Source organism: Rhamphochromis sp. 'chilingali' (assembly GCF_963969265.1).
Source record: "Rhamphochromis sp. 'chilingali' genome assembly, chromosome: 9".
Classification (NCBI taxonomy): domain Eukaryota; kingdom Metazoa; phylum Chordata; class Actinopteri; order Cichliformes; family Cichlidae; genus Rhamphochromis; species Rhamphochromis sp. 'chilingali'.
The window spans coordinates 31,757,092-31,829,180 of NC_137936.1; the positions used below are offsets into that span (position 1 = coordinate 31,757,092).

Genomic DNA, 72,089 nt, shown 5'->3' on the forward strand with positions numbered 1-72,089 from the left:
TTACGCGCTTCCTCACTTCTGAGGTGGAAAAGGTCGGTCAGTGCTGAAATTCTGCAGAAGCGAATCGAGCAATTTCTTACTAAAGCACGGGTGTGGACGCGGTTTTAAAAAGCTGTCCCTGTTCCGCTGCCAGAGAAAGGAGGCGGCGCAGAGAAGTGCACGGATTCTCTCAGACCCTCATCTGATGCTCAAGTCTCTATTTTCCTTCCTTTCAAATCGCACATGCTGTCATTGTCACGTGACCATTCCCCGTTCGCTAATACGCTCCCTTCTACTCCTCCGTCCATGCACACTGGATAATGGTTCGGCGTACTATGCAGTCTTTAACAGCTGGGGAGAACACACATTTGCCCTATATGCACTATTATGTATTCTTTGCATGTGATTAGCGTCTGTGAATGCAGCGCAAGCAAAACCGCAAAAGAACAGAAGTAAAAGTAATTAAATGGTTAAGTAATTAATCACACCATTCATTAGATACTCACCTAAAGAGTAATACTGTTCAAATTGTCTCCTGAGAAGCAGTGTCTTTACTTAAAAACTGAGAGAAAACTAAATCACAGACAGCTCATTTCCTTCAAAATGCTTGATGGAACCATTTTCCTTCTCCACTAAAACCACTTTTGAGCCTCATCCTTCGTTCTTGTCATCTGTGTCCATCAGTGATCTGTGTTATGTTTTATTTTGTGCCTGAGGCACTGCTGATGTGAGGGAATTGATGTTTAAAGCTGCTTGGAGCCACATGAATTCAGCTTGTGAAATTATGGATCCCACGTGGCTATGAATCAAAATTGCTGTGGCTGACCCACCAAAGCTTCCATCTATTTTCTTAACCACTTATCCGACCAGGGTCAGTGGCGCTGGAGCCCATCCAAGCCAATGTTGGGGAAAGGGCAGAGTATCCCTCAACATGTTCCTAGCCTATTTGAGAGCTGACACAGAGACACAGACAATCACACATATGTATTTATTTCAGAATTTGGAGAGGCAAAGCATTAAATCCACACAGTGCACAGTGGGATATAGTGAAAAGAGACAAAACAAAATGAACAGTTTCATAAAGCTGCTACAATGTATGTAAGTTCTAACTTTTACTTCCTACCAGAAGCAAAACTGGTGCCATTATAAAAAAAAAGTTTAATTTCTTCCCCCGATAATTTTAGCAACACTTTTGCTCCTTTTAGTCTCATATTTCTTTTTTTTCCAAAGTAGTATCTCAGTGACAAACAACATTTTATCTGCACTGTAACTATCATAAATCTGTGGGCAAGATTCCAAATCTGGGCATGGATTGCAAATCCGTCGGATTATGAATCCGAGAGCACGGTTTATAAACTAACAGAACAGATTTCCACGTGCCTTTTTTCATCAGTCAAATCTAGGAGTCAGAGGTGCTTTAAGACTTCCATGCCCACATTTACAGATGGGACCACTGGCTAGCCTTTTGTGCACCATTTGTGAACTTTCTGTATTAGTGCAGGAAAATTCATCTGTGTTTAGCTTCATTTACTTCAAATAACTGAAGGCTTTAATGTCTGTTCCAAAAAGGTGCACACACTTACAGTTTGATATAGGCAGCACTTTAGATATGCATGATAATGAAAGTCTTGCATAAAGACAAATTACACACACATGGCCCCCTTAAGCACAAATTAGCTCTCCTCATAGTAATGTGACCCTGCAGTTATTAGATTTGCTGTAAGTTCACATTTTGATAAGATTGTGTTGCAGGAGGAAAACAAAGAGTCCAAAATGAAAATGAGTTTATCCTCTGGGGACAAACTTTCATGTTAAGGATGCAGGCATCCAAAACATCAAATGGGTGATGCTGCTGGTGCTCACCAAGAGTCACACAAAAACATGAGAATGTGCATTAAATAGAGAATTGCATGCAGTTACATCATTCACAGTAATGTGGCAAGTTTTTGTTGTAATACTGTGCTCCTAAAGGCCCTGTCTAGAAAAATGCAAAAAGTGAGTGAGTCCTTTGTTGGTTGGAATAGAACATCTAAGCAGGAGACTGCAAGTATTGTATTGGTTATTGCTCTTGTGCAACGTAAAACTCTTGGCTTGTACAGAAAACCCCAAAAACACAATACTGCAGACAGCAGTACAACTACACCTGCAAAATGATTCAAATCACTTGCATCTTTTTTAATGAATAAAAAGGGAGTAAGATTTGAGAAGGGAACTCTCTGTTGACTATGTCCTCTATAATACATGCAATACAGCCTGCAGTAGGTGAGCATCTCTTGTGTAACAGCATTATTTTTGATGCATTTTAATGAAGAGCGTATTACCTCAGCCCTCAAACCTCAGTTTGTGGTACGACTTCTGTTGATAGTCAAAGCCTGAAGGTCTTCTCTGTAAAGTCCCAAATTGAGTTTTTGTGAGGTAACTGGCTTGCTCTTCAGTGTTTAGATTGCATCCTTTTGGCATCGTGCAGATGGTGCCTTTCAAAAGGCTGTGTGGAAATTAGATTCTAACTGAAAAATAAGGAGCTGCAGTAACAGCTGGAGTGCTTTTTGTGCAGATGTGGAGCCATACTGTGTCTGGAGAACTGCTGCGCTAACGCTCACCTCTGCATGTCTTCTGTGGCTTTAACATTCTTGTCTACTTGTTGGTCATAACAATTTTTTTCCCATGTGTTTTGTTTTCTCTTATTTTCCCTTGCAACAGATAATCTCAACTTAAACTTTTTCCTTTTTGAAGCACCTTTAAAAACTTATTATTCACTTTCACCGGAATAAAAACTGATCTTCTTAACCGTAATCTTCTTAACAATTATGCAAACCTATCTAAAAGCAGGGACTGAGGGAACTTTCATACACATCCTTCTACTTCCTGCCACAGTTTGACCTTATAATCCTGACCTCTTATGGTTTTAAAATTCTGCTGGGGCTTACTCTTTGCTCTAACGCTCATACAGTTTATAGCAAACATGACAGAAATTTCTTGGTTCCAACTTTCAAAAGCTGTTTTCACGGCACAGAACTTTAGATGTAGCCAGTGCAAATCATTTGAAAATTATGTTACTGACATAAATTCATACCAGATAGTGATAAATACTGACTGAATGTAGAAAACGTGATTGTCCATTGATTAATGGAAGCCTAGTGGAGCTTTTCTACCTCAACACTTCTATAAATTTTATTATTTCGACTTTAATTTTTTGCAGTTTTTCTGTGCTTTTAAACAAGTCATATTTCATGTATTGTATTTTACGAGCATATTGCGAGCACTTTAAATGTCTTCAGTTTTATTGTGGTCATATTTTTCAATATTGCAGCTTTTATTAAGACAGCCACAGAGGAGAAAAATTCGGATTCTTGTTTCTTGTAGGAAAATGGTCGATCTTAAAATCATGTTCATACTGTATGAAGTCCAGCTGGTCTGAGATCAGATATTCGGCAAATTGATATTGACTTTTTGGAACACCTGAAGCTTATTGAAAACAATTCACTCATCTCTTCTGACTCAACTGACATTATCTGGGAGGTTATTAGATTTTTGTGGCCTTGGAAAATTGAATCTAGGAAATCACAGTGCAACATTGGGAGCGCAGGCTGCGGTTATGGATGAATGTCACTTGAAAGTTGTGAAAGTAGAAAGGCACTCTGTCTTAATATTGCCCCAGTATGTATGGAACATACACTTTAACATGGTGACAGATTACTTTGTGAAAATTGTATTATACTACTATACTACTGACATACTGCAATCTTGTATAATTCAAGGAATTGCAAATCAGTTTGTCATCCTAAACCGTAATACTGAGAAACTGCTCATTTGCAAAAGGCAATTTCCATTATAGTTTTTTTTTAAATTATTGGTTACTTCCTACTTCCTTTTGTTACTTTTGTTCCTTTTATATAAAACCGAACTCATTCGCCATTCAAAGCAGTGCACTGTTGTGATTTTCTGTGACGATGTAAACATTGTGCAGATTGAAAGTTATATCCAGGCTGAACAGGCTTGTTCCTGCCTTGGGCCGAGTGAGGTCACATTCTGCCTGTCAGGGAAAAGAGCGTCAAGGCCTCCTAATAGATCTGTATTTATTATTCAGACCTTGACTTCATGTTGAACAGACACATTGCAGGGAGATGTCAACATCATGTGCCTGTAACAAGCTGGACTGTCATTCTGTTTTGGAGATCGGGTTAATGAGTGGGAAGGTTTTAGTTTTGCTGTCAAGTAGAACAACCTGAGTGGTGATTTCCACTCAGGTCTACAATCTGATCTAGAACATATCATTTTTTATAATGCAAGATTAGAGATAATTACTTCTCTCTCCAGCACATTTTAATACACATGTCATCGGTCAAATGCTAGGAGTAATTCAGCTAAAAAAGATTAGATTACTCACACATCTTTCTGTTAAAGCAGCACTGCCTAACTATTGTTGAACAATCCCCGGTGTGAAAACCAGCAGTAAGGCCTCATTTCCACAGACAAAGAGAAGGGTTGGCATCCTCCCGGCAACCGCCAGTTGCTACAGAAAAATGCATATTCACTAACCAGTTAGTGGGTAGCTGCTGGAGGTTGCTAACAGCTGCTAAGCTGCACTGAAAACCTCCTTGCAATTGCTTTGGTCACTGGCAGACTGTCAGTGTTAGTGAACTCTTTACTGGGAAGTAGTGAAACTGTGAAAAGTGTAATGCAAAATGGAAACAGACCATTTGCCTTCAGAAAACCTGCACCTCTCGAAAGCATTAGTTGCAGGAATGGGGCAAGTGGTTTACTTTAAAAACAAACATTCTCCTCTTCCAGGTTCCAGGTGGATTTCACTACTGCTCAGCTAGTTAGCAGGTGTTTGCAGACATGCGATTCTGTGCCATGCAAGCTACACTATCAGCAATCAAGGCAACTTGGTAGCAACCAAAGCAATCACAAGGAGGTTTTTGGTGCAAAGAATGATTATTACAGTTCAAACCCAGTATCTCCTTTTTACCAGTTAGGGTACCAGTGTTTTTTTCAAAATTGATGCTGATATTTCTAACAAAATATGTGCATGTTGTCAAGTCAAAGTCAAAGTAAACTTTATTGTCATCTCTGCTATATACAGTACAGTATATAGAGAGACAAGATGACCAGTCTCCAGTTCCATTCAGTGCAAAAGAACAACAATAAATATAGAAAGAGTAAGAAATAAATATACCCTTTAAGACTAAGGTAAGGGGAGTAAATATACACTTTGAGGTAAAAATGGTTAATAACAGTCTAAAATTTACAATTTAGAATTGTAAATTTAGCTATGAAGCAAAGCTGAGACAGTTAGCTCAAAAACGAGAAACAGTGGGGGAAAATCCTTTATCCTTACTTTTTTTAGGGACATTATCATCCAGTGGGATTAAAAAACCCATCATTAAGATTGCTGGAAAACTGATGGAAACATGAAAATAATAAAAGTTGCTGTCTTTATTCAACCATCCAGCACAGGATCTCCATCCTTGTTCTTTTCCAAAAACAAGAATATTTTCTTTGTTTCTTGACATTCTCTTTTTAGGGATTTAACATGTTTACAGCTACTACAGTAACAGCTTTTTTGCATCTCCCACTCTGGGATACTATAATCAGTTTGTTTTAGTGGCAGTGTTTACCAGCCCCATCTAATGAGAGCTAATCCTCTTATTTAGGTAAATTGGAGATGCAAGAGGGCATCACGACTCTCCACAAGTGAGTCCGGGCTCTTCTCTTAACCAGAGAACATTATGTCCCACTCTGCACTGGCAAAGTCAGTATAAATAGACTCTCTGCGTGAGTCAGGATGCACTTGCATTTCTGAGTGAGAGACAACATGACCCCGGAGGATGGTGAACGTCAAAACGCTGGTAGTGGTTGTTTTGCTCCAGCTTTTCGATAGTTGTGGAGTGCAGTACGTCTGCCTCTCCACATGTTCTCTCATTGGTGTTTGTCACCCCATTTTAGAGTCATAATGCCTGAAATTATGTGTTTGATGATGGACCTTTTAAGGCTATTGCCTAGTAGAATAAGTGTATGCTTTCATTTGAAAACATGCTTTTGGAAAACGCTTTTCATTTTCTAAATCCAAAGTAATTACTCATTCTTCCGATTATTCTTGTCAGCATGTGTAGTGCCATTGACTTTTCCCTCTACATGAGTCATAATTTATTCGCATGTAAGAGTGGGAGACTGCACGGCGCTGGAGAACTGATGACAAAATTTGATATGTGCCAGCTTTTCAAAAAGCATGCAGCAGAACTGCATTTCTACATGTGCTTTTCTTACATGTGTTGTTTGCTGTTTGGAAAAGCACTTCAGACGTATTTTAGAGATCTCCTATTCAGGACTCAATTCATCTATGAATGTGAAAGTATAAAGCTTCACCCACTGCCGTGTTTGATTTTTGTCGTATAGATGAAAATATTTATTTTCAGCACTGCTTTATGTTTACAGAGAATGTAGGAAACAGCTCATTTAGAGCTATAATCATCTTGGTGATTAGGTGGGTGTGAATTCTTTGATATTTTTCTTTCTACCTTCCAGTTTCTCAAAGCTGTATGAATTAATTCCTTTTTTCAATGTCACGCCATATTTTGTCATTAAAGATGATTTTCTTCTGCTGGGACGCACGAGCAAATTGATTTGTCTGAAAAGGTGTTTTAATTTAAGCCCTGCATGATGCTGCCATGTGGGTGATGCTCTTCAGGATAGATGACAGACAACAAAAGAGGCTAAGGCATCGTGTGGGAGGAATGTCAATTGTGCATTTGTAAACACAATTGTGCTTGTCAATAAGATGCTCGGGGCAAAATATATGGCTAATTTTAAAATATGCCAAGGTTATCTGTACCACTGACTCCTCAGCTTTGTGAGGGACCTAAAGGATCTTGGGTGGAATTTTAACTAATGCTGGGTGACATGCAGTGCAACTACAAATATATATGGGTTCCTCTGCTTCACAATTTCACTGTGTCTAGGGTGTGTTGTTTCCTCTTGTTTGCAGTTGTTCAAAAGGGTCCTTATTCTTTTCTCTGTGGTCAACATGGCTGGGTAATCTGTGTCTGCTAGTGCTTTACTTAGGATCGATAGAACCCAGTTCAATCTTAGAAATAGGGTAATAAGCCAGGGCATTATTGTTGGGAGGCCTTGAAAAAAGACCCTCAGTCACTGCACACAACCCCCTCTTGAAAATTGAAAACCAAATGTGTCGTGAGAGAGCACCTTTAGGGGAAAGGGAGGTGTCAATGCATGTTGGTGTGTTAGAGTGGGAGAGTGTGCATTGCTTGTTTGCATGATAAATTAACAGGCTGTTTGTTGAAAGATGTCTAGTGAAGGCACTGAAAGTGAAACTATGTAAGACAACATAATTCAGCTTTGTCGAATGTTCTTTTTGCAGAGACAGTTTCAATTTTGGTTCTGAATTAAATTTACTAACCCCTGTGTCGAGCCCATAAATGAGCCGCTCCTGTTGCCTCCAAGGCTTCTTATTAATAGAAAAGCAAAAATATTTCTTTTGCTGCTTCTGCAGTTCATTTCCGCAGCTTCTTTCACACTGTCATACAACATAAATCCCCTGCCTTTTTCAGGCACATTCAGCATGTCATATCTGAATTTTCCAGAACTGTCCAGCCCCACACCTCACCAAGTAACAACTGGGATAGGGTCCGATTTCCCAAAGATCCTGAACTGGAAAAGCGGTTAACAGGATGGATAGTTAAATTCAAAACAAGTAAGAAGAACAAACAGACTAATCCTGTTTGTTCACTCCACTTCTAGGAGCACTCTTAAATTAAAAGAGACAAGTATGAAGTTGGATTTTTATCTAAGCTAAAGCTGATTGGCAAGGCTGCTATTTCATCTGTAAAGGGCAATATTCTGGAGTCAGAACCACTCATGACTAGCAACGTTACTGTATACCATTCAAATGTTTGCCTTATATTGATAATCAGATTGAATGGTTCAGCTAAGAGAATGCACTTAAACCTAATATAATTATACATCTGCTCTTTATAATTATAAACTGGTTCTGAGAGGCATTTCAAGCAGATATTACAGAGAAAAGCTTCACTTTTTACTTTACTGTCTGTATTCCCTCAGTGGATATTTCAGAGCTTTTCCTTCATTTACTTCTATTAACAGGGGTACATATAGCAACTGTTTCATACAGACTGTGAATGAAAAACTAAAATATGCTTCTGATAGTCTTTTATTTATCTGTTGGGTCTTGCTGAGATAGGATTTGATGCTGGCAAAGGACAGTACGTTAGGACAAAGCCAGACTTAAAGGGATCATATAGTGGCGGGAGCTAAAAGGCTTATTTCAGATGGTGAAAGAAATTAGGGGCTGAATCAAGGTGAAATATAAGTTAATCAAGAATTTTATTATCATCGAGCTACAAATGAATTTTATAGGTCAAAACTTGGGTCAATTAAATTTTCTTGCCCTTGTTAGTTTACATGCTTAGTGATAACACACACTTTATGCCAGAGTGACCTTCAAGCTGTAGCAGCACATCTGTAACTACTGTCCTCAGAGAACATGTCTGAACAGTCAGTAGTGCTATCTATCAAGTTGGGATATATGTCAGGATCATCAATCATATATGTAGCATGGAACTTATTGATCCAGAGAGAAGGCGGGGGGTCAGGCAACACACTGCTTTTAAAATATAATTGGACGGATTAAGAACGGGCAGTTCAGGAGCAGGGTCAAGGCCATGTTTGTGGTGTCAGAAATAACTGACTGAAGATCTCCTGCTTGTCATTCTCACATTTTTCCATAAACTCTGCACAGCATGTGAATTTATTTTCAGCATTTTTAAACCAGCTGTTTGCCCTGAGCAGTGGGTTCCTAAATTACTTTTGTTGGAATGATACGATGCATTTGTGTTTATGCTCCTGTCACTGGTGTGAGGATCTGGTGCAGGAATGTGATAAAATCTGTCTTCAGCCTAATTTGATCACACCACAATTCTTGATGATGCTAATAGTTTTTGACTGTTGAGCTCCTGATAAGGGAAAAACAAAATCAAAGCTAAAGAAATCAAGACAACTATCTGTGGTCATCTAACAGGGTTAATGTCCAAATTGAATATTTAAAAACTAGAAAAGTAAATATTAACAACACATCAAACTGTGTAAAACCTTTGCACTTTGTCACATCTCACTTTTGTCAGCCCACTTTTCTCCACTATTTTAAATTAAGGGTGAATATGAGGCAAGGTTGAGTGGGACAGTACAACTACAAAGGCTTTATTTTTATGCCAAATGTTGGAAAACAAAAAAGCCGCAGCTGTGAAGCCTATGCAATTAAAGTTGCATGTACTCATTGGTGTAGCATGCTGTATCTGACACAAAGATGACTTCGCAAAGCAAAGACAGAAAAAAATGACTTAAGCCAATATATTTCATAAACTATTGATGGCTCTTGCAATTGGGTTTCTTAATGTGCCTCCAAGATGAATAAGAATACTTAATTTGGGTGAATGGAACAGTTCTAAAAAGCTTCGCTAACGAAAAACAGCCTTACAAAACAGAAGCATTGTGCATGTTTTGTGTGTGCCAGCAATGTGGTTTTAACCTCTTCCTGTGTGAACACTCCTGATCAACCACAGGTGAACTGTGAGATGTAACCACAATCTTTTGAAGAGCCTACTACTCTTCATAGGGTGGTGCTTTGCACCCTTGGCTAACAAGTGAAAGGTTCCCCAGTCTGAGCCTGGGAGGAGACACAAATCTATCGGGGTTGTGTCAGAATGGGTATTCAGTGTAAAAGTCTCTCAAATCAGATATATGGAACTACCTGCTATGATGAGCCATTGTGAACTAGAGAGGTTTCCAAAAATCTCCCTGGAAACCTTCACTTGATCCAAAATGCTGCAGCGAGAGTACTGACAGGGACTAAAAAGAGAGAGCACATTTCTCCTACAATGGCTTCTCTTCACTGGCTCCCTGTTAAATTCAGAATCTAGCTTAAAATCCTTCTCCACACATACAAGGTCTTTAACCCTCTCAAGGCAGGCGTTGCCGATTTGCAACAGTTAAAAACTAACAACCTGATTACCCACATACATATTTTATGAGTTTTTTTTACTCAGAAGTACCACTGCAGGACTTGGTTGTGCATTAGCAACAAAAAGTTTAATTTGAGCATGAGAGGGTTAATATTCAGGCCCCATCTTATCTTAATGGCCTTATAGTAGTGTATTATCCCAAAAGAGCACTTCGCTCTCAGACTGCAGGCTTACTTGTGGTTCCTGGGATATTTAAAACTAGAGTGGGAGGCAGAGCCTTCAGCTTTGAGGCTTCTCGTCTGTGTAACCAGCTCCCAGTTTGGAATCGGGAGACGGACACTCTCTTTTGTTCTAATGTTTGGATTTAAATTTTACTTTTTAATAAAACATATAGTTAGAGCTGGATCAGGTGACCCTGAGTCCTCCTTCAGTTATGCTGCCTACACTGCTGGAGGCTACCCATGATGCACTAAATGTTTCTTCTTCACTCATCTTTTTTTCCCACTATCTGTTCATACACCACTCTGTATTTAATCATTTGTTAGTATTAATCTCTGGCTGTCTTCCACAGTATCTCTTTTGTCCTGTCTTTCTCCCCTCACCTCCAACCAGTCAGGGCAGATGGCTGACTGTCCCTGAGCCTGGTTCTGTTGGAGGTTTCTTCCTATTAAGAGAGTTTTTCCTTTCCACTGTCGTCAAGTCCTTGCTCGTAAGGGGTCATCTAATTGTTAGTTTTCAGTATTTTCTCTGTATTTTCTTAGGGCCTTTTCCTTACAATATAAGGCAACTTGAGGTGAAAGTGGTTGTGATTTGGTGCTATATAAATAAAACTGAATTGAAGTTACTATTGAAGACTAGTAGTTTTTGAGGAACCCAATACCCGAAGCCTCTGAACTTCAGACAGGGCCGTTTCTCAAGCAATGAAACTTTTATTCTGGGTCATAATGTGACACACGTGACGCAGTCAAAAAAAGACCTTCCAAAAACCTTCACCTTGTCATCACTGGGCAAGGTGAAAGTTTTTTGGAAGGTCTTTTGTTGACAAATAGCAATAAACATGCTGCAAACATATATCAATGATAAAATATGTTGCCTCAGGCACCCAATTGCCCTGTCCCGATTACTCGTGTTGTGGAATGAGGAATTTTACACAAAAGGGTATGACCCATGTCCCTGATCATATTCGTGCACTATAACGTGTTTTACTCTTATTTTAGTACGCTGCTGTAACATCAACATCCAACTCGATAGTATTAGTCATTCACTCTAAATTGTCACTTTACTCATGTAAATGTCTCTAATTTGAAGGTGACCTGAATTTAAATGCAAGTTGGCATTTTCACATTTAATGCATCCGGTTTGTCTGAGTTTGTTTTCCTCTCAATCATTTATTCATGGTCACACCGGACCACCGCGTGTCACCCTCTGCTTATTTTCATCTAATCTTTGCATGGCTCCTCTTTTCATTTTCTTTCCTTTGGACAGCAGACCCTCCCTGATTTTCACCTTGTGCATGCTGGGCAAGCCTCCAGCCTTACGTGACACATTAGAAAGAAAACCTGACTGTGGAACACATAAATGTGTGTTCCTTTTGTATAGTAAAGCGTTATACAAATACAGGCCATTTACCATTTACCATTCCTTTTCGACTTAGGTTGATGCATATTAACAAATGGCAGCAAGCTGTATCATAACAGAATACATGCAGTCCCAAAGGAGCGGCAAACAAATGCTGTCGATGAGGCACTTCATGTTTAAATAGAGCATTAAAGCCTGTCTCCGTATCATCCCTCCAGTTCACTTTGCATATATCAGGAGACTCTTTGTATGTGTGTGAGACACTTGGAACACAAGAGATTAAAAGAGAAGGGATTGTGCTTTGCTCTGCAGCTGATTTATGGATATTGGTAATTACTTTGCAAAAGGAACTTGGTTGATGATAGCCTACCTTGTTAGTTTCCTTTTTAAAACACAAATGAAATAAAGAACATGCCTTTGAACAGGGTTGGTGCTTCCACAAAGTGTTATTCATTTCACTGTGTGATGTCCTGTATCGGTAACTCTGTTTGTCTGTCTGTAACTCTAACAATATTTTTGACTTTTGCTTGCTTAGCTTAGATTTTGCATTAAATTAGCATTTTTAGCATCTCACTGATGTTCTCATCCAAAGCTGCTTACACTCAGGGAAGTAGCAGAATACATTTCCAAACTTTCTCTCATGCCAATCACCGCTCTTCCCTGTAGTGAGGTGTTTTATAATTTTATATCCCAAGTTCGTGGCTTGCACTTACGTATGAGGACCTTTATCAGGTTCATCAGGATGACAAACAACAACAATCTCTGCTTTGAGCTGTGAGTTTCTGCAGCTTTCCCCCATCACCTGAACACCTAAGGTTGCTCTGCAATCTTTTCCACTGTGGAATGTGACACCAGTGGGAATGCGGTTCCGGCTCAGCTGTACTACAACCCCACTATGGTTCCTCTGGGATTGAGGCTGGTGGAGTGGAGGATGGGAATCCAGGGCTCAACGTGCCAGAGCTGCTGAATTATTCATATCCCCAACCCTGCTTGCCTCCTTTCCTCTCTGCAGTGCATCAACTGAGACCTCCATAACAGTGTGAATGAAATCTCTCTGTCTCTCCCCTTCACTAAATCTTAAATGTGGAGTTCTTTGTTGGTTTTTCACAGCAATTTGTGTGATAGCAGCAGCTAGATACACCCATTGCAATACCGCAGAATATTCCAGGTGCTGAAACTGGACTGAATTAGCAAGGAAAATGTAAGCCCAGAGGTTACATTTCCTTGTTTTTCCAGTATAGTTTACTGTGTTCATTTTAAATCTTCAAAGGAAAAATGTGAAAAAAATACCACAGAGGGAAAAGAGAGAAACCTCTCTAAATCAAAAACATACAAAGTTTCTTTATTATGTTGTCCTGTTCAGCACTATGACAGAAATAGCAACTTAGCAACTTTCAGGACACAATTGAGTTTGGACACATCAGTAAAGGTTAGTAAAGACAGTTTAACCTCAGGGATGTCTTGGTTTATTTAGTGAGCTTCTTGTTCTCCTGGAAGCTTTCTCTTCTTTCCAAAAGAGAACGCTACCTTAAATTTAATATTGATTTTAAAATCCTGGTAATGACTTTTAAAGCATTAAAGGGCCCTGCTCCAAGTGTGCCTGGGCATGCACTTGCATCATTGCATCATTTTCACCACTTTGTAACTTTGTAAGTAAAAGTGCTACATAATCAAGTTTATTATCATTGTTATTATTATTTAAAAAGCTGCTTTTCAGTGTGCTATCTTTATATAAAAAACTGAATTTATATGCAGATGAACAAGCAGACACAGAAATGAGAGGTAATGTAAAATAATGACCAAGCTATGCTTTGTATGAATATGGGACTCTAAATTTGACTGACCTTAGTTACTGTGGAGAAAATGGATCTGCTTTAGGGAACACTTGTTCCTTCCCATCAGCCCCTTTCAAAATGTCAAATTTGCTTTTCACCTCGCAGACACAAAGCTTCGACTGAACGAGTCCACCAGCACAGTATTAGGCCGACTAATGAGAAATACTTTCGCTCTTCATTAGTATTCACCAGAGTACCGAGAACTCCTACCTTATTAGAAACACTCACCAGGGGCTACTGTTTCCATTTCTATGCTGGATTATGATAGGCAGACAGACCTAAAATGAAGTTTGACTACAAACCTTATCAGCACAGGTCGTTCCTCATATTTTCTAGCTTACGCCCTGAAATTAAAGTGCTAAGCAATAGGTGCTGTCTTGCTGTGCTTTCAGTGCATAAACATAGCTTTCATATCCATACGACTGTGTTGCCATCCCCCAACAGCAGCATCCTCTTCACCCTTTTATGTCCACTTCACCTCCTCGTGGTTCACCCAGTAATGCCCTGCTGATGTTTAGCTATTTGCTTCTGACACTTTGCGGTCTTACTCTCCCCCTCTCTCCCCCTCTCTCTTTATCTCAAGGTTCATTTCGTTGTCATGTTCCTCGCACTGTCAGTCCTGAATGTCGCAAGCTGTCACAGTTTGTCACAGCTGATGTGCAATGTCAGAAGTAATTGCTTAAGATAGAAAATGAATAGCAGCATGTTCTCAGGCCATGCCGTCATCTTTCTCTCTCCATCTTTTTACTTTGAGAGCAAGTGTCAATAAGGTACACTGATTTGTGATCTGTTTTATCATCTTTTTATGCATATAATTAAAGTGCGAGAATTACTGACCTTGTTAATGCCTTAGACAATATTTGACAGGGTTTTTTTTAATTGCTTTGGTGTATTTCTCAAAATACTTTTGGAAGTTCTCAGCATGCATGATGCATGTCTCTAAATAGCTCAAACAAATTCATCAAAGGAGTTGCTCAAACCCTTCAAAATGAAATTTTCAATCAGTGAATAAGCAATGGGAAGCACTGTGGAATAGTGGGTATTCCTATTGCCTTACATCAAGAAGGTCCTGGGCTTGAATCTCACATCTGGCTGAGCCTTTTCATGTGGAGTTTGCATGTTCTCCCCAGGTATTTCAGTTTCCTCCCACCTTCCAAAGACATGCTGTTAAGTTAGATCAATTGATGATTGTGTGTGGATGTGAATGCAAATAGTCATCTGTTCCTATTGGTGGCAACATGCCCTGAGTGTACCCCAACTACTGCCCTGTGGCCCTCTCTACAGGGAGTGCAGGATTATTAGGCAAATGAGTATTTTGTCCACATCATCCTCTTCATGCATGTTGTCTTACTCCAAGCTGTATAGGCTCGATGTGCATCTCTGTAATGAGAAGGGGTGTGGTCTAATGACATCAACGCCCTATATCAGGTGTGCATAATTATTAGGCAACGTCCTTTCCTTTGGCAAAATGGGTCAAAAGAAGGACTTGACAGGCTCAGAAAAGTCAAAAATAGTGAGATATCTTGCAGAGGGATGCAGCAGTCTCAAAATTGCAAAGCTTCTGAAGCGTGATCATCGAACAATCAAGCGTTTCATTCAAAATAGTCAACAGGGTGGCAAGAAGCGTGTGGAAAAACCAAGGCGCAAAATAACTGCCCATGAACTGAGAAAAGTCAAGCGTGCAGCTGCCAAGATGCCACTTGCCACCAGTTTGGCCATATTTCAGAGCTGCAACATCACTGGAGTGCCCAAAAGCACAAGGTGTGCAATACTCAGAGACATGGCCAAGGTAAGAAAGGCTGAAAGACGACCACCACTGAACAAGACACACAAGCTGAAACGTCAAGACTGGGCCAAGAAATATCTCAAGACTGGTTTTTCTAAGGTTTTATGGACTGATGAAATGAGAGTGAGTCTTGATGGGCCAGATGGATGGGCCCGTGGCTGGATTGGTAAAGGGCAGAGAGCTCCAGTCCGACTCAGACGCCAGCAAGGTGGAGGTGGAGTACTGGTTTGGGCTGGTATCATCAAAGATGAGCTTGTGGGGCCTTTTCGGGTTGAGGATGGAGTCAAGCTCAACTCCCAGTCCTACTGCCAGTTTCTGGAAGACACCTTCTTCAAGCAGTGGTACAGGAAGAAGTCTGCATCCTTCAAGAAAAACATGATTTTCATGCAGGACAATGCTCCATCACACGCGTCCAAGTACTCCACAGCGTGGCTGGCAAGAAAGGGTATAAAAGAAGAAAAACTAATGACATGGCCACCTTGTTCACCTGATCTGAACCCCATTGAGAACCTGTGGTCATTCATCAAATGTGAGATTTAAAAGGAGGGAAAACAGTACACCTCTCTGAACAGTGGGAGGCTGTGGTTGCTGCTGCACACAATGTTGATGGTGAACAGATCAAAACACTGACAGAATCCATGGATGGCAGGCTTTTGAGTGTCCTTGCAAAGAAAGGTGGCTATATTGGTCGCTGATTTGTTTTTGTTTTGTTTTTGAATGTCAGAAATGTATATTTGTGAATGTGGAGATGTTGGTTTCACTGGTAAAAATAAACAATTGAAATGGGTATATATTTGTTTTTTGTTAAGTTGCCTAATAATTATGCACAGTAATAGTCACCTGCACACACAGATATCCCCCTAAAATAGCTAAAACTAAAAACAAACTAAAAACTACTTCCAAAAACATTCAGCTTTGATATTAATGAGTTTTTTGGGTTCATTGAGAACATGGTTGTTGTTCAATAATAAAATTATTCCTCAAAAATACAACTTGCCTAATAATTCTGCACTCCCTGTAGAGTAGGCTCCAGCCATCCCACAACACGGAATTACGTAAGCATAAGAATATTGATGGATGACTGGAATAAACAGCTGCCACCAAAATGATTTATGCAATGAACTGTGTGAACCAAGGTGAGCAAAATGTTTAGACATTTAGTGAAAATGATGGTGGATTTAAGAAGTTCCATTCCCCATCTTCTGTTTCCATAACCATGTTTTCAATGACAGTGAATACCTACTGCTGCAGTAAGCCATGATTTTTCTAAAGATAACTGACCTTCTCCTCATATGCTGATTTCACACAACAACGATTTTACATTATAAAGCAAAGGAACATTTACAATTGCAACATAGGAAACAGAAACACAAAGAAGGGCTAAGCCAAACAAATCATATATAATATCAGTACTAAAAACATGTATAATGTGGAAGCAGACATAAAATCGTGCTGGGAATTGTTGCACATCCTGTCGCTCTGTTTGGCCACAGTGTTTCATAGACCTCACATTGAATGTACCAGGGGAAGAACTGCTGTGTACAACCATTTTCTGCTTACTGTTGCATCTTCTATGTTCTGTTCTTTTCCCCTACACTGCCACACATTCACACAGTCCTCTTTGTCGTCCTGTCGCAGCCCATGTAAAATGTTTATTCCAGTATGCTCCTCCATTATCACAATTTCTTGTAATTTTGTTTCAACAGTAAATGCATTTTTATAACACAAAACACCCCTACTTTTGTTCATGACTTGGAGTTTTGACAGTTAAAATGATTCTCCATGTAATGAATAATGTTTCATAATTTTGTATAGAAAAGCTGTGAAATAATATCATGGAGTTTGATTATAAACATCTATTCAACCAATAATTGTGCAGATTGTAGATAATTATACTATTTCAATTACTTATGTGCTGAAATATTTGCAGGCGATGAATGCTCTTTCAGTTGCGCAAATAAAACAGAATATTGTGAATGCTTTTTAAAATTATTTCACTATCAGGACTGAGCCTGTGAGAAAATTTGGGAAATGTTCTTTCTTTACAGCCTTTATAGATTAGCTTGCTTATGTCTCATCTATAGGCTGGAAAAATGTACAAAGGAAACAAAGTAAAAAAGCCATAAAGTTGTTTTTTTAAACATAGAAGAAAAAAAAAGAAAAGTATCAACTGGAGGAACATTTGCAAACATTTCAATTTTTAGGACAGTAATATGATTGGACATCAAAAGTGTTACTTAGTAACTCCTCAGAATACCTGAAGAATAAAGATGGACAGTGCTTAACCAATCTACAAATAAACAAAAAGTGTCTACAAATTTTGGGACAATTTCACAATAACCTTCCTACATATAACACTGAACAGACTTTTACCTACTGTAAAAAATATAATGAAAGGATTCTGAGAGTCTGGAGAAATTTCTGTGCTCAAGAGTCCAGGTCGAAAATCAATACTGGACACCTGTGATTCCCACAGGCAGCACTGCAGTAACAACAGGCGTGACTCTGTCGTGGAAATTGCTGCACAGACAAAGAAGAAGCCATATGTGAACCCGATCCAGAAAGGCTGCCATCTTCTCTCACACATTTAAATGATGAGTCAAAGTGAAAAACTGTTCTGTGGTCATCGAATCAAAATTAGAATTTTTTTTGGGAAAACATGGACACCACGTCCTCTGGACTAAAAAGTAGATGAACATCCAGCTTCTTATTAGCAGTTCAAATCATTCAATCCCTGATGGTATGAGGGTAAATTATAAAAAGATGCTTCTCAGTCCTAAACAGGACCCTGCACCAACTTTTTTGAGATCTGGGTTTAAATTGTGTTGATTTGTGAATAATATTTATGAGATTTTTACATCACTGCATTCTGTTTATATTTACATTTTACATTTTGCTCTAACGTTGGTAGAATTGGGGATGTAATTCTAGGCAGTAATGTAATTTTATTCTTTTGAACGTCCTAGAGAAATTTCAGTGTTTCCTTTCTTTTCTTTGGTATCTTAATATTTATTTGACATGTTGATTATGAATGTGTTTTTTGTCATAGTTATTTCACAGGCCAAAACAAAATTACTCATTCAAAACATGGTGCAACCTGTTATTTCTTCAATTTGTATATGTTTGTATATGGTTACCTTTATCAGACTTCCATGATAACAGCAAAAGTATGTCTCTGTGAAACATTTGCAGGGATTGATGAAATCTGATCTGCCAAACATCTTTTAATGTAATAAATTATGATTATTATTTAATACGTATAAAATAACACAAGCAATCAAACTGAGAATGCAATGCGTGACTTTCATATGCAGTAGGATCCAAAAGTATTTGGACAGTTACAGGAGATTTGTATTTTTGCCTCTGTACAAACAGTCACTGTCATAGATGTGATTGAACTGCACACTTTTAGCTTTAATTCAAGCGGTGCAAGAAAAATGCTGTTAACTGTTTAGAAATTACAACTGTTTTCATACAGAGTGCCCCATTTTTAGAGGCTCAGCAGTAATTGCACTACCAAAGATGACAAATTAAGATGATTATTGATACAAGATTTTGTGTTTTTTGTGTGAAAATCCTTTCCAATCAGTAACTCTGCATATGCATGGGCTGCAAACTTCAGGAAGGCGCTCGTGGATGTTGGTTTCTTCCTTTGAGATCCTCCGCCAGACTTTTACACTTTGGCTTTTTAGCTACTATTAAAGGTTTTGCTATCTCTTGAAGTGAATAAATACATCATATTGACAGCTATAGTGAAAAGCTGCCAAATGTTCAACACTTGCAACAACTCAGTCAACTCTAGAGATTATTTCTGCTTCACTTGTAATGAACTAACAAGGCAACAGGCCTCATCTGGCCATCAAACTCTCAGACCATTGACTTTCTGGAAATTGGAAACTTTTTCTAAAAGACAAAAGGCTGTAATCCCTGAATAGTAATGCAATACTTTTGTTAAACACCTTGAAAAAGCGAAAAATCCGCACCTGTCCCAACTGTCTGATGTGGTTGTGTACAGAGGCAAAATTACAAACATTGTGTCACTTATGGAACTAACTATAGGAAACCTTTGAGCAGGTTTCAGTTTGTGTCATATCATTTTGTTTGCTGGTACTAATAACTGGCCAGTAGCTAGAACTGTCCTGTATTGTAAGCCTGTTTTCAATATCAGCAGCAACTGCTGTGAATCTTAGATCATGCAGAGTCAGGTCTGAACTCAGAGCAAAGTATGGTCTGTACTCCTTATTTAAAAACAAACCTTTTACTCTAGCTTGTAAGGATAAGTCAGTACGCTGGTGTTTTATTTCTCGGAGGGATTTTATTATAGTTGGAGTTTATCTGTAAACAGCATCTTATGACAGTCTTTGTGCTTAAAGATGTGTCATATCTGCCCTGCTTGCATCTGTAGATTCAATAAAACCGAAGGAGTAACTGCAATTTGACTGAGCCCATTGATTCATGTGGCTGCATGACCCTGAGGAATCAAGGATCTCTTGGATTTACACAAGAGTGTTTTGTGTGAACACACTGTTTGCTTTTGTTATCATGGGGGTAGATTTTGATAGGATTTTTCCCTTCACCCTTCCTTGACTGCTCCCTGAACAAACAGCACCTGCCTACTGTATGTTGCTATCACAGATGATGGAGTTCTGCAGTGCGGGGGGTCGAGCAGAGCTGACAGAGCTACGTGTGTGACACACTAGTAATTTGTTCTTTTTCTTTTTTCCTTGTTTAATTTGTTTGTTCAGTGCAGGTATTGAAAAACATAACTGGCATAATTCATTATAGCCTCGGGTAGATTATTTCTATAGTTTTCAGCCATCGATTCAAATAGGCCACCAACCATCCTCGTTAAATTTTAATCTACCTATTTCTATTGTTGTTTGAACACACATTATAAATATTTAGCTATATATAAATACTTTTAGAAGGAATCAGTTCAAGTTTTATATCTTAAATCTTGAACCCGTGTATTTAACCCTGAGTAAAGGAACTAAAATAATAAGACGAACCAGTGTCCATTTTTTCTCTGTCTGTAGTGATTCAGGCAGTGCTTCTGGACTGCAGAAAAATAGTGAATCCCATCTCATAAAAGTCATAAAAAGTAATAAAATTTGTTATTAAAACTATCAGACGTATCATTGTTTCACATATGCGTTTTCTGCTAGTTTTTCTTCACTTTTATCTTCATCTCAGGAGAAAGGTATTTTCCAAGGTTTTCATCTTCCTGCTTTATACAAAGTCGTACTTACACATTTAAGTACTAAATTAAAAACAAATTACCAGCAGAATGTACTTAGAAAAACAAAACAAATGAAAAACAGTAGATTTTTTTAGGAGACATGGTTGCAAGTGTGGGAGAGTTTTTTTGCACATTTAAATTTATCCTTGGTTCTGGATGCAGTTTGGGGTCTTGCCCAGCGATGTCTCAGCACATGGTGAGGGGGAGTCAGAGAGCAGAGATAGCAAATCTCTGATTTGAATTCATCTTTTTGGAGTACTATATTTTCCAACAGTGTTTTAACACTCTAAAGCATTGCAAATATTACAATATGTTGTATATTATTATAATAAACAATGATTTCAGTTTAAACAATTTTTGTGATAAACAGCTGTGTGGATTGTGGATAGCTTGTGGACAAAAGTTATAAAGTCAGATCCATAAACTTACAAAGCCCTAAATCCAAGACATTAATAAAAAAAAATCCAGTGAATTCAAAGGCAAGGAAACACAGAAAGCACATGGATTACATGAGTAAGAGACTATGAGACACAACCAATGAAACAATTCACTGGTCATTCAAAATTTAAAAACAACTGATCCTGAAAAACAAAAATGAATCATAAATTCACAAAAAACCTTGGGTCCAAATCCCAGGGACCATGACGAGTACTTACATTTAGATTTAATATATTAATAAATGTGTTTCTGTTTAAAATTCTTAGTTACTATAACTATCTTCATCATTCTAATTCATAATGTTTACTTCAGCGGATTAAGTAAGTAGAGTACACACACCCACTCGTGCATGAGAATCAACATTTTGACTTAACAATTTGAATTATGGGTGTCTTATAATGAAAAAATATTAACCGCATCAAGAATATGTTATTAAATCCTTTAATCTTAAAACCCTGTTCACAATTTGCATTGTTATTCCTCTGGGACCACAGACATCTGTGCCGAATATAGAATACAGTAATCTTTTAAACCTTTTTTATATTACTTAACTGTTTATGTCATCCCCCAAACTTCATTGTTTTTTCTTTACTTTGCACGACCAACAACTCAGTTTTGAACAGCATCCCCCCGGGTCACAGTGATGATGGCAGGGTGCCAAAGGGAAGACAGCGCCTGTGGTGGAGGAGAGCAGGGAGGAAGGAAAGAAGACTCAGAGCTGGCATAATCACCAGGGGCATTGAGCTAATGAACACACCGCAGGAGCAATAACAATAACAACAGGAGGGACCAGCTCCTCAACTCCTAACAGGAGGGAAGACGACCTACTGCACAACTGTCATTATGGTCTTTTTCAACAACAGCAGAAACAACAGGAGGGCTGAGCTCCAATACCAAGCGCGAGGGAAGAGAATATATTCTGTATAACTGTCATTAATTCATATTTAGATGTTAATTGTTTAAGTCAACCAACAGGTATCATAATTGCTTTAAAACACCAGCATTTCTCCAAGCAAATATTGTTGAATTTCTCCCTTTCTATGAATGTTTTGTAAAAAAAAAAAAAAAAAAAAAAATCAACTCTTGTTTTTTATTATTACAGTAAATTTCTAAATTCAGTGATTTGCACATTGCAGTGTTAATACAACTAAAGAAACCTTGCTTGAAAATCTAGGGATTATATTATGTACGGTTTAGCCTCCTAAAAGAATCTATGGACAATGTTCAAAGAACTTCTAAAAGAGCTTAAGAGAAGCACAAAGCATTTACAAATGCAGAGCCAGCAAAGCATCTCAGCTTAATGCAACTTCTAAATCCTCTTTATGTTGTGGTGAGTCAAAACTTGTATATTAGAAGGAGAATTATATTTAATCCCCCAAGTGTTACAAGTGTACACCTCTCTGGAAAGACAGACCCCTGAAACCAAATGCAATGACATGAAATAATTAGGGTTTTTTTCAGTTACAGCCAAAGTACATTGATCGATTGTCTTTATTATCAAAGAAAATTTGGTTTTAAATGTAGCAGGAAACTTATATAGAAGCCTGCACCCATTATATGTGCTATAATAAACTACATATAGCACTCCCCAAATCCATAAACATAATAATTCCAAGGCTGACTGGAAATGAGAGAGAACTGAGAAAATAAAGCACGCAGTTGCACACTTGCATGTTAAATATAAAAGACTGACCATGCTGTTATTGGATTCTTTTCTCACAATGCAAGGCAACACAATCAAGGAGGTGAGAGAATTAAATCAATTATGTAAGATAGTGAAAAATCTTCAGAAAGATCTGCAAAACAAACAATTTTGCAGATCAGTTTTTCCCTATTAAAGTATTTCATAATAATTGATTAACCTATAGTTCTAGCATGATAACTACTAAAAAATCATACTGTGGCAATCGGCACAGTATATTGTACACACAGCACGGTATGTGATAGAGAGCACACAGCTCATGTCAGTCAGATACTCATAATAAAGAGCAACTCCTGTGCTTATAGACTGCAAAATGAAAGTATACATCTAAAAGTTCTGCCTGAATGCAAACACCTGACTCTAAAGACTTTATGTAACTGTGTCACGTAGCCACAAGTTTCTTGTCTGAAATTACTTCCTGCAGCGAAAGATAAGATAACGCAAATATTGTAACACAGCATGAGATGAGGAACGCCTGGAGGAGAAAAATTTGAATTTTCCTGTTTCTGAGATACGTGTAAGAAAATTATATTATAGAATCAGGGAGGTAATGATTTTATTTGGGGAATTGTTCATCTCAAGAACTGGTAAACAAAACACTAACTGGATAAGCTTTGTACCCCACTCGGGATGTTTGCCTTGAGTCACGGACACAGATTATTCCTGCTTGAGCCTGAGGCTATTATGTCCACCATAAAATAAAATCAGTAAGAGCTCTGCAACTGTAAAGCCAAAGTGGAACAAACATGAGCTCCAAAAATATAAAGGAAATAAAAAGTCACCTTGAACCCATCCAACAAAAGAGGTTCTGCCTTATAAAAAACGTAAAACTGAGACCGCTTTAAAACACTGAAGTCAGCATTGATGTTATTGAGTCTGTTCTCAACATTAACTGCAACTCTATAAAATTAAATAGCCAAGAGTCCTCCATCCACTTCAGTCAAAGTAGGAAATCTTTTCAGTAAGCCCGCCTCAGTTGCAAATATTAAAAGAAAACATTTTAAAACGCAGATGGCAGATCTTAGTTTGTTTACAATAAAACCTGCTTGTACAGTCAGGAAATATAAGGTATAAGAACTATGTTATTTTTTTCTAGAAATAGGATCCAAATAAAAAAAGTACACTCCCAACCTGCCGGCTGATCAGTCACACTGCTGCTGGATTGGATTTTTATGGGGTATTGAAATGGACTGACTTGACTGCTGTGCTGGCCAGAGATTGGATACTGAGCTGTTGCTATGAAGAAACAACAAAAGAAATTAAAAATAATGGTTATAGAACCATGCAATATTTAATATTACCATATAATAGAAAATACAACGTATATTAGTCAATGTTTACGTACATACGTACAAACAATGCATTTGTTTGTACGTATGGTCTCTTCTAGATTTACTTGTTTAATACAAACAAATACAGGTATGGAAATTTAAAAAAAAAAAATCACTGATTTGTGAGGGAAACCTTCATGTGCATGATTTGCACACAAATTTGTGTGTGCAGGTTTTTTATAACTGCTTCTGGTATGAAAATTACAACCTGCAGAGAGAGATAAGATAAAGAAAATACTGTAACACAGCATGAAAAGCCTGGAGTATCAGGAGTCCTGCTCCCAAAATAAGTGTAAGATTCCTGGAAGTGGAGCAATGATATTTTTCAAAGTTACAAAGTGTAATTAATCTTAAATCTTTAAGGATTAAAACTGTTTTTTGGAGAATTGTTCACCTCAAGCACATCTTAACTAAAAAAATGAATGAATGAATTTGTCCCCCAACAACAATACTTCCCTGAGGCAAAGGACAAAGCTTTTTCCTCCTTGAACCAGAGGCAATTCTTTTAAATGTCCACCCGAAAATAACATCAGTAACAGCTTCACAATTGAAGGGGGCTTTCTTTAAACCTTTCATGCATGAATTATGACAACCTCAATCAGGATTTTTTTCTTAAGTATTTTTATTCATCTTTAGGCATGAAAAAAAGATTTTTGAACTTCATTTTTTTTAAACATGTACTTTTCAAAGAGTTTTTTTTTACATGTCCACTTAGGTGGACAACATACATTTTGACTTATGAATTTGGTATGGAGTGTCCAATGTAGTGGTTTATGTGCAAGTATACCATCAACACTGAAACAAATACAAGAAAAAGTCTAGGAAGAAGCTCCATACAAAAACATCCTACTTCGATCCTGCAAGCTAATCGGTCATACTGCATCTGGATTGTTGTGTGTCGTTAAAACCTCTCTTCATACACTCTCTCAGCTGTCTCTCACCCTGACATTTATTTCTCCGGGGAAGAGCTGTATATCTCCTTGTCCAGATCCACCTGTTTGATGTCCATTCTCCTCTGAAAGCACCACTGTGTTAGTATTGGCTGCTGAGCAGTTTGCCTCAGAGCAGCCAGGGGTCAAATATCTTATTTAAAGCCAAATCAACACAACATGGTTCTTGTTGACTTTCTAGGTTTGCTGATGATCCCATTCTGCTCACAGCCAAGCTTTTATTCATTTTAAAACAGCACCAGGCACCCTTTAGAAACCTTTTAGGACTACTGATGCGGTGAGATCACAGAGAGTTTGGCGCTGTTGGCCTACAGAGACACCACCCTTGCCTCTAATGGTAGCTCCACAGCTGATCTGATTGTCTTGTAGTACTCCTGTTGGGTCGACTTTAAGTCAACACCAATTCCGCATTTCTCTCACTATCCATGTATCAATTTCCTTTGTGTCTCATTTTCATAATCAGTTAAATCCTAGTGATTCATCTCACGTATGTGAGTTTATAGCTTTTGGAGATAAGTTATAAACCATCTGCTGCCTGTTATTGATTTGCGGTTTGGTTACATAAGCCACATGCTGCTGATTCAAAACTACAGTTTGGGTTTTATTATAGTTTTTTTTTTCAAGCTTTAGTTTTTACCTGGATTCACCTCGGTAGTTAAAGCCACAATAATGTTTTGTAAAGATATGAGCTGAGCTTAAATTTCCAACCATCTGTTTCTGTCTCACTGTGAGAGCAGGTTTTACAATAGATTAAGACATATAAAGGATATAAATATGAATAAATACAGTGGATTAGGGAACAAAGAAGATCATCAAACACAGAGGCTGCTAACAAATTTGCATACACAACTCTGATCTGAGGAAAAGTGTAAATTTGCTTACAACAGGGGTCAGCTAACCCTGTGTGCAGAACATCTTCTAACCTCTGAGGATTTTCCTACCCTCCCTTCTTCCCTCTCGCTGTAATCAATAACAGCGGGACAAGAAGCAATGTCATAGTTTTATTTACCCGCAAACATGTCTGTGAACTGGCTGATCTAATCCATCAAGGAGTGTGAGGGATTTATATTCATAATAACAAGGAAGGTAGATATCGAAGTTGCACCGAGAGTCCCGTGGACTGAGGGCCCCTGTGCTTTGTTCCACCTTGAAGGTCAGGCTGCCTAGCTGCCTGATAGGCAATGAATGCCCATGTGCCAGGGCATGATCAAACATATTCAAATACTTGTATTTTCCAAGGCCTCTCCTGTATCTCATTAGTCTGTATTTGACTGTGAGTGACCTTGAGAATTGTAGAAAACATTCACAGGAACAAACCAGGATTTCAAAATGCATTATTTGTTCTCAAGTTCTTTTTGCTGACAGTTTAAATGTTAAAGGTCAAAGATGATTGATAATTATCACATTTTAATGTTTGTGGGTGTGTGACTGCAGCCTTGGAGAGAAACTATATCTGATAAAGGTGAAATAAGCGATGTCTCTGAAAGGCACTAAATGATGAAGTGGTTCTCTCGCTCTTTACAGATGGCTAGAAGAAATGAGTGAAGTCAGGCATGTCGCAGGTAATCACAAATGTAATTGCATCCATTTTGAGGTTAGCCATGGCACTTAGCAGCAGCTCATATCCTTTTCATTTATCTCACTGTAGAGAGAAACGATGAGACTCAGGCCAACAAACAAGTAAATCAAATAACCAAACAAGTAACTTTCCTGTGTAACCAAGGGGCAGGGTTTGGGTAAAGTTGGGGGGTTTATGGGAAATGAACAAGCCTCAAGTGGCCACTAGAGGAACTCCAGTTTTTGGTATCTCTGCCTCATTTTTCAGCCACTGAGGTTGCTGCCTGGTTAAGTCAAAAAAGAGCTAAAAATTGAGCCAAAAAACTTCAGTTTAATACTTGTGATTTCTTTTATTAAGCCAACACTATTTCATCCATTAAACTACTCACTGCACCAACCACCACAATTTATATTTCTCCAACAAAAGTAGCATTCCAACACCATCACTATTACAAAAATTACATTATGCTCTGTGCTCTAAAATGCAACCACTAATGAAAATAATCCTAACATGTAAATTCTGGAAAAGTATGATAGTTTCATGAGGCCACAACGGTATATTCAGCCATCAAATCAAAATAATACAGATACAGTAAAAGATATCTAGGTGCAAAACAATGTTCATCACTATAGTACTAATAATTTAACTATCAAAAGGTCTTCTAAAAGGTAAAGATTTCAGACAGTAGGAGTGGGTGAAGGTTAACTGAGTGATATTTACAACATCCCATGTTTTCAGTCCACCAACCTGAGCCACAAGATTTTTGAAAGGCCACATAAAAAAATTCAATGCCCAAGTAGATATGTGACTATGTACATAAAATACAGTTTTTATACTTGCAATAGGCATCTGTTTGCGTGGGGAAGTGCATCTGCTGGTGCCTTTACATGATTTTATTGCTGAAGATGTGTGAAAGCAACACAAAGGCACACAGTGAATAAAGTGAATGCTTTCTATGTGAATGAAAAGGCAAATGTGTGCTTTAAAGAGCTACTATATACAACAACTGACAACGATTTATGGAATGATTTTCAGGATTTTGACTACTGTGTTTGAGTTGGATCAGTGTTCTCATCTACCAATGAATATTATCATATTTACACACAGGTTTTCTAGGTGAGTACACAAAAACTGTAATGAATATAAACAAATAGTACAACAGCAATTCTTTCCATTCACATAACATTGAGCAGTCCATCAGCAGTACTTCAGTCTGTTTTTAGTAACAAAGACTCCACCCTGTCAGAAATATGTTGAAAGAATCTCATTATGCCTGATATATATGATGTAAAATCAGGTATAATATAAATGTGAATAATAAAGTGCTGCTAACGGGTAATTCTCCTCTAATTATGCATTTAAACATATGATTCAGCAGTAATTGACAGCAACTTGGGAATTTACCTAAGCTGCACAGGTAAGTTAAGTAAAATAGATGACCAAAAGAGAGTTTGAGCTACTCAATACTGCAGAATTCAGAAATAAAAGCAAAAACACAGACCTTGCAGAAACACAGACCATAATGAAGTTGTTCTGAATGTTTGACCCAAGAAAGATGAAAGCGGTTTTTGAACAACGAAAGACAGACATTCATTTTAGGCCACATTTTTTCTTTTTCTTTCTTTTTGTTTTTATGAAAAAACGTTTGTTTGTCACTGAATAACAGCATGTAACACTCGAATGCATGACAGCTCTGAAGCCAATTCACCAGACTATGTTAGCTCAGGAGGTAATCTCACCACAAAGATACAGAGAGAGAAGATCCTACACCGAGAGAGAAGAAGCTCTCTGTCTGGATCAGGTTAGTCTAACCTGAAGCTGTACCAAAGTGATAAGGCTGAAAGACTGATGGTTGTATTAGACAGGCACTTAAACGGACACATTTTCTGGGTTTTGTGGGGCAGACTTTTGGTTTTGTGGCTGCTGATTGCGAGTGGGCACTTGTGTCATGGATGGATGATTTATGTATTCAACATTACTGCCAAGTTTAGCTCTCTGGTAGTGATCTGTGTAGATACTGTTCCCTATTTCCAATTTCTTCATTTGAACTGTGAAAAAGGAATGGTGTAAAAAGATAAATAAATACAGGAATGGAGAATAAATTTTGGTTCTTTTTGCATATTTATCTAGATATCATTTCCTCATGAGCAAAAATATTGTACAAAAAAATACATTGTTCTATAGTTTTCTACCAACAAAGAGTAAAAAGAGTAGTAGTTACATATATGTATAATTTGTGAAGAGTTGTTGCTAATTTAAATTTCATCATGCAAAAATTAACATTCTCATCATCTCACACCCAAATATCACAGTTTTTGTATGCAGTAACGTTCTCGGTAAAAGATACATAAATAACTTATTACTTTTCAGCAGAGTATTGGGACTTTTTTCTAAGGGCAGTGCCCCATCTGGTGGAGTGACATAGTCAAGTTGTACAGCATCAACAGTGCCAGAGTGTACAGTAACACAGCAATACAGTATGATCATTTAAAAAAGACATTTTTTGCACAGTGAACTTAAGCTACAGCGCTCTTTAACCAGATAGTCGCAAAAAAATCACTGTAACAGGTGACAGAACAGCACATATCAGTATAATATTTAGTGAGGGGGAAAAAAGATGTTAAAAGAGGCCAGTTGATTGCAGATTCGGCTTTTCCTTCTGTAAAAATATCTTTAAAAATATTAAAACCTTCCCCACCATCTAATCTCTCATCTGTATATTTTCTGCCAGGCGACGCGGTGCCCATCGAGTTCTCGTTTCTATGTGTGACATGAAAGCAGCAGCAGAAGACGTCGTGGCAGAGCGAATCACACAGGTCTGTTCTGTTTGGTGGTGAGGACACCTGAAATGTGGTGACAGTGTGAAGAATATACTATTAGTGTATCCGTCTACTTCTAGTCAGCAGACTCTTCTCCTTTGCTGTTGATCTGAGAAAGAGTTTGTTGGAAAGTTCAGTCCCAGACGCTCAGAGCTGCGAATCGGCTCCCAGGCTGTTGAGCTCCTCCGGTGTGTGCTTCTCTGCCATGGCAGCAGTCTGACGGAAGCCGGCCGCGATATCATCAAATGTCCGGCCCTTGGTCTCTGGCACTTTGAAGTAAGTGAAGATGAAGAATATGACCAGTAGCACAGTGAAAATGACAAAGACGTAGGGACCGCACGCGCTCTGCGAAGAGACACAAGAAGCAAAACAAAAGATATTAGATTGATCAACTTATTTCTTAGTACTTGGAAGCAATTCATCTTTCACAATTCTGTTTTGTATCTTGAACTCAGTATCATACATAAGCACTGATTGATTGAATTTGAACGTGACTAAAATATCAACAAAATACACTTTAACAATAACGAAACAAAGGAGGAGTTGCTACAAACATAGACTTAAAGGTAAACTCATTTGATCCTACCTCAATATACAATATACATGTATAATTACATACAGTTATATAAGTCTACACACAAATTTCAAGCATAAAAATCCTAATAACCATAAAGCTAACTTAACTGTGCCTGTCTGTAGAACGAATGAAATGTTTTGCTTAAAAAGGGCTCAACTCATATCTCAAATCTGGCTACAAAGTATGTGTTTCATTTACAGTGACAGACTCTTGGTATAAAATAAGGAAGTCATCATAAAGAAGAACCTAGTTCAGCTTTACTATTTGACACAACCGGTCCAATAAATTAAGTCAGTAACAAATGCAAGAGCCTATGTTTTTGTGATAGTTATGTGCTTTTACTCACCGCACCATACTGGAAGCCCATTCCCACTATAAAGTTTGCAGTCCAGTTGGAAAAACCAGCGACAGCAATGGCTGAAGGCCTGGGTCCCTGTGAGAACAACTCTGCCACGATGAACCAAGGGATGGGACCCGGCCCGATCTCAAAGAATGCCACGAAGGCAAAAATGGCTACAATGCTTACATAAGACATCCATTTGAGTTGCTCCTGCAAAAATAAAAGAGGAAAGTTTTTGAAAGTTGCACGTCAAAGTCATAAATCAGGTGACACTGAAGTGTGCCTTTGTCAGGAATACACCTACCAGCAGAGCCATAGCAATAGTCATGAGGATGGCTGATCCAGCCATTCCCAGCAGCCCCAGTAGGTGCAAAGACCTGCGTCCTGCTCGTTCTACGACAAACAGCTACAAACACAAAGAAATGAGGAGAAAGGTCAGTGTACCATATACATGCTTTGTATCACAAATCTGATTACAAGGGACCAGAATAATTTTTGAATTGTGCTTTGGTAGAACACAATCTGATGTTTTTGACACCTATAATGCTATTTTGTGTACTGCTGTACTCACCGACACCACAGTGAAAGCTGTATTAACCACACCGGCTCCAATGGTCGCATAAACGGGCTGCTCAACTCCAGCTTTCGCAAAGATACTAGTGGAGTAGTAGAAAATCTAAAAACAAACAAGTTGACATGTAGGTTGGTTCAGGATATCACCTCCTGATATCAACTTCACAATTTCAGTGGCAGTCTTTAGAGGGAATAATCTGAAAAACATGTAGGTCTTGAAACTTACAGCGTTAATACCAGACAGCTGCTGGGAGAGCTGCAGCATGACAGCAATGAGCAGGGGCTGACGGTAGAGGGGTGAGCGGAAAAGCTCCAGGATGGTCACCTTCTTCTCCCTCATCATCTGCCGGCTCTCCTCCTTCATTTCCTGCATGTCAGCACTCACATCAGTGGTGCCCCGGAGCTTCTTCAGCACTGAAACATGTAAGAAAAAAAACAACAGATGATTTAAAATGAACTTATGTTTACACATATGCCAGCTTGTATGACTTGTATGTATGTGCTCACCGCATTTGGCCTTGTTCTCTTCGTTCTTGTTGATGAGCAGGAATCGGGGGCTCTCTGGGCAGAGAGGCAGCAGGACGCACTGTATCACAGCAGGGATGAAGAGGAAAGCCAGGAGGAGAGGCCACAAGTTCTCGTTTCCCATGATCACTTCCAATCCAAATATCTAAAACCCACACAGACACTAATGAACCACCTGCATAGCTCCTAGCAACCACCAGTAGAAACAATTTATCACAGGATAAGACATATCACAAGACAACGAATGCCACAAATACATATTCACCAACCTGTGCAATGAGGATTCCAATGACAATGCCCAGCTGGTGTAGCGTGCCCAGGGCTCCTCGTAGGGCTGTTGGGGAAATTTCACCCACATACATGGGCACAAAACCTGTGGAGAGGCCACAGTACAGCCCAACCACAAAACGGCCAACGATGAGCATTTCCCACGACTTTGCCATCTTTGAAAAACCCATCAGAACGGCCGAGATAAAAGCCAGAATATTGGCCATGAGCATAGAGTTCCTCCTGTAGACATCAAAGAACAAGATACAATTTAGAAAAATTAAATGCAGGCAGGCTCTCAGCAAAGGACTAACATGCTGTTTAATACTAGCAGTGACTCAGTATGTTGTTTACCTTCCCAAGCGGTTAACAAAGAGTCCTACTGAGAATGAACCAAAGATGCCACCGACAGAGAAGACAGAAACAGCGATGGACCACACAGCTGTCAGGGAGCTTTTGGGAATGGGCTCATTGTAACGGTGATACCACGTTTGATTGATGAAGTTCTCAATAACCTAAGAAAGACACATTTCATTGTTACTTTTGTTTCCAAGGATTATAAACAGGATAAAATCTATCATACAGAATCATAACTCTGTAACTTCTGTCGGTGCTGTGCTTTTTTGGAAATCGAATTTCCCAGAGGAACCCACCCGAGGGATTAATAAAGTTCTATCTAATCTAATCTAATCATTTAACACATCCACAAGTCCCACTGTTGTCATAGTTGTAATGTGATCATTCCATGTCTGCATCAGATCACACGCTTGAGATTTTCCTCTTCTGAACCCTGCCACATAGCTGAAATGCCACTTTACAGCCAGCTGATGGCAGCACTGTATAATCACCAGCATTTCCTGGCCACCAGGAAGTTTATTAGACTCGGGTGTCAGGTTTCACATCCCCTCCCTTCACTGTGTCACCACATCCCAGACAACTTTGTTGACAAACACACCCAGGAGTGCGGGTGACGGTGCTTAAAAAGCAATGCCTGCTTCTGTTTCTGTGTGTCACGCTGACACCTCTGGCATGATTCAAGAAGGTCACTACCCAGTCCACAACGCCCCGTAAATGACTTCACCAGTATAGTTCTACTGCAACCAAAATCTAAGTCTGGATCATCTGGATCATGTGCCTTCGAGCTCGTGCAGCACATTTTTTGAGGCACTCTGCAGTTAATCTAGTCCCGGAGATCGTGATGTACTAGAGATCAGTGACGGCATGTGGAAAAAACAAACAAACTCTGAGATGTCCTTATTAGCAGTTATGAATAGGAGGCTTTGGCTTGTCAAGGGCTTTTCTGTAGTGGAGGGATACATATTAAATGACACTCTGACACTGTTAACACAGAGCCTGGGTCACATCCACTATCAACTTACACTCACAAGACCTTGTTGGTGATAAGTATGTATGGTATCATATACTGTACTGTCCCCCTGGCCTTCATCCCATCACGTCTGCCCTTTAAAAAGAACACGTTCACAGAGTTTATGCAAGCAGAGATCGAACATAAATAAGTACTTTACTTAAGTGCTGTAGTTTAGCAAAGCTGATGGAAAAGAGCAAAAGTGTGAGGAGAAAAGTATGTATTTACACATGATCTCCATCAGCTTTTACGTTCATATGAAGCTGGTTGCACACAGTTGTTTACTTATGCATTCAGAATTACAGAGCAACACAATCTCTCATTTGGTAGTAAGACATTTTAAGGTAAGACTTTATTCACTGTCTTAAAAGGAGATGTACTATGCAAAGTCATCTCTTTTTGGTTTTTTCATTACATTCGCAAGTCAAAGACCAACACAGTATAACTTTTTTTCCTTTATCCTTGGATTAATAAACGAATATCTTAATAAACTGCTGCTTTTGTAAAATTCCTCTGAAACGTTGTATTCCAGTTTTGTTTCAAGCACGGTTGTGTTTGTATTACCAGCTTTATTAGCTCTCCTATTTCACTGGTCCATGAAATAAGACACCATGACACCATCAGGGAAGGTACTGTTCCCTAAAAGGGGGTGTGGCCAGCCTATCTGCTTTTAAAGCTACAGACACTAAAACGCAAAACCTGTGGAACAGAAATAAAAACCAGAGGTAAACTGGTATGAACTAGGTATGAGCTGAAGAGTGAAAGGCACATCCTGGGCACAGGTGAATCTTACATTAAGTTGCAAGGCTCCCGATTTGATCTCTACCAACTCCTAAAGGAAAGCATCTGGCTCATTAGGCTCCTAAATGCTCAAACAACTGTCAACTAACTTTGTTTTGAAATTTGTGCTGGACCGTGTAGTTTTTCTGTGGGTTTTTGAAGCTTCATCACTGCCTGCATTAACAGTTTGATCTGAAAAACCAAAGAAAGAGCTCTGCAAAACTAAAAGCAAACTCCAGGTTTAAGTAATGAAACAGTGTTTTCAACTCTACAAACAACATCTTATACATGTTTTTCCACTGCCATCTTTTAATGGTTACTTTAAAACTCTCACTAACTTTAACTTGTTAGCGACAAATTACAAGGTGGCCCTTGAAAAGTTACATAATTGGTTCTTGTTCTCTAATCTCAATAGGCTACACAATCCAAACCACCAGCTGGCCTAAAGTACACATTGTGAAAACTGTCTATTCATACTGACTGGCCTTCAGCCTTGGTGATGAAACTGGTTGGGGACCAGGCTGTCAAGGTAAGCAATGTATTCAGCACACACAAAAATACTGAAAAAGGCAACAATAATATAGTTTCTCTTGTTTTAAGACCTTTCTAATTAAAAAGCACTAAAATAGATGTGAACTACATAGTTATATTGTTTCAAAAGGAGAAATCTTTAAAGAAAAGTGAAGCACCCTCCCTCCTGCAATACATCCAATGAGCCTACATTCAAGTGTTGATCAGGCAAACATTCAATGGCTGGAGCACAGGACAGCCTGAACAAGGCCCTTGAAAAGGCGTATCTAATCAGAGACACTCCAACACAGTACAAGGCTTTAGGTGACACGCTGTAGGTGATTATATGATGATGAACACGTGTTGCTAATAGTGTATAGAAAGATTTGAATACTATTAGCAACAATTTGTGACGTTTTATTCTTGAAAATAACATAAGACTGTGTGCAGGTCTAGATCACTTTTTAGCAAATAAGGACAAGCTTGCGTCTGTCAGAGTCAATCAACAGAAGATGAACTCAGGCAAATTTTCAGCTAAAATCCTTCACCCAGCTTCTTAGTTGTGACGATTTAACACATTTTATAGTTTATGCGCTTTAATTATTTTTCTTTTACATATTTTAGACCACATTACTATCATGATAACCTAATATGATAATCAGACTCTTAGTTTTATTTCACGTCACACTTTTATTAATATTAAAGGAATTTAGTGGACTGAAAGCTTCTCTAATTGAAAAGGGTCCTTCATATCAAGGTTGAGCATAACAGAGAACAGCTCAGTTTAGGAGGGTCTGTCTGGGCCTCCTTCCTAGTACCTCTGTGTGGGTCAAAGATAACATAAAAGGAGTGGAGCTCTAGCCTGTCTGGAGACACACCTATTACCTGCAGAGAGTAGTCTGAGTAGCTATAGGGTGTGTTCAGACCAACGCAAACTGAGCTGACAGTAGTTCTCACACGCAATGCGACACAGGCATTCCTTAGGAAATGAATGTCTTTGCTGTACCTTCCTGTTAATAAATCGACTGTCTGACTTAGTCTTCTGGGGGGCTTTGGAACATTGTTTTTGTGATCTTTTTTGTTACGGGGATAAGTCACTGTCTGCCTCCTAAATTTAATTTCTAAATTTCATTCTCAAGCATTTGCCAGCTGGCTTCAGGTCAAAAGAGGTCCATGTTTGGGCATAGACACTCTCTGTTGATCCAGATGTCCTTGGACCCATTAGGCCTAAATTCAGCTATTATTACCTCACCTCTTAACCTACACCCTCCCTTTTCTGCGATGTTCTTCAAGGCAGCGAGTGAATTAACAGCCAACTGTGGAACAAAGTTGGATAGCTGGAAAGCACTTGATTGGCTTGATTGATTTCTGCAGACCCAGAGATTCTGGAAGTTTTTTGGAAACCCTGGTTATTTTATGGTTATTCTGAAGGCTGTACTTTGTGTTCCTTCGTCTGATATGACAATAAACACTGAACGAACACCTGTTGAAACCAAAAACTTTCAATTTGAACCTTTATGACAACAGCCTCTTGTTCATGCCTCACTCTCCTTTAGCTTTTTGTAATAAGACAGTTTACAGCTCACCTCCTGGGGGGCGTTGATAACACCTGTGTTGTAGCCAAACTGCAGGGAGCCAATCACCGCAGTTCCAACACTCATCAACAATGGAAGCGTTATTTGCTGAAAGAGAACAGGGAAAATATTGTCAGTAAAGATACCAGTCTGACCAGTTAATCACATTTTGCCATGTGTCCATGAGCTGGCACAGAAAATCCCACAGATCTCAGTTTACTGACCAAGAATGGAATTGATGACAAGTACATTTTCCACCCTGATGTAGTTATTATAATGTTTAATGAACACACTGTTAAGATTTCCTGAAATATTTTAAAGACAATTAATATACTGCTACAGTACATAAAACTGTGAATATGGAGCATAAAAGATGTTCATTCCAAACAGACAAACAGAGAAAAAAGAGAAATCCACCGTCGAGCTGTAACTATGTCTGTTGAAGACATTATTAACAGACTGAGATGAATAATGGATCATACAAATATTTTTAGGTCTGAGGGGGGTCACAGGTTTGTCCTTTCAAAAGCTTTACAGATTTCTGAGTAAAGCTGCCTTGTGAAAAACGTCCAGGTCAGACTCAGGTCTACTGATCTTATTGTCTGTGCTCTTATTCCTGTTATTACAGAGTTCATTTTTAGCTTGATCTCACCAGAGCCCAGTAGATTAGAAGAATACCAAGAAGTTAACAAACCAGTGCATGGTATGTCGCTCTCAGTTTCCAGTTCGCAGACAGGGAAGCAAATGCCTCGAGCTACTGTCCACCAACACTAGGGCTGCCACGATTAGTCGACTAGTCACGATTACGTCGACTATCAAAATCGTCGTCGACTGATTTAATAGTCGACACGTCGTTTGAAGCTTTGTAAGATCCCAAAAGACGCAGGAATAAGTAGTAGGATTTAAGAGTGAAATAACGGACTGAAACAGAAGATGGCAGCACTGCATGTACAAGGATGCCAGCTGCAGTTAAACCCCAAAGAAGAAGAAGCTGTGTCCCAAAATTCATAGCGCAGCCCAGCTCAGTTTCCAACAATGGCGGCAGCTAGTTAGTTTTAATATTACTCTTATTATTCTTTCTGGGTCACAAAATAAACGTTTAGCATTTTTTCAGGCGATAATGTAGCTGTGTAAACCTCAAATATCTGTTCAGTTTATCAAGACACCACATATATTCGGAAGCGCTCTGACGTTTTCAGAGACGTCTGTTACCCACTAGCTCGATAGCTAGCCGGGGGCAAGGCTCACTAGAGCCCGTGAGAACACCGGACTCCCGGCAAATCGTTTTCAAACCCACTGCCGTCTTTCGCTACTCAGGTTAAACATGATATATAAGTCACTTAGATAACTTAAAAATGTTATTGTTTGGCTTTTTTTGTTGTATTTTATTTGTTCCTGAGTAAATCGGTTTGGCTGAGATTAAAGTTATAGTTTTTACACAGCTGAATAAACATCAAGCAGACAACTGATTATCAGAAGTGTGAGATGCTCGAGAATATACTCCAGTGTCCTGTTATATTTTAGATAGCAAGGAGTTTATTAAACTTTACCGAAACAATCTGCAAATTTCATTAAAATTTAATAAACTATCATCTTGTCTTTATTTTTAGTTAGCACATACCGTAAACACTTAAAGCTGTAAGCTAATGATAGTTATATAAGAGCAGATGCATGCTGGTGCAATAAGCTGTACGTTGTACGTCCAATGGATGCATGATCTGATTAGTCGACTAATCGCAAAAATAATCGGTGACTAGTCGACTATCAAAATAATCGTTTGTGGCAGCCCTAACCAACACTGACCCCTTTTATCATTTCTGCGTCAGCTAACTGTGCATATGACCACCTCTGAGTGCTAGTTTTCTGAAAACATCGGTTAAACTGTATACCTTAACATTGCATTTTCTTATTTATCTCAAAAGGCTTCACATACTCAAGATTAAACTTCGATTAAATCCAGTGTTGCTTACTATTCCAATCCTTCATTTCCTTAAAAGCAGTCATCTTGTTGATGATTAATGTTTTTTTTTTCCTACCCCGCGTGATTCATGCCAAATCCTTTGGTACAGTGATTCACAACTGATACCTTCCTTGTATTTTGGCAACAAAGGATCTGACCTTTATGAGAGTAGATGTCACCTCAAAGTGTCATTGTTTTAACTTGAGTATCCTGAAGAAACCTAGTTTTAGTTTGAAGTATTTTTATATTCAAACCCACTAAACTGATTAAGAGATGACACAAATCAAGGATCTCCCCTTCGCTTAGCTATTACATTTTTTAATAATCTCAACTCCACCTTGAAACACCAGCAGAAAAAGTTTCCAATGGCCATTCAAGTCTAAGAAGTCAAGCTCGTAAAATGAACAAACATGAGGTAAAAAGGAGGTGAAAAATCACCTTGTCTAAAGGTTGTTAAAGTCTTTAACATGGAGCAGTGCAGAATGACATTTGTTCCTAATTTCACAGCCAGCGAATTTTCAAAGCTAATCAGGTAGAAAATTTGAAATACATTTCACATTGCTCTTACCAAGAACTTTTATGAGGAAACCATAATAATGTGCCATTGTCCACATCTCAGTGATGTTCTACAACATTCCGATCTGGTGACCGAAAATCAATCGTGGTTTCGTGACTAACATTTCAGATTACTTCTATTCTTATCACTCTGGTGGTGGCCATCAGAAGACTGTCAATTATGGCCAAAAAGGAAAGCACATAACCAACAACACTCAGATAAGCTGTGGCATTTAAAGGTGAATGAATAGGGGCCCAAGAGTTGCCAAGAAAAGATTTCCTCATGATTGCGCCATCAGTCACCTGAACTGCTAACACAAGGCTGATTGGTTCCATTGATTTGTGTTGTTGAGCGAAATGCCTCAGAACTGAGATTCTTCTGATAAGCCTATGTTTTTGGTTTGATATCATAGCTGCCCAATTTCATTTAACTTCAGCCTGCTGAAGCCTTGTATTTCTCTTGGCTGGTATAAGTGTAACCTCACATGGCCTGCCTGTCTGCTCATTCATACATTATTCTTACACTCACTGTTTAAATAATCCTCTCTGATTAATAATCCCCTTCCTTAAAGTCGTTCTTCTCTTTCCGCTTGCAAAAGCTTAGGTTTAAACAGCAGGTGACCAGAGATAATCTGCTTACAACTTAGGTGATCATATCCTGCCACCAAGTAGATATTGTTTCCTAGAAAGTTGATTCTGTTCATCTAGATGTTGTGAGAGGAAGGAATGTTTACTCACTCATCCAAGTGACTGATGAGTTACGAAATGTCTTTTCTTCAGAAAGTGCAACATCCAGATCAACCGAATTGACTTCCTGGAATTTCCTTGCTTGAATGACTGAGCATGCATCAAGATCAGAGAAAATTTGGTTTAAAAGGGGGATGAAGAGAAAGATGGCACCAAGATTGAGTATAACATTGATAATCTTTAACTGTCACTTATGCAAAGATACTTGACTTGAAAAGCAGAGAATAGTTCTCCTGAATTAAATCTTTTTGATATAGAAATATATATCAAATTGATAAATGAAGTTGCAGAAGTTTGTGATTACTTAATGAGCTCTTTTTTGGCTTTTTTGCATCTTAGCATCTTTGTGGGTCATAAAATCAAAACAGATTGGTAAAAGAAGCTTTCAGTAGTTATTCCAGCCTAATTTCACAATATTTTCCAATGACGAACATTTTTAAAGGAACAAAAAACAAAACAAAACAAGAAAACAGCCCAACAGGTTTCTTTTTAAAAAAACAAAACATTCCTCATAAAGGATTTGAAAGGACTGCGCCTGTAATCAGCTCTGTAATGCTGCAGGTATTTAAACACAGGTATTCTTTGTGTTGTAGGCAGCTTGGTTACATCTAAAACTGTTTTTTATGCTCCTCCAGAGCAGGAAGAAGAAAAAAGTCTGTGTGTGTTTTGAGAGGCGGTAACTTAAGCTCTGCTCAAAGCAAAGAAGAAAAGAAAAAAATGAGGGCTTGGCTGAAGTCATTTACAGACCAGCCTACGCCTCTGAGCCAATAGCAGCTCTTCTCGGGAGCATGTCTAGAGAGGGTCACTAGGTTCATATATGTGTGTATAAACATAGATATACACGCTCTTTTCAACACTGTGGGCAAATGATCAGAACAATCATGACTGATGTCTCTCAGTTACAGCTACAAAAAAGACAAGAGGCAATTCAGTGACCTACCAGCTGTTTTTTACTCTAAACAGCTAAATCTTGACTGGCCCCTTTGGGGAAAGTCATGCTTTGAGCTTGTTTATGTCCCCTTTTGGGAACAGCTGCAATTATCTGCAAAAAAATGTAGAGCTGCAACAAAAAAGTACGGAGAGCAGCATGTGTCCAAGTGAAATTGAAAACTTCTCTGTAACATCTTTACCTTCAGCTTATAGGTGTTTCTGTGCAAGCCAGCCATTTTTATCCAAACATATACTTGACATCATTTTATCATGCTGGAAATTAAAAAGTAGGTATTTGTTCAATAAAACTGATTAATTGGCTTAGCCCAAAATGACTGATGCAAGTTTCAGTTAAATCTCTTATAGGTGAGATCACTTGCACATAGGAACGAGAAGAGCAGTATAATGGATGACTTTCTCAAAGAGGAAACAATGAAGTCACATCCGAAACAACTCTACTCTATGTTTAGAACCTCAGTGGTGATGGCTCCTCTGCTCTTGCTTCAGCTCTCCAACTTCAACATAATATTACCGTATTGTGTGTGTATAACCTCTTTTTAAGTTTTGTGGATATTCTACATGGTTATGCTGAGGATATGTCAGCCAATTTCCACTGGAAATGCCTTTTGGTTAAACTGTCAGCAAGCAATTTGCATTTGCACTGTTAAATTTTTATATATAACTTTAATGCACATAAAAAAAAACAGCTGCTTGTTTTTAAGTGAAAATACATTGATGGGGTTTTTTTTGCACTAATAAAGTTGAGGAGTTGTAAAGTATTTTGTCTAGTGTCAATTATATCGTCAGTTATATCATTATTGCAAATTTTCAAATGTATATCGTGATAAATATTTTTGGTCATATTGCCCTGCTCTACTGCATACCACAGCGTTTAACAGTCGGCTCTAATTACAGGAATTCACACTCTGGGGCGGTGCTACCACGAATATTCAAAAGCAATTCCAAAGAACTGTAAAAGAAAATGTAGAAAAGATAATACTGTGTCTGTGACATTAACAGAAGACAGACAGAACTTAACATGCACTTTTCAGATATAGATGAAAAAGTTTTGAGTTTACAAGTATGCCATTAAATGCTTATAAATCTTTTTTTTTTAACTTTCGAAAGTATAAAAAGAAGGAATCTTACAAAGAAAACACAAAACATGGATCCAGGGGTCAAAGTAACATTACTTTCCTCCTCCCACACCCTTAAATATGGTCTAGATATATGCAAATGTTCTCTCTTTGCATGGACAAAGTAAAGCAGCCAAATGCATGTGCAGTGAGGAAAAACCTGCCGAGTCATGGCTGTGTTTATGGTAGCCCTGGTTGCTTAGCAGCCCTTAGCTTGCTGCTCTTCCTGAGTGTAAACAGACAGACATCAGAGCTCATAAAGAATTATTAAAACAAACTGCTGAAATGGAAAAGCACAAAATGTGGATTTGAGCAAATATTAGCACATTAGCAGCTCCCATTCAACCATGCTGCTCCTTTTCTTAGCCCCTAGAAAACCTTTAGGCACTTTCACTGTATAAACGTCTAAAAGACATAATGATTTGTTCCCCAAATTAGGATCTATGCAACCACACAACAACAACAACATCCAGAACCTTCTAAAAAGTTGAAATTCAACAGACATGAATCATGACATTGAATCTACACTTCCTACAACTATTTTTTAAACAATATAGTGTCTCTTTGTTCAGTTAAGCATCTAATCTGCTTAAACACAAAAAGCCAAAGGAGGAAAAGGAAACTTGAGCTCTGATAAACAAAACCAGCTGACATGAGGGTGACGTAAAACTTTGAAACCGCAGGGCGTTGTGATAAAATAAATATTTAAAGAAAATCTAGGGTTTGGCCACAAAATAGTGTCAACAGGAAATCCAACAGTGCTGCAAAAACCACTGAAGCAACGAGGTAACTGTTTACAGCTATTGTAGCTGCAACAACTATAAAAATAATACTAACCAGTTCTATATAGTGCTAAAGAAGAAGACCTTTTACAGATACAAGAAAGTTAGCGATCAAAATATGCGTTCTGCAGAAGCAATTATTTATAATTTATAAACATATCACACTATTTTTTAAATAGTGCATCGTTTCTTATTGACCTAGTTACAAGATACTGAACTAAAAGTACATTTCCCTTTTATATGTAGCAGAGCAGAAGTGTAAACTCAAATCAGACGGAATTTCTTCAGAAGCAGGTATGTGTGTGCCGAATATGAGGAGATAATTTCACTTAAAAAAAACCCAACAGAAGTCTGAAGCCCTGAGCATTTTTTTTAAAAAACGGGGCCATCTGAAAAAATCCATCTAGGCAGTTGTAACATTTTACTCCGTGCCAAAACTCAATAAGGTGTTTTGTACACTGCTGAATCTGTAACTCATCACAGGCGCACTCCAAGAGGTTTCTCTCTCGTCAGTACGTGCTAGAGTCATGGTTTGGTTTACACACCTACCATCATGTCCCTCCACCACTCCAGGTCACCGCGGCAGTCTCAGCTTACACTGCTGTAGGGAACCCAATATGTGCCCTCCTCCTAAAGTCACCTGACTGAAACAGCACATCGTGCTCTGTGAGCACTGTTTCCAAATAAATTCCATGCTTCTTATAAGGAGAAAAAGTAAAAATACACCCTTGACATTATAATCTGGACCTCACAGCCCAGACACTATAGCAGACACAGATGCTTGCACTGTATTTATTATGGTATGTAAACTCCAAAGTAGTTTCATTCTATGCATGTTATGCAATTAATAACACATGACATAAATACTGCAATAATGACAGTTTAGCTTAGCAGATCCTAATATGGAGTATACTCTACTGTTGTTGTTTCTGTTACAGTTGTTGTCATGTGAGATATTAGTCACCTACATGTTTGTCCTGTGACCCTTTACTGTCATCCTTAAAGAAATTGTTTACCTCTAAATGCTGTATACACTTAAAGTAAACAACATTTCAAGAGTGCCCGTTAATGCCTTATCTACCAGTACCAATGAAATTTCTGCCAAGCTCAAGTGAGATCAGATAAAAATGTATTTATAGCTGTGCTCTATGCTTGGGAATGTTAGTCTCACCACTGAAAGCTGTACACTAATAATGTGTATGTGGTCCTTTATTTACTATATCATCTTAAGTTGGATGTCAGCTGTTAAATGCAAAATAAACACCAGGAGACACGAGTCAAAGTTTAAATAACTGTTCACATGTTCCAAAGACTAAGCATCATTGTCAGCATCAGTATATTTAAAAGAAGGAATAAGCAAATAGGTAGAATAGTAATTACAATAAATACACAAATATTGATGCTGGATGGGTATTAATGATATAATTCTTAGACAAAGAAATAAAAGTGTATTTCTGGGCAGTAAATACTGCATAATTTAGTCCTATATCTTTTTAACCTGCATAAATAAATGAATACAACAGACAGTTTGTGCTGTTTCTGCTGGACAGTCAGAGGTGACACCAGACAATTAAAGGTCAGACATAAAAGTAATGCCCTTGGTCAGATCTGATTTGTTAAATAGAGCTAATCCCAGTGGAAAAATGATGTCAAAAGAAACCCAAAGGTACACTGTATTTCAACAGTAATTTGCAGAGTGACCAGAGGTGGGAGTGATGCAGTACAGTGAGCTAGGGCTGGGCCATATTATACCGTTCACGGTAATACCGGTATAATGTTAGGCAACGATAGGAAAATGAAATATCGCGATAGAATGGGAGTAAAACGCGCATGCGCAGTGCCTTTGTTTTCATACGCACATGGCCGATTGTTGAGTGAAACAGATGAACCAGAATTGGTTTGTAAAAATGGTGCAACTTCAGTGATGTGGAACTGGTTTGGTGTTTGTCCGTCAGATACACAACAAAGCACATTTTTTTGCAGAACATGCAAGCGGCCGTTGTTATTGTCATATTTGTCGGACTAAGATGCTCTTAAATCTGGGAGTAATCTGGGTCCTAAACTCCGTATGCTTCAGGTCAAACAACACTGCAGCATCACTTAGAGTTAAAAACTGTCTAAATTCTTTCATCTTTAATAAAACGATCAGCATTGCTGCTTTACCAGGTGTAACTATAAAGTTTAACTTCCAGGCATCCATGAAAACAAAAGTTATTACATTTAACGGAGTTAGAAGTTAGCAGGAAGCTAGCGGAAGTTAGCTCGCTAGTTTCGCTAGTTACCTAAGCATGATATAGCATGTTCTGACGGAGAGATTTCTGAAAAAAATCAAACGTACAGCTCTGCTATCACTTCCAACATAAATGAAGACAGGAAACTAAACAGCAGTGACGTTTGTAGGGTTACTGAAGTTGGGCTAGCTGGTATATAATGATGTGCTACGTGATCGCTAGCGACACAGCTATGTTAGCATAACATAAACAGTGAAGCTGGAGGACGAACACTAACACTTTTCCACTTATAAAAGTTAACGTGAAGGTTCTTCATGGTTAGAGACAAATGCAATCGCATGGCAGGATGCTGTAAACGGACCAAACTTCAGTCAGGAGAACAACTGAGATAATCTATCCACAATACGAGGTTAGTCATTAATATACTGCAACAACATGGGAATAGAGCAGCTGCCAGAGAATTCAACATTAATGAATCAATGGTACAGAAGTGGAGGAAGCAAGAAGAATGAGTTTAATAAAGTTTGATTTATCTGACTGCTTTGTTTCGCTTAATGTGCCTTATAATCCCGTGCACCTTATGGTCCGAAAAATACGTACTGCACACTGCAGTTTAATGTTGCAAAGCACCTCTTTTTAACTTCAGTGGATATTATACATGGTTATGCTCAGGATATGTCAGCCCATTTCTACTGGAAATGCCTTTTGGTTAAACTTTCAGCAAGGAATTTGCATTTGCACTGTTACATTTTTATAAAGCTTTAATGTACATAAAAACCAGCTTCTTGTTTAAGTGAAAATAAATGGAAGGTTGTCTTTTTGCGCTAGTAATGTTGTGGAGTTGTATTTTGTCTCGCATCAATTATATCGTCGGTTATATCGTTATCGCAAATTTTCAAATATATATCGTGATAAATATTTTTGGCCATATCGCCCTGCTCTACAGTGAGCACTAATGAAGTGAATTAAACATGAACTCCTGCTTCCCTGTTCATCTCAATTAAACCCCCCCTGGATCTCTTAATCCCTAGTTTTACAGTAAAGCCTCATTATGCCCCATTAATACATGGCTGACAGTTACATTATAAGACATACTGAAGAGAAGTAGTCACGCAGATGAAAGTTAATCTACTGGACTGTCTTAAAGACAGCAGGAACTGGGTATTGCCTGAAAGGCTGAGGACGTAGAGGAATCAATCGAGTGCAATTAAGTCTGTACAATGTGAGGCTGTTTTTTGGCACTGGATTCCCAATCAAAATACCTGCTGTTATGTTAAGGCTGTCAGGAATTTGACATTTTAAAGGGCCTCTCATTTAAACCAGAGCAGCCATATACTTGTTCCCAAACAGCATTGCATTCTTTGTAGAGAGAAATAAAAAGGCTGGGGAGACTTTTCAGTTCAAAACAAACCTGTCATTCAGGATTTTTTTCTCTAGATGACGACGATGGCAGGAAAACCAACATATTTCATGTGCTTTAGTTGCCGGCTTAACCAAAATTTGATTTAAGATAAGAGTAAAACTGAATCAAGATTTTAAAAAAGGAGATAAAATAAAATGAAGTTGTGTAAGTTGGAACTACAAACCACAAATTCACAATCAATGACAAAGTCCAATGTGCGAAATCAACAGGACCACACCGAGTACTTATAACTCTTTCTACAGTTGGTTATTTCTGTAAACAGTCCAACGCAATGCTAAGCCAGGCATGAAAATCCTGAGCACGAGCTATCGATAAGCCCACATGTGCACAACTACAGTGTTGGAAGTAACAAATCGCAAAGATGACGTGAAAAGCGTCTGTGAGGAGAAAGCTCCAAGCTTCACAACCCTGGAGTTGGCAACTGTGTATTCCCTTGGTGAGCTCCCACTCTCTCTGGAAATCTGATGTGTTCATGTCACAGTGGAAAGTGGGAACAGTGAGAACTTTTCCCATCATGTCAACTGCAACCCATCCAGCTGATAGGCCACAATAGCACGAAGCAAGCAGTGGAAAAAAAGCATGAAGATATGAACAAACAGCTAAGGAAACATTTTCTGACCACCATGTCAGACTGAGCTGCCCTGGTGCAGCTCCACTGGGTTTAAATGGGCTTATATCAATGAGAAAGTAGGAGGGGGAAGAAGATTGAAGTCCTTTGCCTACGTGCCTCACTGTGTTGCATGCAAATGGTGACCAAAAAGCCACACGAGGACAGAGACAAGGTTATCAGGCGGCAGATAAGTCCGGCTTACTTCCTGAACAATGAGCATCACAGTCTATAACGAAAACTGAGTGATACCTTTAGACTGTCTAATCACCAGTCTGAAATCCAAAAACATGAGCTGATAATTGATTAGGCAATTAGTAGATACTGACAATAGTTAGAGTTCATCACTCATGTCACCAATCTGGACAAGTTGAGTACCCAAAATGTGCTTGTTAGTTTTTTGCTTTTAATCAGTGTAAACTGAAGATGGAGCAAGTCTGAAATCAGCATATGACTGTCTGAGAACGGATCTTGCATATTTGGTCCTTTTTATCCAAAAAGCAATGACTTGATACCTACACAATAACATTTATTTGAGACACTTTTTAAAATTTGACAGGTTGTAAAAAATGAAACTGTACGACAGCATGATAATTAGTGAGAGAAAATAATTCACACATCTGGATACATGAATAATAATGTGTAAATTATATGTAATATTCAGCTGACAGGATTGTTGATTACACAGTTGTTGTTTGACTTTATATTACATGTTAGATTTTTATTTTTATAACATTAATATCGTTATTATTATTATTATAGCCTCAAGTATCTTGATGCATTCTCAATCATCCAGGAAAGTAAATCTCCAAAAAGTTGATGCTGTTCATCTGGACGTAGCGTTTTGTGGGAGAAACGTTTCGTCACTCATCCAAGTGACTTAAGTGACCTCCCAGCCCAATGTTCCTTCAGTGGGCTGGTTTCAGTCATTATGCAAATGTACTGTTTATAAGATTGGGGAAACCTGCATTCAGCTGAGACTGAAGAAGTCACTTGGATGAGTGACGAAACGTTTCTCCCACAAAACACTACGTCCAGATGAACAGAATCAACTTTTTGGAGATAGCCTCAAGTAGCAACGGCTAAATTGATTCAAGACCTAGAGCACATGGCATGTTGACATGAATTATTTTTTGCTTTGAGATTATTTTGCTATCACTTTTTCTGCTGTAAACGTTTTAATGTATAATGTCCATGTATGTGTATATATGTATTTCAAGTAGGCTTTTTACAGGAATAGACTCCCTAAGCTACAGCCAGAGCGTTCTCACTCCCGAGGCGTAACATGTGGACGTTTTGTCACGTCCCGCGGCGTTCCTGAGGAACGCGAAAGGAGACCTTCGGCGTTCTTATGGTACGCGGCGGGTTATGGCTGGAATCCAGTGCAATGACGCTCCCGCGGTAGTAGACGTTCCAGACCTGTATTCCAGCCCTAAACCTAACCTTATCCCTAGCCCTGACCATAACCTTATTCCTGACCTTAACCAGGACTTTAATGATGTTAAATAGCGTGTTTCTAAGCGATTTGAAGAAAAAGAGCGAACATGTGTAGGTTCAGTCCAGACGGTTCTCATATTTCCTCTTTTTCCGAGGTCGTCATTTAGGAACGTGGTGGGTAGCCGAAAACGTAATATGGTGACGATTTGTCACCTAGCGTAAAATGTTACGCTTTGGGAGTGAGAACGGGTTGGGCTACAGACTGCAGTGACAAATAGTGCATCACAACTGCACACACACGTATGGAAGGCTGACACATGGCAGTGCCTCTCATCTTGTTTCAAGGAAGAATTCAATCATAAAAAATCCCCTATTAAAATTATGGCATCAAATACTGAATCATAATCCACATTTTGTGCGGGTACCTAAAGAAATACTTTATATTAAATATTAATCAACTTTGACTTTAAGTTCAGGAACAATATTATGATATTGATATTTGTAGTAAAACAAAGTTGTTTCCTGGGGTGTAAGACACTGCCAAGCCTTTACTTTGGAATGCTTTTTTCTTTGTTCCCGTTGGAAAATTTTGCAGTATAGTGTTACGTGGATTGGGGTTTTTCCTCCATATACAAAAACTGACACAACCCGGGGAGCTTTTGACCTTCCACTAAAGGAAAATTACCAGAAGCATGATTATTTTTATCAGCTCTTTTACAAGTGTATAATTGTCTTGTAGTTATTGGGACAGAAAGACACAGTAAAAGAGTGTAAGGAGAGTATGATCTTCCATTTATGCTTTTTTGCATTTACAAAGTGACAAAGTGAGGGAGTTGCAAAAGTTAAAAAGCTTCATTCAGATAAAATACCATATTTCAAATGACACCTCTTGGCACAAATATTTTAGGCCCTAACACACACACGCACACACACACACACACACACACACACACACACACACACACACACACACACACACACACAAATATACATATATATATACACACACACACAAGTAGTATTATATTATTATTATTATTATTATTATTATTATTATTATTATTATTATTATTATTATTTATTTGGTTGTTTATGTTGGCTCAAAAGTGTCACAGAAACTGGGCTGAACCCTGAATGCCCCAAAATACCGCATGGCGATGACTACCACAAGAGCAACGTGACGCACAACAGAGCGCGATAACCCTTAAAAGCCCCTAATTAATATCATAGTAATAACATAATAGACCATAACTAAGGTTGTGCGCAAATAACCCAATAGAAACATGAAAATGCACTTAAAACGGTGACTTGTAGCAGTATAGCAGGTCACCCGGTTCACCCCAGAATGTAAATATTAGCTGCATTCTCGCGGACGCCACATTTAGGAGAGGCGCCCTGTTAGCGATGAAGCTCTCGTACACGGACTGAACGAAGCTAACACAGACCGGACAGGTTTGACAAGGAGTGAACCAGTGAAGTGTAATTACCTTTCCTTGATCCATGGCAGTGCAGGGAGTTATTTCTTCTTTTTCCTTCTCTATTTCTTCTTCTTCTTTGTTTCGGCTTTTCTTTTGTCGGAGCTGAATACGATGGAACAACTTCCTGGGGGTGTCCCGGTGGGTTTCGTTCACAAATCAGTCATCCCCAAAAGTTTTTGTTCCGCGGAAATGACCTCAAACTTCAGTCCAGTTCTTTTTGCTTTCTTTCCTATGAAGAAATTATTCAGAGGTCTTTCTGTGATATAAAAAGAAAAAAGCCGGGGAAGCTGTGGCTGGAGACCCGCTCCCGTTATTTGCCTCCTGCTTCTTTTGTAACTTACGAGCTTCAGCAGCTTTTTTACAAAATTTACAGCTTCTGTGCTGGGTAAAGTTTTCCAGGATGAATCCTAAGTGTCTTTTGATGCTGGAGTAGTGCCGCTGTCACGATTATGAAAACAGCTCTTAGGCACATGAGCCGGTTTAGTGTTCATATACAAATTGTTTCTGACGCAATAAGTAGTAGGCGTGGCGCTAATGAAGGAGGTTGGTCCTGTTTGCAGCCAATGATGGGCATCACAGGCAGGGAGGACGCGTGGTGAGACTGCACGCACGCTGTGGTGGAGGTTGAGTTATGACTGTCGTACTTTCTTGTTGAATTTCAGATCAAAAATGTAAGTTTCTAGTGCTAATTCTTTCAGCTCTTTTTACCAATAACTACAAAATTAATATTTTCTTTAACGTATGAAGTGCATATGAAAAGATAGATAGATAGATAGATAGATAGATAGATAGATAGATAGATAGATAGATAGATAGATAGATAGATAGATAGATAGATAGATAGATAGATAGATAGATAGATAGTATTGTGTTATTCCCAAATAAATATAAAATCGTACAGTCTATGATAAGCAAACAAAATACTTAAAGTAAAAGTGCCATGTGCTCATAGTGCAGGCCATATATTGTGAATTTTGTATACACAACATTGGAAAAAAAACAAAGAATATAAAACAAAAATTCTGTCAGGGGCCAGTGGTATCCCTCAATCTACTAGATATGCCGATGGTATCAATTTGTCTGTTCGTTCTCACTTCGTTCTAAAGTTATCACATTTACAAGATTTTCAAAAAAAAGCCTGACCTTTGACAGCCTGACCTTGAGGGTGAGGTCACTGAGATTTGAGCTCATACAAGATTTTTAGAAGATACTCCTTTGGTATCTTTTTCAAAATTGTAGGTGTCATCATTCTTGATTTATCACATTCACAAGATTATTGGAAAACTTGACCTCTGACCTGTGACCTTGAGCCCAAGGTCACTGAGATTCAAACTCAACGGATATATTTAGTAGATACCCCTATGGTAGCAATTTGAAAGCCAAAATGTGACCTTCCTTGCTAATGTGAACTCCTTTGCTTTGTAAAGAGACAAATATAAGAAAGTTAAAGTTTAGTCTAATGCAGCAGTATTTTTACTTTTTTTTACAGTAGCCTTTAAATGGTGATGGTAACCTGATGGTTACCTGATGCTAGATTAGGAGACTTCCAGTCTAGACTTGATTGTAGCTACATTTATTTTTATTTGTGGTCATTTTTATCATAGTCCACAAAAATCTTCATAAATTGTGACTTTTTAGTGACTTATAATTTTCAGCCTTAGTTGTAGCGTAGCTGATGGTTTCCAAAAGTTGATTCTGTTAATCTGGACGTAGCGTTTTGTGGGAGAAACGTTTCGTCACTCATCCAAGTGACTTCTTCAGTCTGTCAGCTGAGACTGAAGAAGTCACTTGGATGAGTGACAAAACTTGAGAATGCATCAAGACGTAGCTGATGGTTGCATGATGACACCCGTTCAATAAAAAACAAACTTAAGAAAAGTGACATCCTATGATGTTGACCTTTGGAAACTAGAGCCAATCAAGATGTGAAATATTGTCTCTATATGTAAAAGTAAAAATGTTTTGCAGTAATTTAAAGCACCAGTTTGGCAATATTACTTATACTGGGTTGATCAGATCCCCACAAACTAAACGTGGGGCAAAATGTGTGCTTATGTGGGACACACTGTTGTCTGAAATTTTGACATTTATTAAAAATAAACCAATGCATTATATTTAAAAGCAGGTTTCTGTCTGGGGTTTGAATACTCTCACCATCCAAAGACATGCATGTTAGTTTAACTGGTGATTACAGTGGTGTGAAAAAGTGTCTGCCCCTTCCTGATTTTCTATTTTTCCGTATGTTCATCACACTGAAATTTTTCAGATCATCACCCAAATTGAAATGTTAGAAAAGGATAACACAAGTAAACACAAAATGCGATTTCTAAATGAAAAAGTGATTGCCCCCTAAACCTAATAACTGGTTGGGCCACCCTTAGCAGCAACAACTGCAATCAAGCGTTTGCAATAACTGGCAATAAGTGTTTTACAGAGCTGTGGAGGAATTTTGGCCCACTCTTCTTTGCAGAATTCTTGTAATTGAGCCGCACTGGAAGGTTTTTGAGCATGAACCTTTTGAAGGTCATGCCACTGAATCCAAACAGGGTGAAGACTTTGACTAGGTCACTCCAAAATCTTCATTTTGTTTTTCTTAAGCCTTCAGAGGTGGACTTGCTGGTGTGTTTTGGATCATTGTTCTACAACAGAACCCAAGTGTGCTTCAGCTTGAGGTCACGAACAGATGGCCGGACATTCTCCTTCAGGATGTTTTGGTAGATCGTCGCTGCGCTTTTCGGGTAATTTTGGTCAGCTGGCCACTCCTGGGAAGGTTCTACACTCTTCCATGTTCTGTGGAGTCCCACAGCTTTAGAAATAGCTTTATAACCTTTTCCAGACTGAGAGATCTCACAATTATCAATTTGTTTCTCATTTGTTCTAAATTTCCTTGGATTGTAGCATGATGTCTGGCTTAAATCGTGGCTGTCTGGCTGTTTGTTTGATGATCTGAATCATTTTAGTGAGACAATCATACAAAAAAATAGAAAGTCAGGAAGGGGGTAAACACTTTTTCACACCACTGCACATATTGACTGCAGGTCTGAATGTCAGAGTAGCTGTCTGTCTTCATGAATTAGCCCTGCAATATATTGCCGACATGTCTCGCCCGGTGACAGCTGGTAGGCTCCAGCTCACCACATCTCCTGAAAAAAAAGAAACAAATCCTGAATTGGAGAAACATAACAAAATGGATGGATAGATGATGGATGGTTGTTTCCCTGAAATTATAAAAAGTATAAATGGAGTCTGAAGTTGTTTTTATTGCTCTTTAGATACCCACATAATCTCTTTTCTATTGCAATGACTGTCAATTGTTATTTCATCTGCCATTCTATCTATCTGGGGTTCAATTGGAATGAATCTTAAAATCTTTAAATCACAGTCTTCTTGTTATACTCACATATCAACATTTGGGAACCAGACAGTGAACATATATTACATTGTATTAGTCTGTGAGATGGGGCTGTTGATTATGTATTATTATTTGTTTTAATGCTGCAGTTATTCTTTACCATTTTCTCTTGTCTGTGTTTGTTTTGGAAATGTGCTTCTGAGTGGATGAGCTGCTGCAAACCAAATCTACCTGCAGTTCAAAATAAAGTAACCTGAGCCTTTACCTGAACCTGAGAGGGATAAAATGCTGTGCCTGTGTAAAGTGGGACACCTGGCACAGCGACTCATATGTGTTGTTGTTGTGTTTTGGGATTTTTTTTGCATGCATGCATGCAAATTGCTTTATTTGGTACTTTGAATAGTATTGTTCCATGTTATGGATGTTTATTTGTTATTATACTGTATATATCATTCAGTTACTTTTTTAAATACACTGTTTCGTGATTTCTGTTCAAATAAAATAATAAACCCAAAGAAACATGTGTGAAATGTCAATACTAATAATAACTGTATTTTTGATAGCACTTTTACTTTATTAACGGTTACAAAATGCTTCACTGTACATTAATTAAGTGTTGATATCCCAGCAATCAGACACAGTCTGTATGGTTTTACATTTGATCATACATAAATACTATGTTACTATTAGTAATACTAATTTTAATATAAATTATTGATTCTTTGAGGAACCTCTCTGATGACTCATTGATTAAAGCTACATGTCTAAAAAAAGCAGGAATAGGGTCATGTTTACCACAGTGTAGCATCCCCTCATATTTAACAACAATCTGTCACATCTGGGAACTGAGGAGATTAGCTACTGGTTTTAAGAGAAGAATAGATGTCTCACTGTTGTCTGACATAGGATTCTAGCAGCTCAACAGTCCTTGTTTCATGATGGATCAAATGTTTTGAGCTGGTGTAAGCTCCAGACTGCCACGCAGGCCAGTTCAGCACCCAAACTCTTCCAGTGCAAAGCTATGCTGTATTAGTGGATCCAGTATGTAGGACGGTTGTCTTGCTGAAATATGTAAGGCCTCATCCGATGCGAGCAATGTTACTCAAAAACCTGTATGTATGCCTTTCAGCATTGATTGTGCCAGATGTAGCAGATTGTTTCCAGATGTGGAAGCTACTAGAAGTTTCACAGGAACTAATGCAACTCGAGATCAGAGATCGGGCCAAGTTTCTGGATCATGTTCACGTGTGGCTTCTTCTCTGATCCAAATCCAATCTCCATTTATTTACAAAGAACATTTAAAAACAACAAAATGGGCAAAGTGCTGCACACAAAGGAAAAGGCTACACAATAAAACAAGACTTGCAACATGCATGCATATATACTGAAACAGCCTAATTGCCTAAGCTCTCACTGTGGTTTGAAAGCCAAAGAATAAGAATTGTGAAAGGCGAGGGGCTAGCCTATTATGGCTAGCCCCTTATTCCTCAGTTTACAGGCAAGAAAGCTCTATCTTGTTCTTTAGTCTGTGGTACACAGAGTAGCTGGTCAACAGATGTCAGTGACCTTGTAGGTACATAAGTAACACAGTAATAACCTCTATGCATCATAGAGCTTTAACTTGCATTTGTGGATTGTATGGTGAACTGTGTTCACAGACAGTGATTTCTGAAACTGTCCTTGAGCTTATGTAGTGATTTCCATGACCGTATTTTAATGCAGTGTTGTTTGAGGGCCTGCAGTTCATGGGCATCAAATGCTTATTTTCATGTTGCTCACCAGTTGCCAAGTACCACTTTCTTTTCTTTATTTAGCCTTTTCTTTGACAATCTGATTAACTGAAAACCTGACCAGTAAGGCGTCACTGCACTGATTAAGAAATTAAGAAAATTAAATACAAAAAAAGAAAAACAATGTGGTACTGAAATTGTGTAATTTATTCTTGGAAAGTATTATGAGCCTAGATGTCTAGACTATGAGTCTATCATCTATGACTTATTTGTCTTCCACTACTTTGGTGATATGTCTTGGCTGCCCTCTCTTCAACCCCTCTGCTGTGATGTTGGATGTTTGTTGTCAAAGGACTGAAACTTTTTTTTTTTTGAAGAGGAAAGCTGTGTGCTACCTTTTGTCTGGGATTGAGGAGAAGTGTCCGGTTTGAGTGTGCGCCACAAAATTAAGTAAATAATTAGGAGCAACCAAAGGGAAATGCATGTGTTTGCACAGTGCTTGAAAGCAAAGAGAAATAGTCAAAATTTGTTCCCTTTCCATTTTGTCTTCAACCATTGAAAGCTTGGGAAAACAATAACAGGGAAATATTGAGGAAAACGCCGAGTGATCCCCAATGAACTGACCCAGTTTTTCAAACAGAATCTGAAGCAAAGGAGAGTTTATGTGTAAGCAAAATGTCACATTGTCACAACAGTATATCCAGGAAACAATCTTGTCATTGTCACTAACACTTCAACAATGACAACAAAGACATTTTCCCACTTTTTAACACACTGAAATATGGATTTTTAATAAAAGTGCAGAGCAAATACACATCCTACTCCTTTTCCAAAAGCGCATTGTCCAGAATTACTTTATTGCATAGCGTACAAGCAAAGACACATATGATGCACATGCCTCTTTCTATAGTTGTTGGCACCGATATCCTGTCCCAGTATATTGAATGTAAAAAAAAATAATCATGATTGTAGAGGAGGAAGGACCACTGTCGGGACAGCTGGGAAAAAAATGACACGTTATGGAACAGTTTTGTTATTGTTTGGTTTTGACCTGCAAATCCTTTGAAAGCCCAATAAAAACAATAACAGACATTTTTCTGGAACAAAGAATAAATGTTCTGAAGGATGGTATTGTGCACTAAATCAAACGCTCAGGATGCCAGTCACAAGGAGTCTGAGTGTCATCCTGTTTCTGCTTATTAAAAAAAATAAAGGAGGATAAACCTCCTGGAAGAATTTTTACATTATTAATCTTTTTTTCCCAAGAATTCTCTTTGAGGTTTGAAGCCTCAAGTTATGGCCAAAAGAATCGGTTTCCTCTTTTTTTCCTCATTGTTTCCTTACTTTGGCATAAGTAGTGACCAGTTTCAAAGAAATATCACATTTTGAAATATATTCCAGTTTTTTTTTCTTGCTGCTCGAATGTATTTATGGCAAAAGTGAGGTACAAAAGAAAAGGTCAAAATCAACAATTGTAAATACATGCCCAATTAACAGGTTATGTCATCCAGAATCTAAAAAAGCAGGTCAGCTATTATTTTCATAAATTACCATGAAACTTGTATTAATCTTCATAAAAATGTTGGCAAATTTCGGTCGTTTTGGGACTGGTTGTTTCCGCCTGGTTTCAGCACTGGTGCTGAACTATTAGATGCCTGCCAGCCCTGTCTCTGTATTTACCACACAAACATGAAGCGGGTATCAGTGTTCTCATCTTCCTCTCCACAAGAAAGCAAATGAAAGCTTTCTGTCTGACCATTACTTTTCATACAATAAAGTCCAATCTGGTCCATTTCTTTCCACGTCTTCTCCTGCAGCCTGGTCCATTTGTTGCCCTTGCATGCAACTGACAGCACCTCTATTGAAACCGAAGCTATTTTTCACCTGAATAAATGGGCGGATCAAGTTCTCCAGGTCGCAATGAAGGCCCGAGAGCTTGCCTGTGCCCTTGTGCATGTAGGCTCTCCTGCTTTGTTATTCTCACGAGTCAGTGTCCATCACCAGCCTTTGTGCCAGTGCTAATCTCCGCAGGACAAGCCTACAGTTGCATGGCAGCCCACAGTTTTTCTGTCAAACACTTTGAGAATCTTTGTCCTCGCTCTATTAACACAGGACCAAACCCCCTTCTTCCTCATAAAACCAATTTGATTCTTATTAATCTCTACACTTACAGTAATGTGTAAAAGTCTTGAGCCAACCCTCATTTCTTTACATTATGCTAGTAATGGGGGGGAAGTATGTGGAAGTTCACATCCACTCCCATTTTTAACAAGACCTCCAACACCTCTGGCTGAAATGAAAACCCAAACCATGATAGTGCCTCTACCGTGTTTTAGAGATGACCATAGACAGTCACTTTTCTGCCTCTTTCTTGACCTTTTCTGTATATATTGATGACAAATTTCAACTTTATCAGATACTGTTTATTTGCTCTAGATAGCTTTATAGGTCTGCTACTTCTTCTTTTGCCCTCCATTTGTCCAGTTTACTTACATTTCTTTTAAGACACCCTACACACCTTGCCAAGATATGGCAAGTTTTAAGCTAATGGCTCTCTGGGAATCACTTTGTTGGTGCAAAATACTGTTTTATACCTGTCAGACTGCTATTTTTGCATTTTTCATAGATTTAGCTAAAGAATTTAGAACAAAAGATGTGGTTTAGTTGTTTGTTTGTTAAGGGGTTATAAGGCTGCTAGTAACAAAGTGCCTAACAGTACAATTTAAAATGTATTCTCTGCTAAACTGTCTGTTATGTTTTTGTTTTTTTGTTTTTTTCACTGTGGTAGAAGAAGTACCACTACAGGGATGCAAAAATACCCCACTACAAATTAAAGGCCTCTGTTAAAAATCCCACGTAAGTAAAAGTACATACATTTTGGCAGCAACATGCATTTAAAGTCAAATCACTCGTGTGGTCTCTCTGACCAGTATGTTATTACAAATGACATCACTGGATGTGTAAGCAGTGTATTGCCACTGTAGATGTTGAAATTAGTAGTTTAAGCTACTATTTTTGATTGTTCTAATAATTTCTGATAAGCAACATGATTCTTTCTAGTCTAGAGATATTACTTTCTGTCTTCTGAAGCCTTACCTTATTACCTTATTATACCATTAAAGGCCCCTTTGCTATATATTCCCCATAGGGTTAATTATTGAACCCCAGGGTAATTAACTGTACCATTTTAAGAGCTAGAAAGGTATGTATATATTCCCAAAAGGGATATTCTGTCTCTGTAGTGTATTAGTGTTAGGGCAATTAGTGACAGTAAATAACAGTATACATTACATTAATAGGTACCACTATGCCCACTGTTCACATATCAACTGTATACCAGCAGCACCATCCCAGTTGCAAGCCACTGTACCCCTGAAGATACGAGTTACTTTTTTTAATGAACATTTACCTGATTTAATCTAACTAACTAACTAACTAACTAACTAACTAACTAACTAACTAACTAACTAACTAACTGCTAATAACTCAAAGACAGTGTTTTTAAGACATATTTAGCAGTGTCTGGTAACTTAAAAGCTTGTTTTATGAATCATTGTGTAGAACATGAAATGCAACAGCAGCTATTAATTGCAAAGTACTTCAGAACTGTGCTATAGTGCAATATAGTTTTGTTCCAGTGCTAGAAATGAGGATATTATCAGCTATCATGGGAATAATGGCAATTATGTAAAATATATAATTAAAAGATCATTAATAAAATATTATGTTCCTGACTGATCCATATGTTAGAACTGCAGGTAGCTGGCCTTACCTCGAAAACTAGACTACAGCTACACGCCTTGTCTTGTCTGGGCTAAGATGGCCAGTTTAGTAGGACTAGTACAAAATATAAAAGTATTACAGCTTTTATATCAGCAGTGATTTGCATTTAAATGTTATTTTAATTTATAAGTCTGCTTTATTGTTTTGATGTATTAATACTGTTATTGATGACACGTAAAGATAAGCAGGCCAGCCTATTAGCGGAAATGCGACAGCAGGACGACTCTCTGCCTGTCCGGCAAACTTTGCATCTTGCTGGAGCTTTTTACGCAAACAGAACAAAAAGATGCAATATCAACACTCCCCAGAGCCTGGGCCTGAGGTCTATCAAAAAACAGATTTGCTTCCTGATCTGCACGCCCTGCGTTGTGCTCAAGCAAAACACAAACGCTTCAAAGGCCTTCTTTCATCGTGGGGTCACAGCAGTACATCACATCACAAAGGTTATATTGTGAACACTGAGGTCACTACAAACAGTTTTAAAAATTGTAATATTTTATAACCATTACATTTCATATACTTGAACATTAAAAAATTAAATTAAGAATTGCCTTCTTTCTCCTGAATAATATTGTTATTAGGAAGTTCCTGCTTTAAAGGCGATCATGCAAACAAGATCAATAAAGAGCAATAACATTTCTCCCATAATAGCTTCTCTTTACTGGCTTCCTATAAAATCCAGAATTAAATTTAAAATCCTCAAGAGTAATGTTCCTATATGTCCCAGTACCCATCATATTATATTATCCCAACCGAGCCCTTTGTTCTAAGAGAGCAGGGTTATTTGAGGTTCCTAGACTTTCCACAGTAGACTGGGATGCAGATCCTTCAGCTATCAGACACCTCTCCTGTGGAACCAGCTCCCAGTTTGGGTTCAGGAAAAAGATACCCTCTCTCATCTGTAACAACAAGCTTAAAACTTCTTTTTAAAAATAATAATAATAATAATAAAGTTTAACATTACAGCTTCTCTGGTCCCAGGCCGCCAGGAGAACTCCTGTGTTTTTCTTCTCCTTTAACTATTCATGAGCCACTTTTGCGTATCATTAAATTTTAGTCTTTTTGTCTGTTTTGTAATCTCTATTTTCACTGTTGCGCTTCCCCATACCTGGCAGAAAGCTGCCCGCCCCAAGTACTTTTCCTCTTGAAGCTGATCTGTTAAAGGTGAGTTCTTCCTTGCTACAGTAGCAGTGCAGTGGTAAGCATTGTTCGCTCAATTCAAGAAGGTTCTGGGTTCAAACTCCGTGGTTGGCTGGGGCCTCTGTGTGTCTCCAGTTTCTTCCCACAGTCCAAAAACATTTATCTTAGGTTGACCGGTGATTTTAAATCAGCCTTTAGGAGTGAATATCAGTGTGAGTTTTTGTCCGTCTCTCTGTGTTAGCTCTGTGATGAATTGATGAGATGACCTGGGTGTACCCTTCCTCCCAACCGAGGCTCCACCCCTTAGACAGATGAGTGGTAAGAAGAAAGATAAATGGAAGGATTTGCTCACACAGCATTGTTGAGGGGTTTGTTGTTGTTACATTGGGTTTATTTATATTAATATATAATATAAAGTGCCTTGAGATGTCTGTTGTTGTAATTTGGTGCCTTGCAGATTAAACAAAATACATTTTTTGATTGAATTAAATCTTGTATAATGATGAGATCATCTAAACATTTCAGGAACTAAATGAACTTTAAATTCTAGATATTTACATCACAGGCCAGTGATTTTATGGCCAATTTGGTGATTTTTACAAAGGAGTGACCTTCCTTTTGACCTTGCTTTTGTTTGGCTGCTAAAGAGTTATAGACTTGGACTTGTTTGGTTTTTTTGAACCGTTCCCTTGGCTCATCACTGAAAGCACTGCTAGGCCATGGCTACCGGCTGACCTGTCATTCATCTTTCTAAGTATTTGGAATGTAATCAACTAATGCTTTGCTCTGCCTATTACTGTTCTGTTCAAATAGTTGGAAGAGATCCCTTGAATCCCATGAGTGAGACTGTACGTGGTATCATTAACCGCTGAGGCGATGCGTGCAAAACCATGGGTACAACCAGTCCAGTGAAATGTACAAAGGAACTGGTGCAAAGAGGACTACTTATTTTAGCCATGCTACCAGCATGTCTCTAGGGACAACAACATTGGTCCGCCCCTTTGTTCCAGACTGAAATGTTGTAACAGCGACTGGTAAGAGACTGCAGTGGCATTTTATAGAGACGAAACTCTGCGAGGAGCGAAAATCTGTCCGAATTTGGTGACCTATTAACGCTGACTAAACTGATAATCCAATCAAAATGTTCGCTTCCTTATTGTGAGCCGACTTGATTTTTCACTAGTCAACAGTCATGTTTTTATACATTGCTGCAATAACCCTATTCAGATAAAGAGAAAGTTTTTACACACACTTTTTAATCTACACATTCGGACTTTTCTTCTTACATATCTTCACTTTATCGATTACATAACAGTGGGAAACAATTTGTTTCAGGACATGTGAGCCAAAGTTACGTGCAAGTTACATCACCCTGTTAGCACAGAACAGGAAAGTCATTCAGTCACACAATAGCTGGCTTTACCCTAACATTGCACACATAAAGTATAACAGCTGTCCAGAGTCTACAATGATCCCTCAGTTCAGTACCTTGCCACTTCCATCACGCTTCCCCAAACACTGAAACCTGAGCAGCTGCAGGGCAGCACGTCTAAAACTGGGACATCTATTTGGCTAATCGCCATTGTGCTGTGCATATCAGCAGTGACTGATAACCTAACCTATTTGTGAGCACACACTCAGTCATTCTCATTGAAACACTATCTGTCAGTGAAAAATAGATAAACCTATCCACAGTGTTGTCACAGGCCTGTTAGGAAACATAGTAGGTTATATCTACAGTCAACAGGACATGCATTTGAGTTATTTAGCCATGCCTGCTGGATTTATATTTTTCCAGTGCATTCCAATGGAGCCTCTGTTTCATAACAGCGGTTATACTTAACCCCTTAAGCCCAACCACCGCTCCACCTGAGAAAACTCCTGCACATTATGCCAATAACAGCTCTCCAACTATATCAATAACCTTGGGCTCCATGGATAAGAGACTTTCTTTGGGAGAATTTTGAAGCACATTACAGGATGACTCCTTGGTTGTAGCAGGTGAGGGGGTGATTTGACACAATTAAATTGGATCACTTCAGGTAGTGCTATTCACCCTCTATTGTGGGTGTGGGCAATTATTTTTCCCAAGGCACCACGAGACATTAGGACTGCTGTGAAAAGTCACACCAGTAAGTTGAACTCAGTTCTGCTCAATTTAATTTAATAATTTTTATATTTATAAGCTTATTGGTGAACCACAACAGTCCCAGTTTCTCATGAGGCCACTGGGGACCCCTGCACTACAGTGTTAAAACATAATTGTGTCGTGGCGCAGACAAAACATCAGAGCAGAGTATGTGCAGCTATGCACACACACAAGTGATAAGGAAGACAGAGAGACACATCAGTACATTTATTTCTGGAAAAAGTAATGTATGCATACTAAATCACAGCTGATGTCCTTCACATGCAGCAATGAGTGAGCTAGGCTTCCTTTATTTGTGGACAAAAGTGGGTAAAATTGTTCTTTAATCATTTTTTTAGTCAGATTCTTTATATAAATAAATAAATAAAAACACCCAGCACGCCCCTGCGGGCGGTTTATCCTTCAAGCTCGGGTCCTCTACCAGAGGCCTGGGAGCTTGAGGGTCCTGCGCAGTATCTTAGCTGTTCCCAGGACTGCGCTCTTCTGGACAGAGATCTCCGATGTTATTCCCGGGATCTGCTGGAGCCACTCGCCTAGCTTGGGAGTCACCGCACCTAGTGCTCCGATTACCACGGGGACCACCGTTACCTTCACCCTCCACATCTTCTCGAGCTCTTCTCTGAGCCCTTGGTATTTCTCCAGCTTCTCGTGTTCCTTCTTCCTGATATTGCTGTCATTCGGAACCGCTACATCGATCACTACGGCCGTCTTCTTCTGTTTGTCTACCACCACTATGTCCGGTTGGTTAGCCACCACCATTTTGTCCGTCTGTATCTGGAAGTCCCACAGGATCTTAGCTCGGTCATTCTCCACCACCCTTGGGGGCATCTCCCATTTTGACCTGGGGACTTCCGGGTTATACTCGGCACAGATGTTCCTGTACACTATGCCGGCCACTTGGTTATGGCGTTCCATGTATGCCTTGCCTGCTAGCATCTTGCACCCTGCTGTTATGTGCTGGATTGTCTCTGGGGCATCTTTACACAGCCTGCACCTGGGGTCTTGCCTGGTGTGATAGACCCCAGCCTCTATGGATCTTGTACTCAGAGCTTGTTCTTGTGCTGCCATGATTAGTGCCTCTGTGCTGTCTTTCAGTCCAGCTTTGTCCAGCCACTGGTAGGATTTCTGGATATCAGCCACCTCCTCTATCTGCCGGTGGTACATACCGTGCAGGGGCCTGTCCTTCCATGATGGTTCCTCGTCTCCCTCCTCTTTCTTGGGTTTCTGCTGCCTGAGGTATTCACTGAGCACTCGGTCAGTTGGGGCCATCTTCCTAATGTATTCTTGGATGTTCGTTGTCTCATCCTGGACTGTGGTGCTGACACTCACCAGTCCCCGGCCCCCTTCCTTCCGCTTAGCATACAGCCTCAGGGTGCTGGACTTGGGGTGAAACCCTCCATGCATGGTAAGGAGCTTTCTTGTCTTTATGTCAGTGGCGGAACCCCGGCGGAAGGGGCTACATGAATAGGATGAGGGACCTATAGACTGGACTCTCACACACATCACATCACCACACGCACTCTGTTTTTTCTTTATGCACACTTCCTATAATTTATAATCTTTATAATCTCTTTCTGCTATTTGCACATTTTATACTGCAAATTTCTAAGTTAATTTGTAAATTTTTGTAGTAACCTGTAAATTGTAAATACTGTAAAACTTTTTTCTGTCATTTAATGGTCGGGCATTGCACAGCTACAAGCATTTCACCCCCATGTCATACTGTGTATGGTTGTGTGTGTGTGACAAATAAAATTTGAATTTGAATTTGAATTTGATATATATATATATATATATATATATATATATATATATATATATATATATATATATATATATATATATATATATATTCTGTATAACTTTGGTGGGTGCTAACATTCGCATATGCAGGAAAATTTCTTGACAACAATCCCACACTGATTGTTTTCATAGTGCTATTAGGAGGCCTTTTCACTTCACAAAATCTTAAGTAAAAAAACGGTCTTCATTTTAATAATATGTAAAGCCTGGTAAGGGAATTTCCAGTGTGGAAAGTGACACACAAAACCAGTCAACGTGACAGAGTCTAAAGTCACAGTATCAATCAAATTTGTCCCTTAATAGAAATACAAAATACAAATGCAGCTGTTTAGTATGTGTGGATCAGAATGAGTCCTTCTGGTATAACAAAAAATAAAAAGTTTATGATTTCTTTAATTTATTTGTAGAACATTACTGAAACAACGACAGGAAATGAAGCAATTTTTTGGTCTGGTGGTTAATGCAGCTGTAAATGCAGCAGACAGTGAGGACTACCAGCTGGGCCCTTATGTCACATATCCTTCCCCACCTCTCTCTCCTGCAGTTTCCTGCCACTCTCTACTATCTACCATCTACTCTCCAAAAAAGCCATAAAATATGCCCCTGCCAAAATGACATGCTCAGATTAATGGTAAGATCAAGGTATGGTTGCACTATCACCTTATCTTTTAGGAACTTTGAATGTGTGTGTGCTGTTTAACTGCAAGGCGTTTAGTAGTTTAGTCTGAACCAAAGTGTCAAACATATACACAGCCTTCCCTAAAGCCAAGCTAGTACAGCTAATGTCTAAAAAGAGTAATAATGAAGTGAAACCGGAGGCATTGTAAAAAAGAACCCTAATGCCAAGGTTCTGTGACAAATTCTTCTTTTTAGCTTCCTAAAGCATCAGCCAAAGCCACAAATATAAAGCCTTGTTCTTTTGTCTTAAAACTCCATGTTAAATAAGTCATGCAATTTATCAGCGATAATGTGTTTAAGTTGCCATATATTCACTGATGTTTTCTTCTAACCTTTAGTTCAATTCAATTTTATTTATATAGCGCCAAATCACAACAAAAGTCGCCTCAAGGCGCTTTATATTGTACAGTAGATTGCACAATAATAGATACAGAGAAAAACCCAACAATCATATGACCCCCTATGAGCAAGCACTTTGGTGGGAGCAAACATGCTGAGAGGAGGAGTGAGAACCATAGGTTTTGTAAAGCCTGCTTCCACTGTTTGTATTCATGTTGGTATTATACAACTTTAGGGATTAACACTAACTATGTTACATAATCAAGATGGAATTCAAATGACTGGGAAAAAAATCTGAAACCCTGATTTATGTTTAAAATCATTAGATTCAATTTCATTTGTTACCTGTCGTTAATGATCTTCCATTAATATTAACAGCTGAAAATGCTACATGTGTAAGGAGGAGATAGTAATCTTGTTACAAATGTTACATTCACTTATCAGCAGTTAACAAATCATTTGATTGTGAGGGCTTGGGCCATTGCCACAGTTTATTGGCTTGAGCTGCTCTCTGGCAGAGCTTCTCATCTCTACTTTAGTAAAGAACAACTGCCAAGTCTTTGGTAAGTAGTTGGCAACACACAAGTCAGGTGATTGCTTTGTGGCATCATTGATGCAAAGAGCTGTAAAGCCTGTTGCCTCAGAGTTCAATTCTAGGACCACTGCTATTTATTTTATGTATAAGCAGTTTTGATCATCGGTCAATCTCTGTCACAGGAGCAAACTTTAATTTTTATGCTGATGACATTTTGATGTACCGCTCTGCACCCACTCCTAAACAGGCTGTTTGTCAGCTACGATCGGGTTTTTATAGCTTGTGTGGTTTAAAACTTATTTTATATGCTGACAAAATTGATGAATTTCTTGAATGTTAAATCAAAACCGCTGAACCTTTTGCATGTTACCACACTCTGACGCTCTAAGGTTGGGTTAGTGTCTCAATGTAAGTATTATAATAGATTACACTGACCCTTCTGCTCCTAACAGTCATACTGATGCTGAAACTCAAACTGAAACATTGTTTTTAAATTTAGAATCAAGTCGTGTTTGCCGGTTGAGACAAAAAGACACAGTTTTATGTTAGTGCTGGCTTAGGGTGAGGTTAACTATATGCATGTATCTCCTCAGTGCTTATATGAATGTGTTGTATACTGTTTATCACAGAGAACTGAGATTTATTACAGATCTTATCCACTGTTGTTTAGATGGTCTGCTTTATCATTTTGTAGACTCGGCCAGTGGTACACTCTTATTTATAAGGCCAGTGGTTAGCACTCACAGCAAGAAGGTCCTGGGTTCAAATCCACCATCTAGACAGAGCCTTTCTGTGTGGCATTTACTTTACAGAACATTTACATGGTCACGCCACGTCTGCGTGTGTTCTCTCTCTCTCCCACAGCCTACAGGCATGCAGTTAGTGAGGTTAGATTAGTTGGTGATTCCAAATTGGCCAAAGTTGTGAATGTTAGGGGAAATGGTTGTTGGTCTCTATGTGGTAGTCCTGCTACAGACGTGGGTATGTCTCACATCTCACCCTATAGTAGCTGGGATAGACTCCAGGGCTCACACAATCCTGAACTGAAGAAGTGAGAGGGATGGAGGGATGGATGGATTCTTGCCTTGCTCACTTACTGATTTACGTTCATCAAAGAAGTCTAAAATGTGAAGACTATTGTTTTTGGCCCCGCATTTCTCCTGTCAATCCTAAAAATTTGAGGTGAATTTGGGAAGAGGGCACTCAGATTTGCAGGTCCCCCGTTCCTGGAATTAGCGTCAAATATTTTCAGTTTCAACACTCTTTATGATATTTCATCATAAAGTAACACTTCCTCTTCTGAATCATTTGTGGATCCGTCTGCTGGAAATCCTTTACAAACATTTTAAGAACAAATACAGATCAGTCTCAGTGAGAGCTCATTATGCTTTATATAACTTTCCTGTTAATGATATTTACATTACCGCTAAACATTTACTTTGATAAACAAATACATTTGTTTCTGTCAAATATGAAAAACAAAGCTGGTTGCATTTGTTAAATCACCTGGTTTGATTAATTAGGTCTCCTTTGTGGTGCCTTGGGGGGGGGGGGGGGGGGGGGGGGGCTACAATAAATAAATAGACATTGCCTAAAATGTAAATCTTTACTGCAACGAGCTTCCGGCACCACCTTTTTCAAGATGACGCCTAAAAGAATTTTGCAGCGGCACAAAATTTTGTGCGTAAGATTTACTGTCAAAACAAAAATCAATGTTTTAAAGTGACTTTTTCCAAAAGTTTCTATATCAGTGCCTGTGTTTCAGTTTAGTGCAGTGTGGACTATTGAAATGCTCATACTGAGAACACATGCACATTGTTTCTCCAAGACTGATAAGCTCTTACTTCACCAATACAAAGAAAAGCATTGTCTTCAGACATTTGTCAGCATTTCTGAATAACTTTCTTGGACGAGTCTCTGCAGAGCCTTATGATGGCTATTTACAGCATAGGGTAAATCTGCATTAATATCCATATTTTCGAGAGATGTATGTATTATTTTGTTGCTGAAAACACTTCATAATACAACCATGCAACATTTGCTACATTCTGCAGAGCAAGGGTCAAGGAGATTAACTGTTTTCATTCATTATCAAAACAAATGACTCAAAATAAGTAAACAAGTAAAACACCCCAGAGACCTTTCAGTTCTCTAACAGTCTACCCCAAATGATGACATTTATGAAGAAATCATTATAATAATTTACAAATAATCCTCTGACACACACACACACACGTACGTATATATATATGTGACTCAGTTTACAAGATCGATTTGAGAAGACTTCAGCAGCACATATTTGTACTGATGCAGATCTCGAAACAACATGGCCATAGTCCAGAGATTGCTCAACTCTTTCTTTCTTTTTTTGGAAAGTCTTGTGATTGCAAACAGCACTATAGAGAAGTAAATGTAGACCTGGAAAAAAGCATAACTGAAATAATTATAAATGTCTACATGTGATTTTAACAGCATTTGTGTAGCAACACAAATATCTTGATAAACTGGTTTTAAAAGATGTCTCTACACTAACACAAACAAGGCGTGGTAAAAATGTGATTCTTGCATTAACATTCACCTAGGCTATGGACAACAGAGTGTTGCAGTGTGCCAAAGTGCACGGTTGCCTTTACAACAGTTGGCATGTTTCTAACATCTCTCAGTCCCATTCATCTCACCCATTGCCTGAGAGGTTGTGAAACTGACAGATAAAGCAGACTGGCTAACAAAAGATTGCATCTGGCAAAAAAATAAACATTACAGTTAAGTGCGTAGCATTTAACTAAAATGCTCAATCCTATCAGCTTTACATATTGGCCCCTCATAGTATTTGTTATAAGGAATAGGTCACACTGTTACTTCATACTTTAATTCTTCTGCCTTATGTTGTCAGATTTAAATTGGGTACATTACAAAAATGCAGAAATATGTTTAACTGCTATTTAATCAAATACATTTTTGATAATGTTTTACTAACTTAAAAATGTAGTGCTTCATGCCAGTTTTGTGCAAACTAGAAGATGTAAAGTAGCCCAAAAAAATACCAGCTTCCAGTATTTCTCAGTCTTTGGCACTGTGGTCGCTGAATACGACACAAAAACTAACCAGAATGAACCGGCTGGCTCAAAAGCAGCCAGAATCCCGACACAAGGACCAAAGACCCATTCTTTTTCTCTCTATTGTACCGCTTCCCTCTTTGAAAACACACCTAAGTCTAACAAGGTCTTGATTCACTGTAACTGGCTCTGGCACTTTGCCCAGCGCCCCTGCAGAAACTCAGTTGACCATGTGGCAGGCAAGAGGCCAAACACGGCTCTAGCGCTCAGCTAATTCGCTGACACACTCCTTTACATTCTTTGCTGTGCTCAGAAACTCTGCACCCCTGGTGCCCCAATAAGATGCCCGTGAGGTCCGCAGAGGGGACTGAGAGCTGAGGATGCTAAATGTATCTACTCCTGGAGTGACTGAGCAGCCAGAAACAAAGGGGGGCAGTGTGAAACATTACACTTTGTCGTGAATGTTTAGTGGTAAACTTTCCCATGACCCTTCTACCATTGTAACACCTTGTCTGAAATTTACACTACCCAGAGTTATTGGTTAATGCATTTAGGTTTCCACTGTGTATCTGTTGTGTGAGTTAATGTATATTCACTGGTTAAAGAGGGATTCCTATACCAGTAACCACTACTGTCGGTTTAATGCATGTGCTTATGTCAGGACACCCACTTTGTATTCTCAAGGTCCACAAGAAAAGAAATACCAGAAATATATCCTGCTCAGATTTTTCAAGAGTCAGACTCACATACACGTACAAGAAGAGCAAAAGAAGCTGTGGATAATGATACGAGATCGTTATTCTTCTATCAATTCTGTGGCAGCACAAGACACGTTCAAATGTGTACACTGCCCAAGGAAACTGGGCATACAGTAATCTCAAGTGGGAATCCAGTCTCCACTCCCTCCATCATTATGTTCAATTATAAAAATGTCACTCCTTCTGCTGCCTCCAAAACTGGGCAAAATGGAAAAACAGAATGTCACATTGCATTAGCGTGGTACTGCCCTGTTTACAAAAATTCACTGGAGCATCTCTGAGGTCTGCAGCTCGAGCCAAATGAGGTAAGAAGGGACTGAAGCCAAATATGGAGGACATGCAAGTCTGCTGTCTCTTTCAGAAATCTTCTTTTGCTCATTTACTGTGTAATAAAATTGGGCTATTGTCTGCTGCATTATCACAGGACGCCCAAGCCTAAGAACGAAGTCTGATACTCAAGATACAAGATAACAGGACAGCTGTGCTTTTTTCTGTTCTTTAAATGTTCTGAGAAAACATTGTCTTACGTTTCAACCAAATTCAGACAACAAAGGCGCATCTTTCAATAACTGGAAAATATTTCTTTTTCACTTTTTTAGAGTTTAAGACGTTATTTTTGACATCTTTTTAAATTATTTTATGCTAGGTGTGATTAAATTAGGTTTATGTGTGTGTGTGTGTGTGTGTGTGTGTGTGTGTGTGTGTGTGTGTGTGTGTGTGTGTGTGTGTGTGTGTGTGTGTGTGTGTGTGTGTGTGTGTGTCTTTGCGCCAAATGTGAATTAAATGTAAATAAAAATCACAACTGGCAGACCACGGTTCACCAAAAACACAATGTTCATAGCATCTGGTGTTTGGTGGGATATCATTAAGGAAACTGAATTTGTGACAATCACATGCTGTTCCTGTTTTACAAAGTATCTCCAAAATGTTGACATTGTTCCAGTGGAAGTTTAGTCCACATCAAGTCTCAAATAGACCCTCCTGAAGGACACAGTCTTGTCTAGGAAAGGGAGTTTTGCTCTCCCTATCACCTTCTGACAAATCACGCAGTTAGCGATTTAGTTCACGGTCATCTCTAGAGGTAATTACCTCACGGTTCTCATTTTCATACTTTGACCTTTCATTACAGAAGTATAAAGACACATAATTGGGCAGTTTGTTAAATCTGTTAATAAAAATTATCTTTTTAAAGGAAGAAAATAAAAAATATTGTGCTGCTTTACATTTTACATTCATCTTGCTAAAAAGAAAAATTCAAAAACAGAACACAGTAAAATGTTAAGTGTAGAACAAAATTAATCATGCTTTAGGAACCATCCATATTATCTGTACTCAACTTTACAGCACATGTTGGGGTGCTGTGAAGGGATCTTGTTCTTTAATTGCAATTTGTGATCTGGTTTGGTGATAAGAGTATGAAGTCACATGAGCTTGAGGATAATAATGCATTATTAAAGCATTAGTAAACTAGCACTGCTGGATTGGCCGGCCAATTCAGGACTACACCGGTTTAGTCCTTCCTCTCATGTGACCATGAATCACACATATGACTCTTTCTCTTTTTCTGATGTGGTTTTTGATTCTTTAATTACTAATTCCTCTCTCAACAGCTTTATTCATTAAAACTGGTGTAACCTAAATATACTCAAAACAAAAAAAAGTATTGTTGTTACTAACATTTATGTTAGCAAAACATTATTGATAGATTCAGCACTTGTGATAGTCTGAGACTGAACAGTTGCTCAGCTAGCTTGTGAATACCTTTCATTTTCTTTTGGATTACATCTGTGTGTTGAGTTTTAATTGAAATGTAAAAGTCTACAGTTGTATTCCAACCAGCTGTGCAACAAACTTCTTGCCCAATGAGAGAGGTTCAGTCTGGTTTATCATATTAGTATGATACAGTTTGTTTTGTTTCCAAAGAAACATTGAGTGTTAATGGCGATGCAACATGACATTTTACAGTTCTTAAGAACTGCAGTGGTTCCACTGAATTCATTACATCAGTGACTGAGACTCCTTTTTCTTTACATTTCTTTCAATTCTCCTTCTCTCAGCCATTCATGGCATACGTGCACTCAGGCTCATCTACACTCTGACGTTTTTTCTCTCTGACTCACTCAGTGGTTACCAGCTTGCTGAAACTTGTTTTCACCATCTACCTCTGTGCAGATCACAAGCCCCTGTGGTTTTAACCCACTTTTTTTTTTTTGCCTTACTGGAAATAGAAAATGTGTGCGTGCAGACAGACACTGTGTCAGTAACCTGCAGCTTTTAATAAACTATACTGTAAATGAAGTGGATGTCATAAAGCAGATGTGAACTCTATTTTACCAGTATGTCAGTTTCCTTATTCAATTAACATGACTTAGTTCCTGTTAGACCATCAAGCCTGAATGTAGGTCAAACTACAGCAAGCTTTACAGTGGCTCTTTGCATGCCCCGCCTACTCTTCCTCTTTAAGTCACACCTTAGTTAACCTTAACTAGACAGACACACACACATAAACAAAAAACACAAGAAAAGAGAAAGCAATGTTCTTTGCAGATAATAATAATCTTCAATCAGTCAGTATCATGTTTGGTTTGGCTAGTTTGAAGAGGGAGAAACTGATTCTCACAGCCATATTTGGGTTTATTCAAACTAATATGCTCTGCCAGTCTACAAGGGAACTAGTTTTGTTTATTGCTTCTGTTCTCTTCTTGCATCATCATAAAAAAAATATTGTGATTTTGATTTTTATAATCCTTCTAAAACATTAAATAAATAAATACAATTAAAAAAAATGCAGTCAGAAAACTAATTAAGTTTAAAAAAAGGCTGATGTCAGATGTCCAGTAACCTGTCGAGGATGTACCTCTTTTTTCACCCCTTTTTTTTTTTTTCATTTTTCTTTATTTGAAATAAAGGTTTGCATTGATATTGAGTTTAAGGGGGTATTTTTGGCTTCCTTTTCAAGGTTTTCAACGTCTTCAGAGCAAGTTGAGTTTATGAGCAGTTTCTCTTTCGTACTTTCAGCGTCATTTCCTCAGGCACTGATTCTTTTTTTAGGTGTGATTTATGTCTGTGACGTCTTGGGCAGCCTTTGACTGGCATGCCATTTTCACAATGAGACATGAAGTTTCATCTTGAGAAGCAAGGAATGACTGACAGTCATGCCACTGTGGTTACCTTAATATAATCCCTGCAAAAGATTCTTGTTTTACTCAGTTTAGATAATAAAAGCCAAGACCTCTAAATCAGGCTCCACATTTATTCCTCCATTGCTTGTGGTAATGTTTGTTCGTAAGACTTTCTGTAAGATAGAAAAACTAAAATTTCTTGAGTAAGGCTCACTTGTTACTTACCATAAATGTTTTTCTATTTATCAAAGGATAGGCTGGGGCTGTCACTGGGTAAGGGGCAGGGCACGCAGACTGTCACAGTGCTAACACAGAGACAGACAACCATTCACTCACATTTATGGGCAATCCAGAATCAAAAGCTGTGACTCACTAACTCCACTAAATGCATGTTTTTGGACTGAGGGAGGAAGCCAGAGAACCTGGAGAGAACCCACACAGACATGGGAAGAACATACTAACACACAGAAAGGTCCTATGCCAGGATCACATTGACTTAAAAATGGCCTTTGGGCTCTAATCTCTAAGTGGAATTCCAGGATGAAAATGCTTTTACAGGATTTAATGTAATTGTTTGTCATTTATCCAGGAAACTTGAAGCAGTGACACATTAAATATCATGATGTTGAAATT

The 72,089-nt window shown here is 38.6% G+C and overlaps 1 protein-coding gene across 1 annotated transcript; it reads right to left on the reverse strand.

The window, feature by feature from the left end:
• Window positions 1–26,723: 26,723 nt before the first annotated feature.
• Window positions 26,724–49,520, reverse strand: slc2a1b (solute carrier family 2 member 1b). The gene is made up of 10 exons (XM_080891517.1): window positions 49,021–49,520; window positions 35,738–35,833; window positions 31,850–32,010; window positions 31,498–31,738; window positions 31,211–31,373; window positions 30,930–31,117; window positions 30,702–30,806; window positions 30,435–30,536; window positions 30,137–30,340; window positions 26,724–29,558 (listed from the first exon to the last, which is right to left on the reverse strand). The coding sequence occupies exons 1-10, from the start codon at window positions 49,033–49,035 to the stop codon at window positions 29,361–29,363; spliced, it is 1,473 nt and encodes a 490-aa protein (XP_080747643.1). The 5' UTR covers window positions 49,036–49,520; the 3' UTR covers window positions 26,724–29,360.
• Window positions 49,521–72,089: the final 22,569 nt, after the last annotated feature.

Excerpts from the sequence above, each read along its gene's own strand:
- slc2a1b (XM_080891517.1), bottom strand. Across the intron at positions 30,807-30,929 it reads AGCTGTCTGGTATTAACGCT|ATTTTCTACTACTCCACTAG; the intron begins GTAAGTTTCAAG and ends GTTTGTTTTTAG. Across the intron at positions 30,537-30,701 it reads CAGCTTTCACTGTGGTGTCG|CTGTTTGTCGTAGAACGAGC; the intron begins GTGAGTACAGCA and ends TTGTGTTTGTAG.